This window comes from Odocoileus virginianus, chromosome 1 (assembly GCF_023699985.2).
Source record: "Odocoileus virginianus isolate 20LAN1187 ecotype Illinois chromosome 1, Ovbor_1.2, whole genome shotgun sequence".
Taxonomy (NCBI): Eukaryota; Metazoa; Chordata; class Mammalia; order Artiodactyla; family Cervidae; genus Odocoileus; species Odocoileus virginianus.
Window position 1 is genome coordinate 65,663,753 of NC_069674.1, and position 64,702 is coordinate 65,728,454.

Consider the following 64,702-nt stretch of genomic DNA (forward strand, 5'->3'; position numbering starts at 1 on the left):
CCAAATATATTCTCCTGAATATGTGTGTTTTGGAGATAAGAGGACCCAACGATTCCATTGCCAACAAAGGGAAGACTCCAAGATTTTAATAGCCCATCAAGTTGAATTAACACCTTTGATAAAAGTTAGAAAACTGATACTAAGAAGATTGCCCTAACTCTCAAAGATGAATCAAGGGAGTAGCAACATTTTCTTTAAAAACTAACATGGAACTGATTCAAATGAATTCTTTTTAATGGCTGAGTTCTAATGAGATGGATGAAACTGGAGCCCATTATACAGAGTGAAGTAAGCCAGAAAGATAAAGACCATTACAGTATACTAACACATATATATGGAATTTAGAAAGATGGTAACGATAACCCTATATGCAAAACAGAAAAAGAGACTCAGATGTATAGAACAGACTTGTGGACTCTGGGAGAAGGCGAGGTTGGGATGTTTCAAGAGAACAGCATTGAAACATGTATATTATCTAGGGTGAAACAGATCACCAGCCCAGGTTGGGTGCATGAGACAAGTGCTCGGGCCTGGTGCACTGGGAAGACCCAGAGGGATCGGGTGGAGAGGGAGGTGGGAGGGGGGACCGGGATGGGGAATACATGTAAATCCATGGCTAATTCATTTCAATGTATGACAAAAACTACTGTAATGATGTAAAGTAATTAGCCTCCAACTAATAAAAAATAAATGGGAAAAAAAAAAAAAACTAACATGGAGCCTATGCCAAGAAATGATCAAATTATTCTTAAAACCTGAAAGTGTTACAGCTATACTATAAGAATTTAGTTGGAAATTTTTTAAAAGTTGGTTATGCTAAATGATCATCTTAATTTGGGGTGAGAATGGAGGGAAGCTGGCTTAAGAAACTTTGTAAGGCTCTCAACTTCATATCACAAAATGCTTTCTAGAAATTCACCAAAGTACAGGTCAGCTGCTGTGCGTGAGTCCTTATTCCATCATCAGCCCTCAAACATCACTGGGAATTATAAACTTTTTAATATTTTATCGATCAAAGAAGGTGAAAATGGTATTATATGGCTTAACTTGCACATCTTTGATTACTACTTAAGTTGGACATTTTAATATGTTTCTTAGATATCTGTCTTTCTTATGTATGAATTATCTACTTATGTCCTTTGCTTATTTTCTAATGAACAATGAAGACTAATGATTAATAAAATGTCATATTTTGTAGGAAGTGTTGTAAATGTTTTATTCGATTTGTCATTTTCCTTTTAATCTTCTTTATGTTATTATTCTTATTATGTATATATGTAATATTATAGTCTATTATATATAATGTGGAGTATTATATATATTTTGTGTCAGTGTTTATATAGACAATTTTATATAGTCAATCTGTTTCTTTCTCTCTTTTTTGCTTAAATTCTGGAATCCAACATCAGGCTGTTTTCCTATATTTTATTTTAATATTCTTTTAGAAATCCTGGAATCATTTTATACTTTTAATATCCTTGTCTTTAATGCACTACAATTTATTTCAGTGCATGGTATGGGTAAAACTACAGCTATATTTTGTTTCTCAGAAAAAGAATTATTTTCCCAATACTTTTTTAGTAGGAAAACCCATCCTTCCCATGGGCTTATGATGCTTTATTTTGAAATGTTAAATTTGTGTGTCTCTTTCAAGACTATTGTGCCTAATGATTTATATGTGAATTCGACAGTCTGTCCAATGTTTTATCTAACACTTCATTTTATAACTAGCATTTCATAGGGAAAGTACACAGCCATGCTTCCTTTTCTTCTCTAGCCTTGATTTTTTATTTTCCCAAGGCAAAATTTAAAATTATTTTGTCAAACTGCAAAGGAAGGAAAGTATTTGGGGTTGGAATTAGATTTTTAACCCCTATTTTAAGTGGAAAATTTTATAGAGTGCTGAATAGGTAATTTCAGGTACTGATTAAAATTATTATATACTGCTGCACATTTATGAAGTTTATGTATCTTTTTTAGCATAAAATTTCCACAAATTTCTTGTAAGGGTTATTTCCAGGAGTTTTTGTTTTCTGATGCTAGTGAGTTATAATTTTTGCTCCATTTTATTTCTGATTAAGTCTATTATTTTTTTAAACTATTGATTGAAAAAAAATTCACCTTCAAAATATCTTCTGTCTAAACAGCTGTTCAACTGAGGAATGACAGGCCAGTCTCCCTTCAGTTTACAGGTGTTGTGCACAGGGGACAGTGAGCCTCTGTTCAGAAGCTGTGCACCTGCTTTCCATGGTGCCAGCCTGGATCTGTCCTCACACAAGATGAATTTATTGCATACGGATACTGAATCTTTTCATAACAAGGTGCTTCTTGACATAGAGCTTCTAGTTAAAGTGCATTTCTTCAGAGAGGCCTTCCCTGACTACCTCCATCTAAAGTGGCTGTTTATTCTGTCTACTTCTTTTTTTTTTTCTTTCCATTTACTTTTATTAGTTGGAGGCTAATCACTCCACATCATTGCAGTGGTTTCTGTCATACACCGAAACGAATCAGCCATGGACCCACATGCATTCCCCATCCCGGTCCCCCCTCCCACCTCCCCCTCCACCCGACCCCTCCGGGTCCTCCCAGTGCACCAGGCCCGAGCACCCGTCCCACGCACCCAACCTGGGCTGGTGATATGCCCCACCCTAGACAACATACATGCCTCGATGCTGTTCTCTTGAAACATCCCACCCTCGCCTTCTCCCAGAGTCCACAAGTCCGCTCTATACATCTGAGTCTCTCTTTCTGTCTTGCATATAGGGTTATCGCTACCATCTTTCTAAATTCCATATATATGTGTTAGTATACTGTAATGGTCTCTATCCTTCTGGCTTACCTCGCTCTGTATAATGGGCTCCAGTTTCATCCATCTCATTAGAACTGATTCAAATGAATTCTTTTTAATGGCTGAGTAATATTCCATGGTGTATATGTACCACAGCTTCCTCATCCATTCGTCTGCTGATGGGCATCTAGGTTGCTTCCATGTCCTGGCTATTATAAACAGTGCTGCGATGAACATTGGGGTGCACGTGTCTCTTTCAGATCTGGTTTCCTTGGTGTGGATGCCCAGAAGTGGGACTGCTGGGTCATATGGCAGTTCTATTTCCAGCTTTTTAAGAAATCTCCACACTGTTTTCCATAGTGGCTGTACTAATTTGCATTCCCACCAACAGTGTAAGAGGGTTCCCTTTTCTCCACACCCTCTCCAGCATTTATTGCTTGTAGACTCTTGGATAGCAGCCATCCTGACTGGTGTATAATGGTACCTCATTGTGGTTTTGATTTGCATTTCTATTCTCTCTACTTCATCACCCTTTTTCTCTGTATAGTTCTTTTCACTCTCTGACTTTTTCAATGGTCTGTCTGTTGCCTGCCTGCTCACCAACACCAGAATGGAAGCTCCTTGAGGACAGGACCTGGCCTGTCTTGTCCTTCACTGTATCCCAGTACCTAGAAGAAAGTCTTATGCATAGTTGCATCTCAGTGAAGCTTAATGATTAAATGAATTCCTGAGAATATGAACTGATGATGCTTCTTCAGTCTGAAAACCACAATCCCAGAACGCTTTTCTCTCTCTGGGGACTTCACATACTGTTAACAATGGCCCACTGTCTGTCCTATTTCACTCTTGGCTGCTGTTAAAAATAATATTGTTATTGTTGTTAGCCACTAAGTCGTGTCAGACTCTTTGTGACCCCATGGACTCTAGCCCACCAGATTTCTCTGTCCATGAATCCTCCAGGCAAGAATACTGGAGTGGTAGCCATTCCCTTTTACGGGGGATCTTCCAGACCCAGGGACTAAACCCAAGTCTCCTGCATTGCAGGCAGATTCTTTACCATCTGAGGCACCAGGGAAGCCCCAGGAATAGTATTACCTGGAATTAATTCAGGAAAGTGATGTTATTGAGAAGTGGCATGAAAATAGAGTATGAAAGGATGACTTTGGCTACTCCAGAAATATTTCCCCCCTACGGAGATACCTGCTGGCTTTCTGACTGATCAGGACAGGCTTTTGGCAGAGGTAGTAATAGTGGGTGAAAACATTCTCTACCTTATTCCTGCCTGCCTGTTGCTTTTCAAAGCTTAGGGGCAAAATAGTCTTGGCCATTGCTCAGCTAACCCCTCTGATAGCTAGTTAGTGATCATTCTTGCAGATTGATAATCTGTTGATGGAGTCTTCCTGTTTCTAGCACTATTGTAGCTTTATATCTTTCTTTGTTTGTTTAAATGGATATTTGACCATGAAGTGGGGGGAAAGATAAGAAGGTTCCACCACAACCCAGAAGTCCACAGGCAGTGCTGTCAATTAAACAGAGCTGATGTTCATGGTTTTACATTCAGCTCATATTCAAAACTGAATGTAGAGAACTGTGTTTAATGTAATCATTCAGTCTTTTCCTCATTTAATAAATATGACTTTTATAAGTAATGTTCTAACAACATATACCTAGGAAGTCAAATAGCAGTTAAAAATTGTTATCAGTTGTCCTCTTAAGTCAAGGACATTGATATGAACCTCAGTGTTCTCATTTATGAGATGGGAATAATGTTTCTAGCTCAAAGGTTGTTGCAGAGATTAAATGAAGTAATCAGCATAAAATTCTGAAGAGACATAAAGAAAATACTAGTTACTATTAAGATTGAGGTTGATACTATTTTAGTTTTATGTATCCTTCATATATTCTGTGAAAAAATGGCAAGAACTACAAGAGCCACACTTATTGAGAGAAAGTCACTGTTATCTTTTAAAACTAAGCTTGTATTATCCCTCATGGTACCTGAGTATGACTAAGAGTGGGTACATTTCTGCCTATGGGTGTGAAGCAATGACGAATATACAGAGGTATCCCAGTGGGCAGGCCAGCTAGTGGATCTATGAGCACATAGAAGGCACTGCCTTCATGGATCACCTTAGGTAAGATCCTTAGAAGATTTATACAGTCATAAAGGGTTGATTTTGTTAGTCCATGAAGGGTTGGTCAGACTCTCAGGGGAAAGAAACCAAAAGTAGGAAGTGTCTACCATTTTGAGGGCCTATTACCTACAAAGTCATTGACTACATACTTTATACTGTTTCATTCAATCCTAACAAAATTCTTTAGTAGACGTAGAAGAAAATTTAGGCTCGGAGAAAGTTCCAGTAACTTGTCCAAGGTGATAAGGGACCTAGTCAGCATTTGAACTCAAGTGTGTTTAATTTCAGGGCTTTCTCAGTGGCTCAGCAGTAAAGAATCTGCCTGCAATCCAGGAGCTGTAGGAGATGTGAATTTGATCCCTGGGTCAGGAAGATCCCCTGGAGGAGGGAATGGCAACACACTCCAGTATTCTTGCTTGGAAAATCCCATGGACAGAGGATCCTGGTTAGCTACAGTCCATGGGATCACGGAATCAGACATGACTCAAGCAACATAGCAGGAATACTTGTATAATTTCAAACCCGTTTCCTTTCTGTTATATTCCATAGTCTCTCTCAGACAGTGACAAACACTAAGCAACTTAACTTTGTTGAGACAGGCATATAAGCTAGAATGACAACGCATTATTTTACAGTGGTGCTTTGAATCTTTTCAGTGAGTAGAATACTCGCCTGTGATAACAAATTATTTGACAAGTGAAATTTCTAATCAGAAGGGAATCCACCTAGTCTGGAGGAGTAATTCTTCTTGGCCACAGAGTTTATTGAATTATGCCTGATTCATAAGCCTAGTTAAATATTTCTTTCCTTTTTGGGTGTTTCTGTTCATGCAGGTTGGCTATTGCTCTGAAGAGCCAAGGTCTAGGGTAGGTGGTCTTAGGCACCAAGGTAAATGCTTTCCTCCTGTGTTCTTGCTCCCTTCCTCGGCTGCCAGAGGGTCTAATGTGTTGCCCTTTGGCTGACCCAGGATGATAAGATCTACTTGAGTTGGGACTGTTAGTAGACACACCTAGTAATTTACCCTGCTCTGGTTTGTGGCTTCCTTGGCCTCTACTTCCTCTGCTTGATCTCGCCTAATTCCCCAGAGTCCTACAAAAGTACTTGGGGACCAGAGTCCCAGTTAAATAATGGTGATGGTTCACTTGGCTGTCTTCTGAGCATGCTCCTCTATGGATCCTTGACAGGGGAGGGAAGTAAAATCTGGATATTCATGGATTTTGCCCAAAGTAACAACACATGATTCTAATCTCAAAATTGTCCCCAATGTTCTCCAGATATCTGCCAGATTCCATAGTTTTCTCTCCTGCATGCAAACAGCGCCAAATCCTTGGTCTTAGATTCCCTAACTAAATTCCACAGAAACCAACCTCCTTCTGCTAAACCACTTTGTCTTCAGACAAAATGAGAGCATGCTAGTGTTCTTTCATATCAGCCCAATTTCCACAGCATCTTAATGAAATAGCATTCCAATGGCAATCTTGCTTTAATAGGACTTCATGATTTCTCCAGTTTTTCAGCCCTGAGTATGCAGACCTTCTCTTTCCATGGCTTAAATCTCTAAATAACTCTTTTATCCATTCATTATGTATTTATTGGTCCTATGTTTTCAACCACAGAGCTTAACCTTATTTCTGAGTTTGGGAGCAATTAAATTTAGCCTATTTGTATCTGACTTCATTAAGTAAATTTGCTACTATCATTCTTCTAGAGACATATGGATCTATCTAAATAGAAAAATTATTAAGTAGTTTATTTTTGAACAAACTGGTCATACCAAATAGTTATATAGGGAAAGAACCTGGGGAAATTTTTATCTGCATTCTAGGAGCACCCACTGCAAATACTTTTTTTTTTAATCTGTCATTCTTATATTATTGGAACTAACTGAATCATCTAAAGACTTGTTTCCCGCTCTTTCTAACCTTTAATCCAGGAAATGCAAAGTTATCGTGACAAAACTAGAAAGATAAGGGGTTTAGAAAGAGTAAAATAGACTCATGAGTTTTTAGAATTTATGATAATCCATTTTTAAATAAGAACTATCTACATAATAATATAATTTCCACACAATGTTAAACTATGAGGTGTCCTCCAAGGTTCAATTGCCACACACTTGAACACACCAGAATACTGAACTTTAGTTGTTCTGACAAAATAAAAGTCATTTTGAATTTTTTTAATTGAAAAAGCAGAGACAGTACCCCCCAAACTAGTAGACTCTCTCATTCAGGCTGTTTTCCTTTATCATTAAATGACAACGTCCACTATGAGGTGCACACATCCACAGACATGGAAATAATTCTAAACTTCTGACAGAAGAGACCAATAGTTAGTGGCTTAGGAAAGAACATTCAGTTTGGAAATGCTGTGTATTAGGATAACTTAACAGAGAGACATTTGAAATGAAAATCTCTAAGGTGCTGCTCCAGTATGGCTTGAACTGTTCTCATGTTTATCTATAATCTATCTATCTATCTACCTATCTATCTATCTATATATGTGTGTATATATATATATATATATATATATATATATATATGTATATCAGTAACTTTGGATTGAAAATTTATGATGATATATCAAATGGCTTCTCCTCCCCCTTTCCTCCTTCTCCTCCTATTCTTTTATTCTTACCCTTATTCTTACTCTTCAATTATCTTTGCGGTTTGGGACATAGATTGAATGAGCTAGAATTTATTGGATTGCTATAATCATGATATTTTTTATATTAGACACATAAAGATCTAAGCAATACCTTTAATGTCAAGCTACCAGAAGTACTGGGGTCCATCTAAAATCTTTGCAGTGCTATTGTTTGCTTTAATATAGTGTGAGTTATGGCAATAAGAACACATGTGGTTGCAGATCTGATTAAAACTGTTAAGTGAGAGAAATTTAACCAATAAGACATGTCATGAAAGTGTACACCTTTGTTGGGTTTGAAACACCACTTTATTCACTCCTATGATGCTAATGTGCTGCTGCTGCTGCTGCTAAGTCGCTTTAGTCGTGTCTGACTCTGTGCACCATAGGTCATTAAAATTTCCTAAGGTCTTGCAAGACAGATCAGTTTATGTTTTCACTTTTTTATCCCCAAGCCCTTGGAGCAGCCAGAGCTACTAAGGAATGGCCACTTAATACTTTAGAATCAAAATGTTTTGTAAAAGCAAAGGACCCTGATAATCAGATACTAAATTGCAACTGTTGATCACACGTGCCCATCAACTAATGTGACCACAGAATGTTTCAGAAATAACTTTTATCTTAGTCTTTTTCTCATCAAAAGTTTTCAATTTAGCTTTTACACAACTTTGTTTTTCCTGGAATTTAACTGTGTTAAATTTTGCAGTAGAATTTAATGGAAAACTTGACTTTGCTAAGGGAACTTGTTCCATAAGATAGGACAGCTGTACCATGATTCCACAACAAAGGTACCACTTCTGCCACAAAAATGAAGCAAAATCAAGAGACCCTAAATATCTGTTTCTTATAACCCACACCCCCCCCCATCCCAAGACTATATTGTTAATCAAACAAGTTTGTGTATTTAGTTAACTTGGAATTTTCCAGTAGTTTAGGTTGGTGCCTTCTGGTTGGGAAACTAATACCAATATTTTCTCAACCTTTCTCCAGGCTGAGAAAACTAATTAACTAGGCTGAGAAGTTATTAAATAATATACTGTAGATTTGAAAAACCATTTCACAAGAAAACCTTTGACTTATTGTGGCTTTCTTTAGTTTTCTTTATTGAAGTTCAAGTGAAATTATAATGATAGCAGTCATATTTTAATAAGAAGAGTACTTGTTTTATCATCAAAAAGTACCCCGATGAAGGAAAAGAACACTTAGCTATCCAATTTGAGCAAATTGTGTGTTAAAATAAATATACAACATACCACTGGGAATGTTATAGCTGCAACCGAAACATAGCACACACAAACACATATACTCAGATTACCCAAATACCAAGAATGCTGTGTGTGTGCATTCAGTTGTGTCCAACTCTTTGTGACCCCATGGACTATAGTCCACCAGGCTCCTCTGTTCATGGGATTTCCCAGGCAAGAATACTGGAACAGGTTGCCATTCCCTACTCCAGGGGATCTTCCCAACCCAGGGATTGAACTCGCATCTCCTGCATTGTAGGCAGATTCTTTACCATCTTAGCCACCAGGGAAGATGTATCCACTGCCAATTATATCCCACTTCTTGAAATACATTACACTTCTCATCTTTAAATAGGAAATAAATACGGTAGCTGTGTTAATATTTGCCCTAATGAAAGCAATATGAATTTTAAAATAGCAATATAAAAGTGTCATTCTCCCCAAATAAAATATACCACAAATTATAGCCCAGTGTTTTTTCTGCACATGTTCCTGAACTAATAATTCTGCTTTAAAACAAATAAAAGTATATTTCAGTTGTTATCATCCTAGCGTAGTTCTCAAATTTTATTGAGGTCATTCCCTGGCAGTCTAGTGGTTAGGACTTTGTGCTTTCACTGCTGTGGCCTGAGTTCAATCCTGGATCAGAAAACTAAGATCCTGCAAACCACGCAGCAACCCCCCCTCCAAAAAAAAGATTGTTGATACTAGGATATCCATATATAAAGTTAAAGTTAAATTTATTCTTTTAAAGAGCTTTCCAATCACAAGGCCTTTAAATCTCACAAATTACTCACAAGACTTTGGCTGAGGAGGCTCATAATCTCATCCAACTGAAGTCATTTTTCATCAATAAGAAAGGCAAGGATGCCCTTCCTGCATCTAAGGTGCCTTCAGTAGATGGACAAAAACACAATCTGCACACTTCAAAAAAACTGAAAGATACAGTCACGTGACACAGGTGACTATACCAGCAAAGCGATTTAAAATAACTGAGGGAACACTGAGAGGGTGGAGTTAGTAAAGAAAATCCAGCAAGGAGTGAGTATTGAGTTTTCAAATGGTGTGGAATTTAGCTTGATGGGAAACTCAGTACATCACAGGAAATCTCAGAGATCTAAACTTTCTGCCCTTTTGAAATATTTAAATAATTTTACATTTTGAATACTGGGTCCCAGTCATAGGAAATGCAGCATTATCTCAATTTGCAAAGCCTCTGGCAAGAAAGTCACCCTGATAATCAGAGCACTTGGGGGCAGAAAGGCCAGGCCCCCTTGACTTCACACGAGCCAATGGGAGAGGGAGGGATGGCTCTGTCCCCAAGCAGGGCCTTCAGAGTTGAAGGCCAAGGGTAGAGAAGACCCCTGCACTTGCATGGATCCTGGCAGTTTGCCTTGGGAGGGGTGGAAGGAAGTTGCTGTGATGTAATATAAAGGGTCAGAGACACAAGACAGAGGGTCCACAAAGTGAAACCCAACCCTGGTCCTGGTCCATGTCAGGACTATCTGTAGATAATTGAAGCACTGGATGCTCCTCTCTGTTAATAGGAACCAGTCCCTACCCTATTCGAGAGTCCTTTTATTTTTTTACTATTTTGGCCACTGGAGAATTTTATACAAGATTGGTGACTGATAAAACCCCATGCACCCAGAAGTAACCCAAGTTTCATTTCTCAGGCTCTAGTGGCGATTTGAAAAGAGAGACCAGTGCCAAGAGCTGAAGCTGAAGAGGGTGTCAGGGCCTAATCAAAAGGGTCTTTGGCACCAGGCTGTGGAGCCTCCACTTTTCCTGGAGGCAGTGGAGAACCCCTGGACATAAAATCCTTCTGCAAGGAAGATTTAACTTAACTGGGAAATGGCTTAACTCCCAAAGTGGACAAACTGAAAAATGAAGGGTGCCAACTTCACATGTCCCGAATAAAATAAGAGGAGTTCCTTTCCTTTCTCGTTCAAGTGGTGGTGTAGACTGAGGTGGGTGAAGGCAAAATTGCAGAGCTAAGGGAAATAGAGCAGGGTTATCCTGTGGGTGGAGAGAAAAGAAGTGAGTCAAACACTGTCACTAAGGCTTTATCAAGCTGGACCACCTCGAAGGCAGCTGTGAAAGTCTCCCCCATCTGTGTAGTCCAGATACTGGCCTTGGTCAGGGTGCACTCTTCTCTGTGACTCTACGAACCAGCATAGGCAATGGAGATAGCAGGGGTTCAGGATTGGCTTATGAATGAATGAATGAACAGAGGATGATGGTTTTTAGAACAAGGCCAAGGACAGAGGGTATAGAGATCTTGCAAAGGTCAGCAATGCTAAGAGCTGGGATGTGGGTGTGACTGAGGGGATGGACAAGAGGCTGTACCCTTAAGAACTATTTTGGTGAAACTGAGGACACTGAGTGCTTATGAAGATTGAAGGAGAAAATATGGGTCAAGAATGACTCTGAGGCTTCTGACCCAGGAAACTGGGACTTTAAAGAGGAAAAGCAGGCTTTTGAGAAAAGATAATGAATTTGGTGTAGATCTTAGGAAGCACTTTATTCATTAGAGGCGTGTTTTGACTGCCTTATAGCCATATATAAGCCATATAAGACTCATGCCTTATAGCCATGAGCACCAAAGAATTGATGCTTTTGAACTGTGGTGTTGGAGAAGACTCTTGAGAGTCCCTTGGACTGCAAGGAGATCCAACCAATCAATCCTAAAGGAAATCAGTCCTTAATATTCATTGGAAGAACTGATGCTGAAGCTGAAACTCCAATACTTTGGCTACCTGATGCAAAGAACTGACTCATTTGAAAAGACCCTGATGCTGGGAAACATTGAAGGTGGAAGGAGAAGGGGACAACAGAGGATTAGATGGTTGGATGGCATCTGACTCAATGGACATGAATTTGAGTAAGCTCCAAGAGTTGGTGATGGATAGGGAAGCCTGGTGTGCTGCAGTCCATGGGGTCACAAAGAGTCAGACACGACTGAGGGACTGAACTGAACTGATAGCCATATTTATTATAAGATAATACATATTTTGAACTGTGGTGTTGGAGAAGACTCTTGAGAGTACCTTGGACTGCAAGGAGATCCAACCAGCCATCCTAAAGGAAATCAGTCCTGAATATTCATTGGAAGGACTGATGCTGAAGCTGAAAATCCAATACTTTGGCCACCTGATGCAAAGAACTGACATATTTGAAAAGACTCTAATTCTGGGAAAGATTGAAGGTGGGAGGAGAAGGAGACCACAAAGTATGAGGTGGTTGGATGGCATCACCGACTCAATGGACATGAGTTTGAGTAAACTCAGGGAGTTGGTGATGGACAGGGAAGCCTGGTGTGCTGCAGTCCATGGGGTCGCAGAGTCAGACATGACTGAGTGACTGAACTGAACTGAATACATATTTATCACAAAAACAAATATATCAAAGAACACTGAGAAGTGTGATTAAATCTGTTTATTGAAACAGTATAGATAAATTGTGAGTGATACAGATTGTTTTCAGCATAATATAGGTGTCACACATTTCTCCTAGCAATAGATGATGGATAGATAGATGGCCAGATAAAACACAATATTAGAAAGAATATAGAATGATAAATTTTATTACTAGATGTCTCCCTAGAAATCAGCAAACCCAGTCCCATTTAGCAAATGAGGAAATAAGGACCAGAGAGGCTAGCATTCTCCATTCTCCAAACTATAGGGCACTGACCATGTGCCAGGCACTTAGTGCTGGGCATATAAAAGTAAACAGAACATGGTAGCCATACTCATGGCACTCATAGTCAGGCTAGTGAGTCAGAGTGTCCAGGAAGCAGGAAATTTTGACACAGCCTAGTAAGCATTATCAGAATAACTTGTTCAAGCTACGAGGTGCACCCAGTCCAGGCTTGGGAGCAGCCTCTGAAGGCCATGCATGAGCTGACCTGGGAAGGATGAGCAGAAGTCAGACCAACAAAGAGGTTATGAAATGCTGCCCCAGGGATGTAAGAGGAAGCACAGTCTATCTAGCGAATCAAAGGAGCTCCAGTACAAGGGAATTCTCATCCTGGATTTCAGAAACAACAGTCTCCTGAATCCCAGTTTGGTGCTATTTTTAGAATGCTACCTGTCTCTTTAGGTCTCTTGACAAGTTGATTCAGCACACCTATCAATACTCTTGCATAGAAAAAAGGAATAATACATGGCTCATGCTTACCCAGAAATAGGCATTAAGACTTTCCAAACCCTTCCATGTAAAAATATATCTTTAGAGGAATCATTTCTTTGTACTATAGCCTTTTATTTCCTCCCCAAGTATTTACATTGATTGGGTCATGCCATAAAGCTCTTAAGGCCAGAAGGGATTTTCAGAGATCACTGTGTCAGAGAACAGGGGAGCACAGGGTGGGGGAAAAGGAGGAGGTGCTGGAGGGATGGAGCAGGGAAGCAATCCCTGGCACAGGCAATAAGGGGGCCAGTGTGTATAGAGAGCTTAAAAATTAATATTAACACTGACCACAGTCAATCTGCTCTTTTTATCACGATGTGCCAGCAATCCAGCAAGTCCCAGTAATGTCAGTAATAACACATTCACCCCTGATGACCCTCCCCTCATCCTGCATATGCCACCACATCACCTATACACCTGCATACACAGAAAGCGCAGGGTCAAGACAGGCTCTGGAAATACCTGAGGTCCCTGTGTTTGCCATCTCTTTATATATTACTACATATTCTCCATTCCATTCCTTTTTTTAAACCTAGCCCAAGTAGTCAAAAACCATACATACAAAAAAAGCATATCAAAGAATTATGATATTTATCTCCAACGAAGACTCTCATTTCTCAAGTCTCAAATCTGGCTGGAGCTGGGGCCGCTGGTATCTGATGTCCGATGCTGTCCTTTCGGTGTTTGCAGGCTTACCAGGAGCAGTCCTCACTCATCCTCTTTGGTTGGGCTGTCTGGCACGTGCTTGGTGGGGTGAACACTGATGGGTCTTTAATGCCCAGCTGTATGTCGAAAAACCGTGTGGACAATATCACACTGTAATTTTTGGTGAAGGTTTCTTGGACAGGATAACAATCCTTGACGGTATAAATGCCAATCCAAGTTTCATCTATAAGAGGAAGCAGGTTGAGTCTTTAAGGTAGAAGACAGGCAAAATACAGTGTGTTTTAATAGTGGTAAAATGTAGCATTTTAACCACTTTTAAGTACAGTTCTATGGCACTAAATACAGTTACAGTGTTATGAAAGCACCACCATCATCCATCTTCAGAGACTTTCCATCTCCCCCAGCGGAAACTCTGTGCCCGCTAAACACTAATGCCCCATTCCCCCCTCCCCCAGCCCCTGGCAACCACTATTCTAGTTTCTGTCTCTTTGAGTCTGACTAGTCTACGTAACTCATTTAAGGGAAATTATACAGTATCTGTCCTTTAGTGACTGGCTTATTTCACTTAGCATAATGTTGTCAAGGTTCATCCATGTTGTTGCGTGTAGCAGAATTCCCTTCCTTTTTAAAGTTCAGTAATATTCCACTGTATGTATATACCACCTTTGTCTACTCATTTGTCTGCTGATGGAAACTTGGGTTGTTTCTACCTCTGGCTATTATGAATAGTGCTGCTGTGAATATGGATGTACAAATATCTCTTTAAGTCCTTGCTTTCAGTTCTTTGGGGTATATGCCAAAAAGCAGAAATACTAAGTCATATGATAATTCTGTATTTAATTTCAGAGGGAACCATCATACTGTTTTCCACAGCAATAAAGGCCTGTGTTTATGAAACACTCTTGGGGAAAGTGTGTGGGCAGCATTGCAGAGAAGAGCTTCACATCTCTGCACAAAAGACACATAATGGCGGTCGATCTGGTCACTACAATTTTAGTTAGTGTTTCGGGGGAAGGAAAAGTAGGTGCCCAATTCTCACATGTGCCTTAGACAAACATGTCACAGGCCTTGGGGGCATCCCTTAACAGTCAAAGTGGAGAAAGTTACAGGGGGGCCTTAGAAGGCTGAGGGGTTTCAAATGCGACGCTGAGATCCCTGCACTACACAACTAACCGAGTACACGTGAGCACTTCAATGGAGTTAAGCAATTTGATTAAGCTTCTAAATTTCCTTATTAATGACTACCTTCCTTAATGAGCTTAAATGTTTTTTCCCTTCCTGCCTCTTGAGATGCAATACTTGAATACTTTGTTGAACCCTTACATGATCTGGCTGACTTTCTGTCTGACCACTCCTGGACGGTGATCTGCTCCTGGGGCCCCCCTATCGAGTATTGGTCCTCAAAGGTGGAGTTCTGAGGAATGTCCAGAGGGTCCCAGGGCTCTGTCAGGGTGATCTTGGAGCACTGTTTGGTGGCTTGTTCGATCTGAAACATCACTCCATCCTTATAGAGCAAAATATATTCAAATAATCTGGAAGACAAATTAAGAGAGAACATTCAGGACTTTATGTTGCAATCACCCTGTCTTTTATCAACATAAAAGTCAAAGGCCTTTGATACAAATTACTGTTAAAATAGAAAAAAAAAATAGTTTTGCTTGTGAGGCAATTATTTACTTATTTATAAACACTAGGCACCTGAACAACTTGAATATAAAATAAAGCTCAGAGGTCAAAACTGAATATTCCTGAGACAATTACCTGTCAATTACCTATTAACTTATCAAGTACCTATTGTATGACAGATTCTCTGCTTGGTATACAAGCATGAGGAGGTGAGGCCCTGAGTTAGCAGCTGGTTTGTGACATTTTAGCCTTAGAGACAAAGGAGGATTTGACTCTTGACCATAGTTGAGTCCTTGCAGCAATGAGTCAGGGACTAGAGGGATATGCTCTAGACAGGACGACAAGAGTTGAGGATGTACCAGGCAACTGGGCCCCACTGTCTCAACTGTCATCACAGGGACGGGCTTCGGTGAGGAGCAGCTGCACTGGGAATGAGCTGAGACAGGCAAGGACAAAAGCTGAGGGACCCCAATCAAAGGGCATCGCTGGATGGAGTTGGTCTGCATGCTCTCAGCCTCATCCCGCACACCCAGTGCACACACTTTGTGCAGACCAAGCCAGAAGTATTCCCAGGCTGTGCTTGAGCTCACAGACCACCCGCCATCACCTTGCATGCTGTGTGGTCATCAGCCTTGTAACTTTCTTAAAACTAAGCCATCTTGATGTTGGATGAAGCTCGCTGAGCTTCCATGCATACAGCTGTCAGTCTAAAACTCAGGGCACTTTTGCTGACCCAGTGTGAGGTTGCAATCCTGACTTCAAAAGTGAAATTCGAAACATCTGAAGGCAGAAGAGCCCAGAGAAATAGCTTTCCATGAGAAAATAACAATAGTCAACAGCTCATCCATGGTACATAAGGCTCACTCCACCCCACAGACCCCCGGAGGATGCCTGTTTTCCATCTCAAGTCAGGGGTTGAAATTTACTTTCTTCAAAACAATATTGTGAATGATAACTTTCTAATGGTCAAATAGTACCATTATTAGTATTATACTTCCATTTTCTATGAGCTAGCATAAAAATATGAATATAACCTCATTTTACGTATTTAGAAATATTGACCCTGCTTATTCCAGTATAATGTTTGACATCTCTTATGAGAATAAAACCCAAGCACAGACTTTGAGAAGTGTGAGGGACTGGAGGAAGAAACAGAAGTGATCATTTTATGCGCTGTTGCTCAAAAGTGGAGCAAATCTCTCATATAGAAGCAGGGTTCACATCGAACTATAAGTCCTTTGGAGGAGTTTGGAGTTGGACTGTGGCACATCAGAGTCTAAACATTCATGGAAGGAATACAGAAATATTAGCATCAACTTTAGAGCACAGTCCAGTCATCATAGTGGATTCCTTGTTCATACACAAATCCTGCTCCATGACCCTTTCAGTGAGAGCAGCACCTATGCTGTACGGCCTGAGGAGTGGTTGTCTCCATCCTCCTTCTCTCACCATCAGCTTCATCTTATTGTGCTCCCCCAATTTTAATGTGTTTAGGCTAGGCAGTCATTCCTAAGCTTTGATTGATATTCTAGCTGTATGCAACTGAAAGATATGCAGCCAGGTGCAGGAAAGAGGGGCTTCCTTCTTGAAACTCAGCCTGAGAATCCACAAGAGCACAAAAGTGGAAGCCTAGCAGCCATGTTTATGTGTGTGAGCTGGTCACCCTCCACAGAGCTTCATAGACTACAGGGGGCCATCTGACCTGGGGAGGGGTGGGGAGGTGGGGGAACAACCAGATAGTCTCTCATTCAGACGTGTGGAATTGATACCAAACGTCTACTAGTCAGTCACTTCTCATGGCTGGTCGTGTCATACGTAAACTCAGAAGTCATGAGAGGCTAATTTGCAATAGGTGAACTAAAAGTAAAGAAGGAACAGAGAAGCAGCAACAAGCTGGGATTCCAACAGCTATTCATTTTCTGAATGTATTTCCTCTCTGAGGCCCAGTGCCTACAGATCCATCTGCAGAATTATGATCTTTCCTTTGTTCTAATAACTTTCCTTTTTATGCTTGGAACTTTTTGTGTGACTCATAACCAGGGCTCATTTCTAATACAGTTGAGGATTCCACTGTTCCATCGAGAGCCCCGGGAACAGCTGCCAGCACAGCTGTTCTAAGAGAGGAACCACACAGACCGCGGCAGAGCCGAGGGCATGGATGGACGCCTGTCAGTCACCTGTGGGGCAGGAGGGGAGGGAAGCAGAAAAGGAGCTCTGCCAACTTCACTGTTTGCCCAAAGCCAGCTCTGTCCATACACAGAAGTAAAATTTAATTTAAAAACGAGAATTCTAGACTTGAAACAATCACTGCAAAAGGTTAACATTTGTTATTTCTGGGTGGTCTGAACACAGGTGTTTGTTATGATGTTCTCTGTACTTTTCTAAGTTTTCAAAATATTTAATTTGAAAAAAAAAAGAGGGCATAGTCTGATACTGATGTTATGTTGACAGTGCCTTAAGTAAAACAGAAAATATTAATTGAATGGGAAGCAAAATAGAACTGTATAATCATCTTTTCAAAATTCCATATGGATATTAACGCTAGCACTGCCCCATTCAAAGTTTTGGAAAAGAAGATGTTCATGGCTTGTATGTTTATATGAACATATTCACAGTCAAGATGTGGGTTCTCTACCACAACCAGGATAAAGGGGCCTGGAGCCCAATTAAGCCAGAAGGTCACAATGCAGAGATCAGCCAGGGTTGAAATGAATCATCTGTCTGGGATGCTGTGCGGGTAATAACCCATGGATCTGAAAGAGTAACAAACTTCAACAGAAACTGGATCCTGGGAGGTGAGATCAAAGCCTGGCTCTGAAGAGAAGGAAGTTGTGAGGACAGGAGTCACAAACCACACCCCTGGGTTGCAGTCAAGCAAGGTGGGGGGCTAGAATGGGTGTGAAGGACGAGGCAGGCAGGCCAGCCCTGGGTTGAAAACAGCCTGCAAACTCAGCCTCCTCGCTGGCCAGACACCAAGCCAAGCACTGTTCCCAGGAGGCCCGACGCCGGGATCTCAGGCTCTCTAGGCCCAGCGGAGGGGTCGGCAGGCCAAGCTTTCCACAGCAGCCCGACTGCAGAGGAGTGCCCAGGCACCATTTTGCCTCTCACCTTGTGGGACAAATTATTTTTGTGGCTTCTGATAAAATTCTCAGGCTGCATGGACAAGTTCTGTTGTTTCCTGAAAAATCCATTTCCCTAAAAACTGAAACTCTAATTTACAGAAATAACAGCCCTGTGCATGTGTGTCTTCTGATTTCTCAATTTTAATTTTAATTGTAAAATACACATAACACGAAATCTAACACCTTAACCATTTTTAAGTGTACAGTTCAGTGGTGTTAAGTACTTTCACATTGTTGTGCAGCCAATCTCCATAACTCTTTTCATCTTGCAAAACTGGAATGCCATACCCATTAAACAACTCCTTCCCCAGCTCCTGGCAAGCACCATTCTATTTTCTGTCCCTATGAACTTGACTACTCTGAGTACCTCACATAAGTGGAATCATACCTTTTTGTGACTGGGCTATTTCATTTCACACAATGTCCTCAAGATTCATCCATAGTGTAGCATGAGTCAGAATTTCCTTCCTTTATAAGCCTAACTAATATTCCACTGAGTGTATAGATCACATATTTTTTATTAATTCATTTGAGGATAACACTTGGGTTGTTTCCATCTTTTGGGATTGTAAATAGTGCTGCTATGAACATAAGTATGCAAATACATTAATTTTTAGTGTATGAACCACATTTTACAAAAATAGTTATATATATATTTTCTAACCTGTATTTTAAGTTCAACAGTTTGTCCTTGGTAGTGGGCTTTCCTGGAGTCTCAGTGGTAAAGAATCTGCCTGCCAATGCAGGAGACATGGGTTCCATCCCTGGGTCAGGAAGATCCCCTGAAGAAGGAAATGGCAACCCACTCCAGTATTCTTGCCAGGGAAATCCCATAGACAGAGGAGTCTGGTGGGCTATATAGTCTATGGGGTCACAAAAGTGTTGGACATGACTTAGCAACTAAACAACAACAAAAACAACATTCTTCCAAGTATTTCCAAAAAATACAGATGTCAAATCATTTTTCCTAATTTACTATGAAATATTTTAAAAATGCAGGAATTGAAGGACTAAGTACAATGATCTACCATTTTGAATTCAACAATTTTTACATTTCATCATATTTGCTCTATTTTCCAAATATCTCTTACAAATAAGACTCTGTACTTCATGTCCTGTCACATCAGAAGACAGGTGCTATCGAATTCCACTATTAATGCTACCAACTTTGATCACCAAGTCATGTAATTACTCCAAATGTCTCCATCATAAAGGCATTTCTTTTTGCAATTGCCAAAGTGTGTGCATGCTCAGTTGCTAAGTTGTGTCTGTCTTTTTGTGACTCCCATGGACTATAGCCTGCCTGGCTTCTCTGTCTATAGAGTTTTCCAGGCAAGAATACTGAAGTGGGTTGCTATTTCCTCCTCCAGGGGATCTTCCTGACTCAGGGATATAACCCATGTCTCTTGTGTCTCCTACATTGGTAGGCAGATTCATTACCACTGAGCCTCCTGGGAAACGCCAACTGCCAAGTAATTGGTGGGTAATACCTTGTGATGCTGAAAATATCTGTCACCCAATCATTTTAGGTAAAACCATTTCCTGAATCAATTATTTCACTGGTGGCTGATACAGTGTTACCAGTGGTGTAGCAAATGGATCTAGTATCCATGGATCTAGTATCATTCTGCACTCTTGGGTTTTTATTTAACATACAACAAATTATTAAAGTCATTATTCCATCTGATGCTCAAATTATCCCAATTTTGTCAATAGGAGCTCCTTCTACCTGATATTTGTGACTTATAACATGACTCCATTAGTCTTTGAGTGACTCATGGCCTTCTGTGACACAAGTGGCCCAGACTCATCTTAGACTTTTCTTGCACCAAATCTAAAATCAGTCATTTCTCTAAGGATCCCTAAACCTAACTGGGAAATAACTTGGAAACCAACATCAGGGCCGTAGATGTGCTCATCGTCATTGGGATGTCTTTGTTTTGAGAATATTTTAGTGGTTGGAGCCTTGTACATTAAAAAAAAAAAATCGTGAATTCATACAGATATTTCCAATCTAAATTTAATGTTATAAGTTATTCTTTATCATTTTTTATGTTTGTATATATTTTCACTTAAAATAATCTAAAAACATAGCAAATTTATTACCTTAATCCTACAATAGCTTTGAAATACTTTCAAAAGTGTTATAAAAGAATAAAACTGCCCAGTGAAGTTTAAAATTTCATTTTAGGTCTTTTCATGCTTAGAATACACCTCAATACTGCAGTAAAAATTCTCTTGGATTAAGCCTATTCCCTAAGTGGGTACACTTCCAGGTTGAGATGTCATTAGGTTCATTTGTTTGTTGTCAATTCAAGGACTTCACACTCTTCCTCTCTGATTTAATTTTGTTATTTAAATATGTAAAAATTATCATGTTTCAGAACTCAAAAAATATTAAAAAACACATGCAGAGAAGTCTCCCATCTCAACCCCTGCCCCATCCCTTGATCTCCCGATAAACGGCACTTTTCATTGGCTTCCCTGTTATTTTCCTTTATTTCCTTTCAAAAATGTAAGCAAACGCATGTATGTACTCTTACTGCTCTCTCTTCTTTATAAAAAGTGTAGAATACTATATATACTTTTGGCACCTTGCTTTTTCTAGTCTCTATTAATACACTGAGGTTATCATAATTCTTTTTTATGGTCATATCAGTAGTTTATTGTGTGTAAGTAGCGTTGGTTATTTAGTCAGTCTCCTACTGGTGAGCACTGGCTTGTTTCCATTCTTATTATATTGCCCCAAACACCACAGCGAATAATCTTGTGCCATTTTGGAGGTATACATTTTGAATAAATCACTGATATGAAACTACAAGGACAACAGCATTTTGTTAAATATTATCAAATTTCTTTTTACAGAGTTGTACAATTTTGCACTTCTATCAGTAATAAATGAGAGCACCTGTTTCCTTTCTAGTCTTGCCAACAGATCATGCTGTCAAACTTGGATGTGTGCCAATTTGATAAGTAAGAAATGTCAGGATTTTAAAAAAACAACACATTTTCCTTTCTGGGTTAGCATAATGAACACACAGTAGACTGCATAAATCTAAAGTGTAGAGCATGATAAAGTTTACAAACTGAAGAACTGGGATCCCCCATCCATATCCAGTTGTGGCACCTCTGAAGTCTTCTCTGGCCCTTCCCAGTCACTTCCCTTCCACAATGACTAGAATAGTGCTCAGTTGCTCAGTCGTGTCCGACTCTCGGCAGCCCCATGGACTGTAGCCCATCAGGCTACTCTCTCCATGGCATTCTCCAGGCAAGAATACTGGAGTGCGTTGCCATTTCCTACTCCAAGGAAGAATGGATACCTGTATAATATTGTTATCCTATTTCCCTGCAAACAAACAAAAAAAAATTCCTTGTTGTTGTTCAGTTGCTAAGTTGTGTCTGACTCTGTAGCCCCACGTACTGCAGCACACCCAGGCTCCTCTGTCTTCCACAGTCTGCCAGTTTGCTCAAATTCATGTCCATTGAGTCAGTGATGCTATCTAACCATCTAATCCTCTGCCACCCCCTTCTCTTCTTGCCTTCAGCATCAGAGTCTTTTCCAATGAGTCTGCTCTTCACATCAAGTGGCCTAAGTATTGAAGTTTCAGCTTCAGCAACAGTCCTTCCAATGAATATGCAGGCTTGATTTCTTTTAGAATTGACTGGTTTGATCTCCTTGCAGTCCAAGTGTTTTCTCTAGCACCACAATTTGAAAAATCTTCAGCACTCAGCCTTCTCTATGGTCCAACTCTCACATCCACACATGACTATTGGGAAAACCATAGCTTTAACTATACAAACCTTTGGAATCAAAGTGATGTCTCTGCTTTTTAATATGCTAATAGGTTTGTCACAGTTTTCCTTCCAAGGAGCAAGCGTCTTTTAATTACATGGCTGTAGTCACTGTAGTCACAGTAATTTTGGAGCCCAGGAAAATAAAATCTTTTTATTTAAAAAAATAATTTCCAAGAAAAAATTTCCACTTTTTTCCCTTCTATTTGCCATGAAGTTATGGGACTGGATGCCATGATCTTTGTTTTTTGAATGTTGAGTTTCAAACCAGATTTTTTGCTCTCCTCTTTCACCCTCATCAGAGGCTCTTTAATTCCTCTTCACTTTCTCCCTTTAGAGTAGTATCATCTGCATATCTGAGATTGTTGATATTTCTCCTGGCAATCTTGATTCCAGCTTGTGCTTCATCCATTCTGGCATTTCACATGGTGTAGTCTGCATAGAAGTTAAACCAGGGTGACAATATACAACCTTGCCATACTCCCTTCCCAGTTTTGAACCAGTCAGTTGTTCCATGTCCGGTTCTGTTACTTCATGACCCACATAGAGATTTCTCAGGAGACAGGTAAAGTGCTCTGGTACTTTGATCTCTTTAAGAATATTTCCAGTTTGTTGTGATGCACACAGTCAAAGACTTTAGTATAGTCAATAAAGCAGAAGTAGATGTTTTTCTAGAACTTGTAGCTCAATTGGTAAACAATCCACCCACAATGCAGGTTCTCCTGGTCTGGGAAGATCCCCTGGAGAAGGGAAAGGCTCCCCACTCCAGTGTTCTTGGACTTCCCTTGTGGCTCAGCTGGTAAAGAATCCACCTGCAATGCAGGAGACCTGGGTTCGATCCCTGGGCTGGGAAGATCCCCTGGAGAAGGGAAAGGCTAGCCACTCCAGTATTCTGGCCTGGAGAATTCTGTGGACTGTATTACAGTCCATGGGGTCACAAAGAGTCAGACACAACTGAGCAATGTTCACTTTCACTTGCTTTCTCCATGATCCAATAAAGGTTGGCAATTTGATCTCTGGTTCCTCTGCCTCTTCAAAACTCAGCTTGTTCACCTGGAAGTTCTCAGTTCTTGTACTGCTGAAACCTAGCTTGAAGGTTTCTGAGCATAACCTTGCCAGCATGTGAAATGAGTGCAGTTGTATGGTAGTTTGAATGTGCTTTGGCATTGCCTTTCTTTGGGATTGGAATGAAAATTGACATTTTCCAGTCTTGTGGCCACTGTTGAGTTTTCCAAATTTTCTAGCATACTGAGTGCAGCACTTTAACAGCATCATCTTTTAGGATTTGAAATAGCTCAGCTGAAATTCCATAACCTCCACTAGCTTTGTTCATAGTAATGCTTCCTAAGGCCCACTTGACTTCACACTCCAGGATGTCCAGCTGTAGGTGAGTGACCACACCATCATGGCTATCTGGGTCATTAAGACCTTTCTTTTATAGTTCTATGTATTCTTGCCACCTCTCCTTAATCTCTTCTGCTTCTGTTAGGTCCTTACCATTTCTGTACTTTATTGTGCCCATCCTTGCATGTCTTTACATATTTTCAAATCTTGTTTTGTCATTTTATATATATCAGCAGTATTTGAAATTTTTCTTATACAGATTTTTCACATTTTATTTAAATTTATTCATAAGTAGTCAGTCTTTTGTTGTTTTTGATGTTGCTGTTTTAAATGAGACCTTCCATTGTTATTTGCTATTTCTAGATTATTGTTTGTATATATTAAGGCTATTGCTTTTTCAGGCTAATTTTATATACAGTTACCTTACTGGATTATCTTACATGAGAGTGGCAGAGTGGATGGATGGAGAAGAAACAGGATCCCTGATGAAACTGCTGAGTCAAACCTACAAACACATATCACCAGAATTCTGAAGTAAACAACAAACATCCTTTTAATTTAAGCCAATGACAGTCAAATTTTCTGCAGCCAAAAGAAGAAATAAGTAAAAATGAATACTTCATAGATATTACCTATTGGATACCTTATAACAACAAGTCTATGAGAGCCTTCCCTTCCAGAAGGAGCAGCATCCAAGGATTTGGTTAATCCTAGGACTCGAAATACCGGAGCCTGGCCTGTGCATAAATGAACCCAAAAGCTACTGCCTTCACAGCCAAAAGGCAACTGTTTTTCTGTCTTGAATTGGGGTAGTCAGAAAAAAAACAAAAAAAACCCACCACAGTATAGGGCAGAAGTTACAAACTGGCAAATTCAGCTGGCTGACATTATTAGCTTTTTTCATTTAAAAAAAATGGATGAGAAAATATGAGGCTCGGAGCATAATTTAGTAGTAAATAATGATGCCATGATCAAACCCAAATTGTGATCTCTAATCAGACTCACTCTAATTCACTAATACCACACTCTTTGCATCCTTCCGCAGGGTAAAGGAATGATTTTTCCCATTCACGGAGAAGTACTTGGCCATCCAAGATATACTAAATTACAGAAAAGGGAGTGGACAAATATTATATTGTGATTACAAAAGTACTTTGGCTTTTATGGAAGAAATTGGACAAATTTTGGATTTGTTTAATATGCAGTATAATAGATTAGTAATGCATGCTGGCTCTCTGACTCTCAGCAGGAAGAACTGAGCTGCGGCCACTTGACATTCTGGCGTATACCAAGATCGAGTTACACCCTACAGTAATCATGAGACATAAAAGAAAAACACTATTTCAACATTGTCGTGTTAGACACCAACTCATCATGCAGGCTGATGCCAACCGCATATAACAAAAGGAAAATTCAATTACTTGAGAATGCAGCCCTAGGAAAAGTCAAGTCAAAGAATAATTATGTGTGCAATTTAAGAAGCTGTAAGGTGATGGGCCTCCACTACTTGGATTCTAGTTCAAAAGAAGAAAAGGATGCTCAAGAAACTAAAGAGATTTTTTTTTCCCCCAAAAAAATGTATCTGGATGAATACTGGCAATGTTTAGGCATATATTCTTTCATCTGATGAAAGATAATAATAAAAAATTTCTCATGAGGCAATAATTCAAGGAGGGTTTTTTTTCTACCACCACTAAAAGAAAACGCCTCATTAGTACTGAGATACCCATGTTGCCATGGTACATGGTGATTTCTAAAACTTCATGTCAGGAGTATTAAGGAGGTTGGGAGGATACAAGCATAGTCAGGGTCATATAGTCAGCACTCTGCTTTTCAGCAGAAAATAATAGTTCCCAGGTGGCGCTAGTGGTAAAGAACCTGGCTGCCAATACAGGAGACATAAGAGAAAGGGATTCAATGTCTGGGTCGGGAAGATCTCCTGGAGGAGGGCAAGGCAGCCCACTCCAGTATTCTTGCCTGGAGATCCCATGGACAGAGGAGCCTGGCAGGCTACAGTCCATGGGGTCACAAAGAGTAGAGCATGACTGAAGCAACTTAGCACACAGCACACACTATGTTGTAATACAAACACACATGCACACAGCCTTCCAGCTAACAGTTAACAAAACAAAAATACAAATCTTATTTTTCACTTTCACTAGGATTTGGGATTTTGCATTTAAGAAAAAAAAGGAATAATGTATGACCACAAGAATAGCTTTCCAATGAAAACATGATTATCAAGATAGAAAGTGCAGTGAAAGTAGTATGAAGCAGACTGGCTATGGGAACCAACAAAAACAAAAAGCAGAAGCAGTGAGTTAAAAGGTGCTATTCCAGAGCTCAAGTGAAAGAAGCATAAAAAGTGATGAAAGGCTAATGAAAAGATAAAAAATGTGTGTGTGGGGGGGTGCAGGTGTAAGAGAATCAGTACATGATAAGTAGAGAGAGATTTTACAAGGAACAAATAGAGAAGAAAAAATATCAAGCCTCCAGAAATTTCCATAGAACTGCACATTAACCAAGAGATGTTAATAAAATTCAAAGATTAACATATACACCCAACTATCTATAAAATAGATAAACATCAAGGACCTATTATATAGTACAGGGAACTCTATTGAATATGTTATAATAACTTATAATGGAAAAGAATCTTAAAATATATATATATGTATATATATATAACTGAACCTCTTTTCTGTATACCTAAACCATTATAAATCAACTATACTTCAATAAAAATTTTTAATTTAAAAATGTTCAAGGTTAACAAAATACAGTCTACAAAGACTTGGGCAGAAAAAATTGCTAAAACTAAACCAAAATTACTTTGGTATCAAACTTCTCTTCTAGAATTCTAAATGTCATAAAAATTTTAAGCAAAAATACTATTATTACCCAATGAATTATATGCAGCTCCAAATTATCATTATGTGAAAAAACAATAAGAAATTCTCCGACATTCAAAATCTCTGAAATTACACCACCACAGCAATACCGTATCTGAAAAAAATTAATTGAATATATTCTCTAGCTGACCAAAACATGAAACAAATCTAGAAGTTAGGTGAATGTGAATATAAATATAAAAGAAACTGCAGTGAATAATAAAAGTAGTAAAATAATTCATGTTTCTCATTTAACAGAGGACACTGTGGCAAAGCTACTTAGCAGTTTATACAAACACACACTATAAAAATTCCTCTGTGTTTTACAAGTGAAGAAGTTGACCTTTTAGAGGCTTGACAGCGTGGTGAAAGAAGGAAAGACGAGAAGCCATCCAAACACTTTAAATTCTTTTCCACATACCAAGTGGGACCTAAATAAATACTTGTCTTTTACAAAAGAAACTGTGTTCTGGCACCAGAAAAGCAGATCCCAAAGAGGACCAAGCCTTCAGGAGGGTGGCTCCTCTGGGGTCTCAGGGGTAAGCCAGACAATAACAAACACTGGCTGCAAGGGGAATCACTGTCCAAAATAGAATCTGTTACAAAGAGCGCGACTGAAAGGGAGGACTCCCATATCCAGAGGAAACACGTAAACCACGCCAGAACACAGCACTCAACGTGGCATCTCAGTGGGTATTAAATATGAGGTGGGTTCTCTCACCAGCATCCTTTGCTCCCAGGAGCATAGGCTATAGAATTTCCACTGGTCCACTGCCTGTTTCTCCTGAAATGAGAATTTCTATCCCCCTGGACTTTCTCTACCTTTACTGCCTCTGTCTCCCCACTTCCACCAGGGCCTCTCTGCCAAGAGTTGTCCTGGAGATTCTGAAGCAGGTGCTGTTTCCACTTGACTTCAGCCAACTCAGATAGCTCCATGGTGGTCGGACATCTTCCTCAGACAAATGTCTGCCTTTTCCAGCTTGGATCCTGGGTCACTGGCTTCTCAGTGAGACACTCTGGGCAGCAGGCCTTATGATTCCAAAGGATATAAGAAGTGTCCCATTAAGGGACTTGGGGCCAATGTTTTAATAGCTTTGGCATCAGTGCTGATGGTCCTGCTCACCAGAGTCTTCCCTGCAAGTATTTTCAAGCAACCTTGAAGCCCTTGCATTCATTATGGCTGTTCCTGGATGCCACACCAACTAGTCTGGTGGTTCATGATACCTCCTATAGTCCTCATAAGTTATATCTCACCTATAGCTGACAAGATTACACCAGACCCAGGAACCCTGCGAGCCCCTTGGCCCTGTGCCACTATCTTCCCATTGGCCAGCATCTTCCTTGACGACTTCTGAGATGCTCAAGAGCAGATTCTCTGGGTCCTATGACCTGAATTTTTTTCTCCCCCGAAGTTATGTTGGAAACCTAAAGCCCAAGATGAGTATTTAGGAGTGAGGTCTTTGGAAGGTGATTTGGCCAAGAGCCTTCACGAATGGGATTATCCTCCAGTTAAAAAAAAAAAAATTCACATAGTAGCTCTCAGAGGCAGAAGGAAGGCCCTGCTGGGGCTGGGTTCAGGGCCTGCCTGCCATGGATGTTGAAGGTTACCAAATGATCTTTCTATATTTCTTCAGATGACTGTATGATTTTTCTTTTTTATTCTATAAATACAGTGAGTTATATTGACAGAATTTTTAACATTAAATCAAACTTGCATAATCACCACTAGGTCAATGATCCATTATATATATATATATATATATTTATATATATATTTATATATATGTATATAAAATTAAATACTGTTGGATTTAAAGCTTCCCACGTGGCTCAGTGGGTAAAGAATCTGCCTACAACGTAGAAGACGTAGGAGACGCAGTTTCAATCCCTGGGTCAGAAGAGTCCCTGGAGGAGGGCATGGTAACGTGCTCCACTCTTCTTGCCTAGAGACTCTCATGGACAGAGGAGCCAGGCAGGCAATAGTCCATAGGGTCACAAAGAGTCGGACATGACTGAAGCAACTGAGCACACACAAATACACTATTGGATTTAATATGCTAATAGTTTATTAAGAATGTTTACACAATATTGTAAAGTAATTAGCCTTCAATTAAAATGAATAAATTTATTTAAAAAAAGAATGTTTACATCTATACTCATGAAAAAATTTGTGATTTTCTTACAATGTATTGCTTGATTTTGTTATCATATAATCCTGGTATGAAAAAATATTTGGAATAAGTTCTGGCCTTCCTTTTTAATAATAACTTTGGTAGGATTGATATGTCTCCCTCAAATTTTATAAAATTTGGGAATGGATTAAAAAAAAGAGAAATGTCAAAGAGCTAGCTGACCATGCCCACCATGTGAAGATAATAGTGAAAGTTCAAACCCAGAAGAGGGTCCTCACTCACTGGCAGAATTCACACTCTGGACCTCTCCCAGTAGACCTAACTTTAGACAAGAAAACAACCTGCTATGAAAGGACAAGGGTCATCCAAGGAACTGCAGCCTTTTTGTCCAGGGGCAGCTGCTGCTTCTGTTTGGGAGCCATTTGTCCCAAGAGTTCCTCCTTTCTTTGGAAAGTCTAAGGGCAATGCAGTCACCCTTCTAGGGGTCTGATTCTTCAGTACCTCTCGGTTCAAGAGGTACTGCTTCAGAAGGAAACCATTGATGGTGGGGGAACTTCCAATGCCCATATTAGGGAAAATTCTCCAAACCAGAGAGTGAGAAGCAGGAGAAGCACTGTAAACAGTGTTTGATGAGAGAAGAGCTGTGAGTAGCTCATGGATGAAAGGAATCTGGGGGATGTACTGGTCATGGCATGCCCTTCTACCTGCAGTAGAGTGTGTGCTCCACTATAACCCTGCTTCAAAACTTTTCAAAATATGGGTAGACACTGAAATTTAATTCACAAAAATTATTCTTAACAAAGAAAATATTGGATGTAAAACATAAATGAATAATAAACCATAAACCCATCACACAAATCCATTAGCTTATTGTTAAAATGTAATTTAGAGGAAAAAAAGAAAATTTAAATATTGGGAAGAAAAGGGGATATTGATAGATAAGGTGAAGTTTTTTTAAGAGTTAAGAGAATACCATGCACAAACTTGTTATGATGATAAATACAATGTTGATTAAGTAAAAGATTTTCTAGGAAAATATAAACAACCAAAACTGACTCAGACTTAAGCAGAAAGGTAAGCTGGTCAACAACTAGAGGAAAAATCCTTATAAAAGCCTAGTGAGATCTTAGATCTTTGATCTTAAAAAGAGATCAAAGAATTACTTCTTCAAAAAGAGATGGGTCCCCATGGTTTTATGAATCAGTTTTTTCCAACCTCAAGGCTATAGAGCATACAGAAATACAGAAAGATTGCCAATTACATTTTACATTTCTGACATTAAAATATAGAAAACACAAAAATATAAACTATAGATCAAATTAAATTATGGCTATGGATTAAAAACAAATATTAAATATTAGCAAATCAAGCAGACTATTAAAAATAATATATAATAATGGAATTTATTTCAGGAATGCAAAGATGGTTAAATGTTAGGCAATCTATTAATATAAATCACTAAGCTGGGGAAGTTTAAGACTCATCCTGATCAGAATAAATTCTTTATAAAATAGGTCAGAGAAATATTTACTGAACATGATAGTGTGTCTTTGTTAAACCAGCAGCCTGTAGGAGACTTAACTTACAAATTAGAGGCATTCGCTTTAGAGTGAGACTCATGACAAGGGAGTGTGACATCACTGCAGTATGTCATTTTACCTTTCAGTTTCTTGTTTATCATATTTGAAATTGCTAAAAATTAACAAGGCTCATTATAGGTGTGAGTGGGGTAAATAAGAACATTCATATTTTGCCAGTTGAAATATCAGCTGGAACAACCTTCCAGAAAAGCAAAGTGGTCAAAATTTTATAAATGTGTAATCCCTTTTCAACCATTTTCTTATCCAGGAATCTGTGCAAAATATTTTTAAAGTAAACTGAACACAAATACAAGGTTATACATGTAGTTGTTTATAGTAGTGAAACATAAAGGAGAAAGAAATCTAACTGTCCCCTATTAGGGATTGCTTATAGAAACTGTGTTCCATCCATTAGCCAGAATACCATGCAGTCATTAAAAATGGTTTGTTAAAGATTACATAGTGGCATGAAAATATGCAATGTTTTATTAAATTTTTAAAACTCACATAGCATGTTTCTAATTGAATTTTAGAATTGTATATACAGAAATAGAAATTGAAAAATCTAGAAGCACGTGTATAAGGGTTGTTAATTCTGGACAACGTGATTCTCTTTACTCTATTTTGCTATTCCTGGTTACCTATATTTTCCACCATGAACATGTATGATACTAGTAATTCAAAAGTCATAAAAATGGTATTTATTCATTCAATAAACATTATTGAGATATACTATGTGCCAAGCACTTCTAGGTGCTGGACTTTCAGTTCTATACCAGACTGATCAATTTCTCCTCTCACTCCCCGGAGGAGAGACTCAAGACAATGTCACTGAGTAATAGTGTCCTGAGTAAAACAGAATGAGATGTGATGGAGAGTGGGTAGTGGGGAGGGCTTTATTGGACAGTCACATAAGGCCCCTCTGGGCTAAGAACTGAATGGAGAAAAGCCAGGAGTTCAAAGATGATACAAGCAGACTAGTCAGTATGGATGAGCTTGCACAATATTGTTAAATGAAAAACAGCCTATTAGCAGTGTGTGCTACAGTATGTAAATTGTGCGTCCGAAAGTCTCCTAGGATATTTAGAAGATGTTACCAGTAGTCATATTGTCTTGGTAATTATGGATAATTTTTACTCTTTGCATATCTATATTTTAGATATCCTTTTACAATGAATGTATGTAATCATTGTCATTCATTCACTCATTCAAAAAAATTTAGTGAGGGCTATTCTATGGTGCTGGAAATACAGCAACAACCAGGGAAAAATTCTGGACCTAATGGAGCTTTACTTTGCGTGGCAGAGGAAATGAGGGAACAGATTTTAAAATTTAAATTAAATTAAATAGCATATTAATAAAATATTAAAATAGTATATTAGTAAAAATATGAGATAGGTAAATATCTTTAAGATAAAAGGCAGTGAGGTGGAGTATCTGTTGTGGAGAGAAAGGACAGTCTAATTTGCGAGTGGGTCATACAGCTTTTCAGGGAAAAGGCTTTCCAGGCAGAGGAATCAACCACCCAAGTGCCAAAGGAGTGAGCATGCTGAGGCTGTGGGCTGAGTGAGTGAGCTGGAGATGAGGTGATAATGGATGGATGATAGAGTGAAGAGGTCAAGACAAGGTGTGGAGGGGCTGGGGGAGCAGATCCCACAGGATGGTCAAGTCCTTGCAAAACCTTTACTCTGAGACATAGAAACACAAGTGAGGGTTTTGAGCAGACAAGCAACATGATACAACAATCTTAGCAAATCACTCAGGCTGCGATGTTGAGAATAGACCAAAGGGAGAAGGGCAGAAGTAGGGACCTGTTAGGTGCTGTTGCAAAAAACCCAAGCAAGAATGATGAAGGTTTGGAGCAACCTGACAGTAAAGATGTGTGACAATAAAGAGAAAGAGAAGGTAAGAAAATAAGGTAAGAGGAGGGGAACTAGAAGAGTGTGATGTCCTGAAAACCACAGAAGAAAATATATCAAGATGGAGGAAATGACCAACAGTAAAAATGAAGACAGGTAAAAGATCACTTGATTAGTAATGTGGAGCACACGGTCCTTGACCAGAGCCATTGCAGTAGAGCTGTGATGGAGAAAGTTTGCTTGGAGAGGGTCCAGGAGAACATGGGAGGACAGAAATGGGAATTAGCATGAGATTTGCTTTAAATAGATGGAGGGAATGCAGTTTCAGTTAGTAAGAAGATCAAGAGAAGATTTTTTTTTTCTTGAAAGCTGGGTAAAATAAAATAAATTATAAAGGGGGAAAATAGAAGATTTTTACTGGAATTGGGGAAATATAAGCCTATCACATTTATTCCAGGAAAAACAAACCACTAATTGGTGGAATATTTTCAGATCTTTGGGCACTTTGCCCTTGACCACCATCTTTGAGGTCAGAATCAGGAAGAAACAGTTCAAGGTTAATGGAGAGAAATAAAGATATTTTCAAAGCAGTATGGCGACCACCTCTGGCTTCTATTTATAAATTAGTCTCCTATTCCTCCAGTGCCTTTAATCTCCTGGGCTTATCTTCCTTGGAATTTCTTTTTCCTCATCCCTGCATCCCACTTTTTCCACATCCCAGCATCAATCCTCTGAAATTCAGGGTCAATAGACCCACAGAATTAAGATTCTTAAAGCAAACTTTACGTGCTTCCAAGAAAATCTCTTTCGTGAAGAAAAACTCAGTATTACAAATCAGCATGGTTTATTTTTCGAGGATCAAAATGCCACAAGCAGTCAGACTTCCTGAGCTAATAAAAGAAAATACTGGCTGCAGCCGTCAGAGATCAACGAGGAGGGAGTAAGGGCAAAAGAGTAATTCTCCTGAAATTCTGAAACAAGTTCCTCAAATGAAAGCCCAACCCGTGCAAAACAGGGCTCAGGATCAAATAAATTTGTTGAATATTTCATACTAATTTACTTCCCCCAGCACCAGACACATTCTGAGGATTTACAACGATGTTAGCCCCAAGAAATCCCAAAGAAAAACATACGAAAAAATGTAACCTGACCTTCCCCTCCCCTCATTAAACAATTTAGTCTAGAGCCATTAGGCAGGGTCAAGCAAGGTAGGTCTCTGCATGGCCTGGCCTGGAGTGCAGAGCCCAACAGGAAGACATCCCAGGAGGGAGCGTGTAGCATAGCTATGCCTGATACCAGCTGCAATTGAGTAAAGGGAGCCAGCTGTCTCATGGTCTGAAAAGGGAGTTGCAAAGAAATGAACAGGAGAAATCCAGAATGATCCATGTGGTGGTGGATCAGAATTAGAGGTACTGGTATAAATATCTCTATGTATTAGAATCGGAAGCTTAGAAATAAATGTGGATGTAAATATCTGTGAACGAGTGAGTGTGTGTGTGTGTGTGTGTGTGTGTGTGTGTATTCAAACCTATATCTTTTTGCTTTGTCTAGTGAGGGTGCCTGGAAAGTGCCACCCAATAACCATGAGCACAACTAGAGCAGGGACCTTGGCTTCCAAATATTATTCTCCAGTAAAAGTAACCAGAGCTTCCTGAGAAATGACTTATTCCAATACCCCAGCAAGGAAAGCACAGATGATCTTGGAATATCTTGGCAGAAATTGAGGATATGTTCAAAGAAGAGAGACATGTCAAAAGAACATAGAAGCCAACTTGAAGGGCTTCCCACTGGTCAAATCTGAACATCAAATAAATAGTAAAAGCAAAGGGAATTCAATGAGCATCCTTATATTCATGCTGATAAAAATAAAAGAATAACTTGAAACTTTAATGAAGAACAGAATATATACATGGTCTTAAAATATCTCCCTATAAAATACTTATGGATTACAAAATATAAAAGTGTCATTTCACACGAGAAATATTGCAGACATCAGTCATCAAGTTATCAAAGTAAACATCCAGATGTGCCATTTCTACCCTAGGTGAATAACTTGAATCTAATTATGAGGAAGCATCAGACAAACCCAGATCAAGGAACATTCTACTAAATAATTGGCGTATCATCTTCAAAAGTACTGAAGTGCAAAAAAAGGTTTAGGAACTGTTACTGACAAAAAAAAACTAAAAGACACACCTAAATTCAGTGCTTAAATATAAACTGGATCCTTCTGCTGTAAGAACATCAAAAGCACAAGTGACAAAATTTGAGTAAGACCTGAATTTCAGATGGTAGCAAGGAACACATGCTAATTTCCTGATTTGCATGGTTGTATCCCAAGATAATGTCCCCGTTTGTAGGAAATACACAGTGAAATACTGGGGGGTCATGGGGACATCAAGCTGGCAACTCACTCTCAAGTGACTCAGGGGAAAAAATGGCTACGGACTATAATTGCAACTTTTTCTGTAAGTGTGAAGTAGTTTCAAAATAAAATTGTGCCTTTGGAGAAAAAAAACCCATATCCTGATTCTCAAACACATATAATTGTCGAAGCTGCCCCACGTGATAGCTTCTCTTGGAATGAATCTTCCACAGCAGATCCTTGGAGGGACACTCCTGTAAGCAGTCCCATTCAATCCCACAGTATACAGGAGGCTCCACGGAGAGAACAGCCTTCTGAGTTTGGAGCCAAAGCATAGGAAGGCAGCCCATCTCATCTCTACCCATGAACACAAGCTTTGGTGGAAAGGTGAAAGAAGAAAGAGATATATCTGAATTTATCTACACAAAGGGACAAGTTGAAAAATAAATTTAGAATCTATGTCAAGTTCATTGCATCTTGCAAGAAAAAAGAATCAGCCTAATGTAATAAAAGTACAAGTAGTGCTCTCATGGTATCGTATAATTTTATTTGTGCCTAGCTTTTAAGAAGCCCTAAATATTGTTTAGTATAAATACTGTAGATATCATTAAAATCAAATTAAAAGATGAAAAGCACTGATATTCCGAGAAGCAAAGGAACTGTGGGGGTGAAGCCAGGATTAGAAGCCATGTTTGGCATCCCACGACTGTCTGAATGGATGTCCACATGCTCTCCACTGCTCTAGGTGGTTTTCTCTAAGAATAGAGAAGAGAAATGATATTCTGTTCTCCAAGAAGTAGAATGCTCTGGAAAATCTGAGACAGAGATGAACTAATCAGAATTTGTATAAGATAAAGTGGATACTTGTCACTCCATTTAAGACATACTTTTCTTTTCATCGTTCAGCAAAAAAATAACAAAACCAAAGAAATCCTCAAACATGTGGGATTGGCAGCTGAATAGCCCTCTAAGATACATTTCTAACTTACCAGTGCATATCCTCTCAGTGCCACTCTGCTCCCTTTGCATCAATAGCTTCATTAATTCCAACTCCCAATCTACCATTTTATAAATAGGAACAGTAAGTTACTGGTAGTCTAACAAAATTCATTCAGTATCTACACTGCTTCTCCCATAAAGTTCACTATGTTACTGAAATACAAAATAATCTTGCCTTTCCTTCAGTCTTCCAAATGTAATACTTGTGAGTTTACCGGAAAAAACAGTTGGAAACAGAAAACAAAATAGTATCAATTACTAATATTTCCCATTCTCTGCTAAGGCTTGTCTTATCTGAAGCTTGTAAAGTTATTTAATCTTTTCCATCATCTCAGGGAGAAGAAAGCCTGGAAAATCCTAGTCATTCCACAGTAACTATCAGTGGGATTTTCCATAACTATCTGGATGCAAAATAAAAATCTTAAGAAGTTGATCCAATTCTAAAACTTACTTCTCAACTTACTAATAAATATGAAGAGACAACCCATCCATATTTTCTTCAAATCGTATCTGGTTTCTTGGCCAGACTGCTAGTACCTGAAAAAGTTTCAGAGTTTGTTCCAACAAATTAAAAGCTTAAAAATGCATCTGTGCACTAACCATTCTTTTCTGCATCTGACTTAGGGCCAGAGATGGGACTGTAAGATAGAACCTTGCCAAGAAATTGGAAGAAAAGGAATAAAATTTCCTTCTAAAAGCTAAACTGTGAGATTAACACTTGACGGATCAGGGCAAGTGTAAAGAAGTGAGAAGTCACCACATGGACACAGGGAACAATAGTCAATATCTGGTAATAAACCATAATGGGAGAGAATGTGAAAAGGACACGAATATATATATGTAAAACTGAATCATCTTTCTGTACCCAGAAACCCACACATTGTAAATCAACTATACTTCAATTTAAAAAGTAAAGAAAGAAAGAAATCACCACATGGGGACAAAAAAGCTTCCAGGCCAGCAAGATTTGGCTGTGACCTCAATGAGGCTATAATATACACAGCTGAAGACTCTATTAATTGATCTTGGAGTCACGGAAGAAGAAAGGTTGCTAAAACAACCTGAGCAATTCCCGCCCAGGCTCTGTGCAGAGTGAAGGGTATCTGGACCAGCAGTGTTGGGGTAGCATAGGATCAGGGACCTCTATGCTTCTAATTTCTCTAGTGAAAATGATGCATTGATTAATCTTAGCCTGAATCCACTGGGCTGGCCTCTTATGCACCATGGAAAGCTCAACGTTGAGCACACAGCCCAGCCTAAAGCAGGCAATCGTTAGACTCTATGAATTGGCTCCAACTCTTTGCTCACAGCCTCCTGATTAGAATTTGGCTCTCTCCACAGTTCTGCCTACAGGGAGAGAATGACCTAGTCAGATTTGAGAATTCTGGCCCCCATGCCAGCTACAGCACTCACTGAGATACACAGTGCCGCACTTGAGCTTGTTTATTCTCGGTCAACTCCCAAAGAAAGGGCCCTGGAGGGTGCCACAAGGTCAAGTTTCTGAGCTCATGGGGCTGGCAGCGAGTCTCTGGGCTATGGTAAATTTACCATGATGGCGAAGATGGTGGTGGCCAGAGGGACAATTGCGGCCACACCTTCTACATTGCACTATGTGCTGTACATAGTTGAACTCATTTCATCCCCACAGCAAAGCAATACATTAGGCATTAGTAGCATTCCCATCTAGTAACCCAAAGACCTGCATTAGAAATTGGAATTCAGAGGCAGATTTATCTGACTCTAAAGCCTAATCCCTTAAATCATGAAAATCCTACCTCTGGGAGGTTGGGGGATGAACCCTATCCTCCTTTCCTTCTCCTGGCCTCACTCTGCTGTGTCAGCGGTGTGCTTTGGGCCATCCTGTTACCCATCAGGGTTCTTGGCCTCTTTTAATCAATAGAAACTGATCAGAGGCCAGACAAGAAATTCAGGCAAGGCTTTATAGGGGCCACTGCTGCAGTGGAGGGGGCGAGGGGAATAAGAACAAACAGATCCCCAAGGGGAGCAAGCTTGTTCCTTACACAGGATGAGGGTAGGGGTGTATCCAGGAGTCAGGCTGGAGGGGGGATGGCTTAGGTAGTTTGCCCACCCCTTAATCAGTGATGTTTTGTGCAGGGGAATGCACTTAGTAGGCTGCTTTTGCTCCAGGCTCTTTCAAATGTGGCGATTGGGTTTTTGGGTCTCTTTGTATCCTTTGTCCAGAATTCACTGTAATTGTGCATACACACAGTTATTTTTAGTCCCATATAGTTTCTTTGTATTTTGTTGCTGGAGGAGAAGTATGCCATGTGCGAGCACTGCAGCATAGGGTCCCAAGTCCCAGGTCTGTCTCAATCCTAGTCCATCTTTGACATGACTCCTCATCCATAAGCCACCACTCTACAAGGCTTCAGGATGATGCACAGAAAGAGCAATACTTGACCCTTCTTTAGAAGTTCAGAAGCCCAATCCCGTTTCAGCAAACAGCATCAGCATCTACTCGATGCTGTCAGCACTGTTAGCTTTCATAAGCCAAATCTGACTTCCCCCACCACCACCCTGCAGCATACCATCTAATCATCTGCACCTCCTTCAATGAGCCTCTTCAGTATCCTTAATATCTCTCAAAAGTGTCTACTTCTCACCATCATGCCACACCCCATCTTTCACCTGGATCTCTCTACAAACATCTCCTAGGTCATGTTTTGGCTTCTTCTCTTGTTCTTCTTTATTCTCAACCATTCATCCAGTGCTCTTTTAAAAACCCAGCCATGGCATTCCACTGTTTAAATATCCTTCCCTGGATCCCCAACCTCCTGCCAGACTCCATGCTTCAGTCTAACAGTGATTGGCCTGCAGTTCTTGGAATATTCCCAGCCTTGCCTGTGGCAGGATGTTCCGGAATACACCTGGATAGATCCTCCTGGATCAGTCTTTCCCTCCACACCCGCTTCCCCCTAATGGTCACCCCGTCCAGGGATTTTGGTACTCGCTCCTGTTCCACCTCCTCCAGGAAGCACCTCCAGGTTAGGTGCTTGTCTAGGGTGCTCTCAAGTCCAGCTCACCCCTTACCCCACTATATGTGAATTCTTCCTCATATGATTCCACCCCCAGACCATGACCTCCCTGAAACCCAGGACCCACTCTGATTATACAAAATGACTGACACACAAAAAATGCAGATTGAATGAATAAGCAAATGAACAAGAGCCCAGTATATCATAGATGTCAGAATCCACTCAGCTTCCTGAAGTCCTAACTCTTGATCTGAGAAAGTTATCTATCTCCCTTGACCCCAGATTTCTCTGCTTGTAAAATGGAGATCATAAAAGCTGCATTGTCCAGTGGTTGTGATTTTTAAACTAAATAATACGGTATGTGGAACATCTTCAGGACCATGCCTGGTACATAACAAGTACTCAGTGCTGGATTTTGCTATTATTATTACAAAGTTATTCGAGACTTAATAGAAAACATTCATTTTCTTGAAAGAGAAAAGATACTCCCAATACCCCATGATGACTCAGCTACTCTAGGCCTCCTCAGCACTCACGGTTTACAATCACATACTATTTTGCCTTCTCAAATACAGTGCTTTGAACAATTCTTGCATTTGCATACTGTCTTCAAGATGCCTAATACTTCAACAAACACTTTTAGGTGAAATGATATCAAAATTTCCCCACATTTACTGCCCACTGGAGCCTTAAACTATGGACATTCACATGGCACCTCCTAATTATGCCAACTCCATATGAGAGGCCCGCATAACCCTTGGAGTAACACACACAGAGAAACAGGAATAAGGCAGAAGGAACTGACAGGTGGCGATCCCAAAATAGAAATCAGGTTTTAATGGGGTCAGAACAAACTGCAGTCTCAGGAAAAAGGGTGTCCTTTGTCATAACAGACACAGAAAGGTGAATAATCACACCAGTGGTTAAAAGCATTGTAGCATAACCTCTCTGTGGAATATTGTGCAGCCATTAAAAATAGGTAGGGGCCAACTATTAAAATGGCAATAACAGGTAAGAGATCATGTTCTATAAGACAGATACAGACATACAGGATTTTCGATCACCGAATGTAAAACTTGCTTAAAGGAAATTTTAAGGGAGTAGACTAAAATTTCAACTGTTGTGACAGTTCTTGAACTGATCCCGCACACTTTTGGTAGAGTTGTCATATTCCTTTAAAATGAAAAAGAAAGAAAAAAAAAATAACCTCGTATAAAATATGTATTCAGCGTGTCTCCCTCACAGATGGCTCCTGAAAGAGCTGAGATAGTGCAGAAGACACGCCCTAGGCTGAAGGGGGCACCAGGAGTCAGGAGGCTGACTCAGCAGCCTTTGAATGTGGGCGAACCAGGGCCTGGGGGCGCCACCTTTCTTCACCGGCCACCGCCCTGCGAGGTCTCACTGAGTGCCCGCCAGCAGGCCGCCCCCAGTGGACCAGCCCGACACCCAGCCCCCAACTCTGCTGTCCCCAAGAGATCCTCTCCGCGAAGTTTGTCTTTGACTGGAGGAAGGCGACGGGAGCTGCTGGAAACCCCGCGCTCCGACGCAGCTCCCTCGACCTCGCCCTCCCCGGGCCGCCCCGGCTTCCCGCGCCCCGCGTACCTCTTGCAAGGGATCAGCGCCTTCCTCTCGTCCAGCACCCGCACGCGCTGGTTGAGCCCGTCGTAGGAGAGCAGGGCGCGACTGTAGCGCCCGGTGCTCTGCCGGTACAGCACCTGGCGTCCCTCCCACTGCTGCGGCACCTGGCAAGGGCGCTGAGGCCCCAGGGAGCCCCCGGCCCCCGGCGCCGCCGTCCCCACGCCGCAGAGGCAGCCCAGTGCGCAGACCCACAGGCTGCCCAGCAGCCAAGCGCCCAGGGACCCTCGGGCCACGCGGAGGGGAGCGCGCCCAGGCATCGCCTTCTGCCGCGGCCGCAGTCCCCACAGAGCCAGCCCGCGCCCAAGGGGGCGCTGAGCAGCCCAGGCACTCCGCGGGGCTTTCTCCAACTGTGCCCGAGGGCGGTCTTGGCCAGGTTGCTTCGGGTCTCGGCGGCGGCCTTTCCAGCTGTTGGGATCAGGACGCGCAAGGCCTGGGAACCGGGATGGGCCACGGGAGAGCTTCCGTGAGTCGTGTGGGAGCTGTTTCTGCCTGGGCCGCTGCCCGCTGCCGCTGCTGTTTTCACTTGCTCTCTGCTGCCAACAGGAAATGCAGTGGCAGTGGTGCCACTAGCATCCTGAAGGGTGTCCGCGTTTTAAGGGGGATGGGGTGGTGGGGTGAGAAGGAAAGCGTTATTCTGCTAAGTTGAGTATTCAGCAGATAACCAACACTGGAGGACAAACTCAAAGTCAGGATCAAGAAAGCTGGATCGCTGCACTCGCTGTGCCCCACATAACCCTGTCCCTTTATCAAATTGTTTTTGTTGCTGTTCAGTCGCTAAGTCATGTCCAACTCTTTGCAACCTCATGGACTGCAGCACATCAGGCTTCCCTGTCTTTCACTGGAGTTTGCTCAAATATATGTCCATTGAGTCAGTGATACCATCCAACCATCTCATCCTCTGTAGCCCCTTTCTCCTCTTGCCCTCAATCTCTCCCAGACAGTGTATCTTCCAAAAAATTCGCCTTTTCACATCAGGTGCCCGAAGTATTGAAGCTTCAGCTTCACAGCATCAATCCTTCCAATGAATATTTAGGGTTGATTTTCTTTAGGATTGACTGGTTTGATCTCCTTGCAGTCTAAGGGACTCTCAAGAGTCTTCTCCAATTCCTTAAAAAACTGGAAATAGAACTGCCATATGACCCAGCAATCCCACTTCTGGGCATACACAACAAGGAAACCAGATCTGAAAGAGACACGTGCACCCAATGTTCATCGCAGCACTGTTTATAATAGCCAGGACATGGAAGCAACCTAGATGCCCATCAGCAGACAAATGGATAAGGAAGCTGTGGTACATATACACTATGGAATATTACTCAGCCATTAAAAAGAATTCATTTTAATCAGTTCTAATGAGATGGATAAAACTGGAGCCCATTATACAGAGTGAAGTAAGCCAGAAAGATAAAGACCAATACAGTATGCTAACGCATATATATGGAATTTTAAAAGATGGTAACGATAACCCTATATGCAAAACAGAAAAAGAGACACAGATATACGGAACAGATTTTAGACTCTGTGGGAGAAGGCGAGGGTGGGATGTTTGGAGAGAACAGCACTGAAACAAGTATACTATCAAGGGTGAAACAGATCACCAGCCCAGGTTGGATGCATGAGACAAGTGCTCAGGGCTGGTGCACTGGGAAGACCCAGAGGGATGGGATGGAGAGGGAGGGGGGATCAGGTTGGGGAACATATGTAAATCCATGGCTGATTCATGTCAATGTATGGCAAAAACCACTACAATATAAAGAAAATTAAAAAAATAAAAATTTTTAAAAATATTTGTAATAGTAAAAGAAATAAATAAATTTTTAAAAATGGAAAAAAAAAAAAAAAAAAACAAGGAGTCTTCTCCAACACCACAGTTCAAAAGCATCAATTTGTCAGTCCTCAGCGGTCTTTATCGTCTCTCATATCTCACAAACACGACTACTGGAAAAACTATAGCTTTGACTATATGGAGCTTTGTTGGCAAAGTGATGTCTCTGCTTTTAAATATGTTAATAGGTTTGTCATAGCTTTTCTTCCAAGGAGCAAGCATCTTTTAATGTCATGGCTGCAGTCACTGTCCACAGAGATTTTGGAGCCCAAGAAAACAGAATCTGTCACTATTTCCACTTTTTCCTCATCTATTTGCTATGAAGTGATGGGCTCAGATGCCATGATCTTAGTTTTTTGAATGAGTTTTAAGCTAGCTTTTTCACTCTCCTCTTTCACCTTCAACAAGAGGCTCTTTAGTTCCTCATCTGCATATCTGAGGTTATTGATATTTCTTCTAGAAATCTTGATTCCAGCTTGTGATTCATCCAGTCCCGCATTTCACATGATGTACTCTACATATAAGTTAAATAAGCAGGGTGACAATACACAGCCTTAACATACTCCTTTCCCAATTTTGAACCAGCCCATTGTTCCATGTCCAGTTCTAACTGTTGCTTCTTGATCTGCATACAGGCTTCTCAGGAGACAGGTACAGTGGTCTGATATTCCCATCTCTTTAAGAATTTTCCACAGTTTGCTGTGATCCACACAGTCAAAGTTTTAGCGTAGTCAATGAAGCAGAAGTAGATGTTTTTCTGGAGTTGTCTTGCTTTTTCTATGATCCAATTTGATCTCTGGTTCCTCTGTCTTTTCTAAATCCAGCCTGTACATATGGAAGTTCTGGGTTCATTTACTACTGAAGCCTAGCTTGAAGGATTTTGAGCATAATCTTGCTAACATGTGAAATGAGTGCAATTGTTCAGTAAGTAGTTTGAACATTATTTGACATTGCCTTTCTTTGGAAGGGGAATGAAAACACCTTTTCCAGCCCTGTGGCCATGGCTGAACAGATCAAAATTACCACCTGCTAACTCCAAATTAAAAGTGTAAAAAAGGGTCCCTTCCTGAAGAAATGACACCAGTCATTCATTATGGCCCTTTGGCAGGCAGTAGAGAGCCTGTGGGACTAGACACTAGGGGGACTAGTCTAGACCCTAGACACTGTGAGACTAGACACAATGCCTTTGCTCTTGGGCTGAGGACTCAGGAACACACCTGGTGGCCACATCTGCAGTGAGACCCATCACCTCACCCATCACCTGACAATACCACAGGCCTACATGTCTGTGTGTCTGGAAGTTTAGGGTCGCTAAGAACAACATTAATTGGGTTTATGTCTGTGTAAGGTTAGAATATGTAGTATGGAATCAAGATAAAAAGCAAACTGTTTAAAAAACAAAAGGCGAGGGTGGGATGATTTGGGAGAATAGCATTGAAACATGTATATTATCATATGTGAAACGGATTACCAGTCCAGGTTCGATGCATGATACAGGGTGCTCAGGGCTGGTGCACTGGGATGACCCTGACGGATGGGATGGGGAGCAAGGTGGGAGGTGGGTTCAGGATGGGGAACACATGTACACCCATGGCTGATTGATGTCAATGTATGGCACAAACCACTACAATATTGTAAGGTAATTAGCCTCCAATTAAAATAAATAAATAAATTTTTTAAAAAGACACCTTGTTTTCAAAGTTTATATAGTCTTTTCACCTGATCTGCTTTTCAAGGATGAGGAAGAGTGAGGCAGGTGAACGTGGGAGAGAGCATTCCTGGATGAGAGACAGATGTGGGGCAAGAGGAAATGAGTGTGATTTGGGGGTTCAGGTATGAGGTAGATGGTAATCTGAGGCCAGATCACTCGGGTCCTTGAAAATCCTTTTAAGGATTTATTATTAACTCCAAAGTTTTGGAACCAAGCCTAAATGTAAAGCTAGGGAGAGTCTCATCAGGTAGAAGTCTTAGGAAGCTCCCCCAGTTCAGTGTGGAGAATGGCAGGGCAAGGCAGAGGGCAGGGGGAAGAGGAAGATGCTGTCACAATCTAGACAAGAGCTACTGTTTGAGTTAACACCTTGGTAGTAGCAATGCAGAGGATGGAAGTGTTGCGGACTAGAGAAAAGGATAGATTTGGAGGAAGACCGCTTCCTCTGAGTGGTTTGGGTCACTGGAAGTTCAGTCCTGAGTGAAAGAAGATAAATTCAGTTTAGGATTGGCTGATTTTGTGATGACTATGGGACATACAGATGGAAATACCCAAGAGACAATTGGATAAACATTTGCAGAGACCAGCAGGCTTGCATGCATGCCTGCTGAGTTGCTTCAGGCATGTCCGACTCTATGCGACCCTATGGACTACAGCCTGCCAGGTTCCTCTGTCCATGGGATTCTCCAGGCAAGAATACTGGAGTTGGTTGTGATTTCCTACTCCAGAGGATCTTCCTGACCCAGGGATCAAACCCAAGTCTCTTATGTCTCCTACAAGCAGGCAGGTTCTTTACTACTAGGGCCATCTGGGAAGTCCAGCAGGCCTAGGGGTCTGGACTTGGAAGCCATTGGCATTTGGGTGGTCACTGAACCCAGAAAGGACAGTAGAAGAGTGGTTTTCCACTCATGGTGATTTTGTCTACTAAGGGACAGTGGCAATATCTAGAGATATTTTTTATTATTACAATGGGATAGGGGGCAAGCTGCCCCTGGCATCTAGTGGGAGGAGACCAAAGATACTACTAAATTACCCACAATGTTCAGGACAACCCTCCCCACCCCAGCTCCCATGGCTCACTCAAAAAAGAATTATCCAGCGCTTTTGTCACTAGTGCTGAGATTGAGACAACCTGGAGCAGTGGGGAGTGTAGAGAGTGAGAAGAGGGCTGAGGATGGAGCCCTAGAGAACTCCCGACATTGAAAGGATGGGCAGAGAGGCAGGCCCTGGAGGAGACTGAAGAGGAGGCACCAGAGAGAAGCCACTGACCAGGGGGTTTCCCCAGTTACATGAGATTTTGGCAAATCAGTGTCAAGTATGGGGTAATGGATTGAGTGCTAAAAGCCAGGCAGGAAGAGGAAGGCTGGTTGTCACATTCTCCAGATGAACTCCTCAATGCTGCCACCCTCTCCTACGAACCCTAAAGCCAAACTACCAACAGACCTAATCGGGTAAGCAAGGAGCTTTATGGAGAAGGGTTCTCAGCTCTTCCCCTCCCTTTCTTAAAGGACATTCCATCTGTGAACCTCAAGGAAATACCTGAAATGTCGTGATTTGGTACTTGCAGAGCTAAACTAATGCAGCAGGTTCAAACTGGCTGTAGAAGCTTGAGTCCTCCCCAAGTTTGCCCTCAGCTGATTCCTTGGAAAAGGGCAGGGAGCTCAGTTCATTCTCAAAACTGTATCTTCTTCCCTGCTAGGAACTTGGGCTGAAACTCATTTTCACTAAACCACGGTTTAGACCTACTAGAATATAATACTGAAAACAGCTTGAGATCTCATCTGGGCTAGCCTGTTTGCTTGATATTTCACTAGCCTACACTGGCATCTGAAGCTTGATTTTCCACAGAAAAAAGATACCTCTCTAGATGGGCCCTGCTGTATTTGGTTACCCTGGGCTTCCCATGAATAAAACTGGACTCCTTGGGTGAATCCTGAAATGCGTTTGTCTCATTTACGTTTTCAACTAATCATGTTTGATTCATGTACCCAGAAAAAATAAATAAGGTAATGCATTTACACATCAAGCGCATTGTACATGCTCAGTAAACATCAGCTGTGCTTTTCCTTTATTGGGCTATTTTAATCCTCAGTCCTAATCAGAGTCAAAACTAAACTAATTCTGTGATCTAAGCTTTGGAGAGAAAAACAATGTCTGCCTTACGTTCAGATTTCCAACTAAACCATGAAGATTACCATTCAGATAACATGCTTTCATATTCTAATGCCCTAAGAAAATATCATATACCCAAAATCTTACTGCTTGCAAATCAGTGTATAGTTGGAACACTATAAAGCCTCCCTTTTCTGGGGATAGCTGAGCCAGCAGTGGATTCTACTACCTGTTCCGAATAAAAATAAGATAAAAGAGAGAACATAAACATACATCATTGATCTCCATGGTACACAGCTTCTTACTTCATTTAAATAACAGTTTCCAAGTAAATCAAGATGTTAGACAGCTGGATTGGAAATCACTTGGCATAAAGGAAGAAAAAAATCTTTCAGATTGTGATATCAAAGTCGTCTTGGCTTTCAGCTTTCGTTCAAGCTGAAGAGAGGCACAGGAATAGGAGAAAGAGGGAGAAATGTTAGATGGAAGACATTTCTCAAACTGGAAGATGCTGTGACATCTTCGGTCAGTTCTTTTCCTGGAGCAGGTACAGATCAAAGGCCATTCTGGAAAAAAACGGAGCCCAAAGTAATGTCTACTAGCCACGACAGTAATAACAAAAACAAATTCCATACAACTCAGGGCCGGGAGGGGGCGGTTTGCTTATATAATGTGTCCATCCTGTTCCAACGGCACTCTCCTGGTCCCACACTTCTCACCTCTCGGCGCTTCTCATGCCCCCTACTGGAGAAAGCAAGTACGTTTAAGAGGTAAAGAGCAGCAGCAGTTCCCATTTTCCTCCAACTTCACAGTTGGGGAGCCCAAAAGGCAGAGGGCGCAAAGTTCAGCTTTGATTCGAAAGACGGTCCTTCCCTCTCTTGAAATCGTATCTTGCACCTTCTTGGATTCGGTGTCCAAAACGACTGCCAGAGGCTCTTTTTCTTGGTCTGAAGGAAAAGGACTGGCCAGACTAAAAAGGAGGGACTTTGGGGGAATGCAGGATTCAAGCCCTGGGTTGCGGCCCGGAGGAGATGATGTCACCGCTTCTGCAAGAGAGGCCTGGGGGGTGGGGCGGCCGAGGGGGAGCCCGCGCCGGGCCTGCAGCTGCCAAGGGAGCGTTCCGATCCCACGTCAGGGGAGGTGTCGGGATAAATAGGTCCGGCAATGGCCGGGGTTGGCTGCGCTCGGAGCTGCCGGGCCGGGGACTGGAATTGTCAGGGCGGGTTCGCGCCGGGGCGGCTAAGGGCTGGCGCTGCTCGAGCCTCGCGCGCCGGACTGCGGATACCCGGGCCGGCCCCCGAGGCCGCGCACTGCTGCCCACGGGAGTTTGGGGAGAGCACATCCCCTGTGCCCTAAAGGACCTCTTCCTTCGGGAAGGGAGAGAGAAAGACTTGGGGGGGACCCATTCTGTCTGTTGGGGTGGCGGCGCGGGAGGGCAGTACCATGTTCCTCTCCATCCTGACCGCCCTGTGCCTGTGGCTGCGCCTGGCGCTGGGCGTGCGCGGCGCGCCCTGCGAGGCGGTGCGCATCCCCATGTGCCGACACATGCCCTGGAACATCACGCGGATGCCCAATCACCTGCACCACAGCACGCAGGAGAACGCCATCCTGGCCATCGAGCAGTATGAGGAGCTGGTGGACGTGAACTGCAGCGCGGTGCTGCGCTTCTTCCTCTGTGCCATGTACGCGCCCATCTGCACCCTGGAGTTCCTGCACGACCCCATTAAGCCATGCAAGTCGGTGTGCCAGCGCGCGCGTGACGGCTGCGAGCCCCTCATGAAGATGTACAACCACAGCTGGCCGGAGAGCCTGGCCTGCGACGAGCTGCCGGTCTACGACCGGGGCGTGTGCATCTCGCCGGAGGCCATCGTCACCGACCTGCCTGACGGTGAGATCGGGGAAGAGCCGAGGCGGGCGGGGGTGGGGTGGGGGTGAGGAGGAGGCACTCCGGACTGTCGCTGCCACGTGAGAACCCGACAGACACACCGACAGCTGCCGGCGGGTGGTCGGGCAGCCCCCCATTCTGCTTGGGCGAATTGGAGGAGGTGGGACGGGCTGGTGACTTGACTTCTGGAAAAGTCTACTTTCTCCACAGGAATTTCAGGAGCTAAAGAACACCACGTCCCCATAAAGAGGGATGGGCGATTTTGCTTAGATAGGTGACACTAGACTTTCTTCTTTGTAGTAATAAAATAGATACAGCAGTGACAGTTGGGTCTGAACCAGCTTTCAGCACTTTTTATATATCGTTTAGTAAATAAAACACTCCCACCAGGATTCTCCATTTAACGTTAGCTCTTGAAAGCTCTTTCTGAAAAAACAGTACTAGTTGTCACTTCCCACCAGGAGTACAGTTTATAAATTTAGTTGCCCTGGAAAACTGTGATGTCTGTTTCATGGTCTTTGACCCAATGCCAGCGTCTGTGGCATCTTAGTTAACTCGAACTCAACCACCGCTTCCTTCTTTTCTCTTTAGTCTTTTTGCTGCTTTTCTAGGAAGAAGAGGCAGGTTTAAATCCACTTCTTGAAATAAAACCTAAGAATATTTTTGCCTCCTTTTATCCCTGACTCAAGTTGCTACACATTTAAAGAAATTATGGTGTTGCTTTGGTGTAGTTTCTGAAGTTATACCTCAGAGCCTTGCCCAAAACGTGGAGGAGGAGAAGTGAAGTGAAGGGGGGAAATTGAAGCTCCTCTCTAATTCAGTTTTAGAAAAAAAAATTTATTGCTTTAATTATAGAAATGACACAGGGTTATGCTTCTTTGGGGGGTAGCTCTGGACTGTTTCTGCAAAATGTGAGGTGGGAATTGAGGACTATGTTGGTTATTTTGATTAGTGTAAACTGTCAACTTGGAAAATCAACATTTAAAATAGATTTAGGAGGGAATGATGTAATTTATCCAGGTTGGATAAATGTTGGATAAATCCAAGTAGGCTGTATGTATCAACCAATTTAAATGGATGTGCCTTCACTTCAGTTTGTTCTGGATAAGCAGTCTCAGCCATAAGTCTTCTTTCCGAAGCCCAAAGAGTCTATATGGAAGAAGTAGTTGACGATCACATGTAATTTTTGCTATTTAGGATTTGTGTGTGTGTGTGTGTGTGTGTGTGTGTGTGTGTGCGCGCTGCCGTGTTAGTGTCTCCAGATGATTCCTTTCTCCAGCTGGGTGAACAGGCCAAATCACTGACCACACCCATGTGTCCCTGTGTGTTTTTCAGACGTTAAGTGGATAGACATCACTCCAGACATGATGGTACAGGAAAGGCCTCTTGACATTGACTGTAAACGCCTAAGCCCGGGTAAGTTCATTTAGCCTCAAGGCTCCATCTCTTTCTTCTCCAGAGTGACTTCTGAACCTTTTTTCAACATTCTGTCTTTGTTTTGTCTTCTTTAGACCGGTGCAAGTGCAAAAAGGTGAAGCCAACCCTGGCGACATATCTGAGCAAAAACTACAGTTACGGTAAATCATCTGCTGAATCCATTGGCTTGGGGACTTGGCACATGACACAGCCAGGTCTGCTAGTCATGAAGTGAAAAAGCGGTTGGTGATTTCTCTCAGTCATGTGGGTCCTAGATGGCATAATAATAACTGTGAATATATCTTGCTTTTCTGGGTAAATCAAGTAAAAACAAAGTAAATTACCTGGGTGAGGGCAGTGCTGTGAATCAGATTACAAGTGTGACATCCTGATCCTAACTGTCCTATTTGTCCAGAAGTTCTGTCAGCCAGGACATCACCTCACTTCTCTCATGGTTTTACCACAGGGCCTTAGGGCAGCGGTGGGAGGGGACGGGAAAAAAGCTTCACTGCTATGGAAAGGATGGGTAAGTGATCTGTGGATTTGACCTGAGGCCCAGAGACCAAAGAATTAAGATATGCACATGTATCTTTTTACTTATAAAAACACATTTTAAAAAATTGTGGGATTATGTAATCAGAAGACCTACGGCTGTAAGTATTAGCATAGTTTAAATGCTCTCTTCTCTTATTTGAAACACCCAGGCGGCACTTTCTTCAGGGAAAAGTCACTCATGCTGTCTTGAATGTTTCAGTGAATTTAATTCTAGTATCATTTGAAAGTAAATTTAATTAAAAATGTGTTCCTTTAAAATATCTTTTTGGGCTATTTTATGGTTTTTTTTGTGTGTGTTTCTTAAATTATTTCTGTTGAAATAGTGGAAACTATTTGGGTAAAAATGTTTGTTTTATTTGGTAACTTAGTTTTCCATATTTCAAACTGAAATTTTATATCATAAGAACCTTTGTATTATACAACCCACATAAAAGCAGGAAGATCATGGCACTATAAAAGTCTGAAAAAATAACCTCTTATTTAGGTTGTCATATTTGAGAACCACACATAGCCAAAATGGGTAATTCAACCAAAAAAAAAAAAAAAGCAAAACACTATCTCTTCTAGTAGCTTCTTCTTACTGTTTTTTAAACCTGTTATATGTAGATATCATCTTAATCGGATCCACTTAGTCCCTTGTGTGGCACCGTCCAGCCTTAGTTACTTAGTTGTCCAGTCTGAGTTTCACTGTTGTGCTATTCTCGAGGCATCGTTGCTTCATAATCACATTGATGATGAAGCTATTTTCTATTTAGATTATTTAGCTTCTTCATAAACCAGCTTCCTAGCATGGAATCCAAGACAGATCCATCCTAGGCTGATTACAGCTCCATGGCAGGTGGTGATAGCAAGGGACCAAGGAGGTCAGAACTGCAAGCATGATCAGACGTAGCAACATTACCAGTCATCTGTAATAACAGTTCCACCTCTGCCCACCACGGACCCTGCTTTGGCAGTTTGGGAAATTAAAGAATTGAGAACAGTCATCTTCAGAGACTCCTTCCTGCATGAGAATGTTAGGGCTGTAACAACTTTCTCTGGAACAGTTCAAGCAGCAGATGGATGATTGAACCACACAAATTTTCAGGTGCCTTCTGAATCTGAGAATATATGATTCTCACTTCAAATCATTACAGGACAGACTAGAAAGACAAGACAGTGTTATTTCTACAAAATTTAGTCAACCTTCTATGTAACTAAATTTCCTGATGTTCCCCCCCGTCCCCCCCCCCCAAAAAAAGCCTCATCATAGAATTTTAGGGCTGAGAAGGATCCATGGGATTCTGTATTGAAACTCTTATCTGTAGCCCAGTGTGGACCAGTCACTGACCCAAAGACAGATTCCAGAGTAAGCCCGCTTGTGAATTTCCTTTTCCATCTTGCAGCATGATTCAGAACTTTTAAGACATTGTTGACAATATGGGAGGCCTTACATTTAGCATATGATTGTGTGGGCTTTTTTGCCTGCATTCGGGCAGCTTAGACATGACCATAATTACAGGAGTGATTCTTTAAGAGAGGCTCAGAGTTGGCAGGAATACACCATCCATATTTCTCTCCAAAGCTTCGGCAACACTTAAATCGATTTTTCAATTGCAGTCATTCATGCAAAAATAAAAGCCGTGCAGAGGAGTGGCTGTAATGAAGTAACGACAGTGGTGGACGTGAAAGAGATCTTCAAGTCCTCATCACCCATCCCTCGGACTCAAGTCCCTCTTATTACGAATTCTTCCTGCCAGTGTCCACACATCCTGCCTCATCAAGACGTTCTCATCATGTGTTACGAGTGGCGCTCACGGTAGGCACAGCGGGGCAGAAAAATACTGCACACAGCTTAGGGAAACCATGAATCCCACTTAGAAGTCCTAGTTTGTTTGTTTAAAAAACAACAGCACTAGCTTTTTTAAGAAAAATCAGTTTTAGTAGATGGTTTGATTGGGATATCATATATCCTAAACATCATTTAATTCTTCATAGAATTAAGGAAAAATGAAAAATATGAGTATTTCAATGAACTCATTAAAAATCAATTTCAGAATTTATTACCTGATTTCAGAAACTTATAAGCAAATAAATTGAGTAAAACTAGTTCTTTTCAAATCAATCTTATTGTAGCAAATACTGAATTTTTAAGACCTTTTAAATAAATTACTAATCAAGAAAAGATGGCCATTTGAAACACAGTTCCACGCTTAGTTTACATTTGTTTACTAGAGTACTATACAAACACATATACACACTCACACACATGTATTGTACATCTCTCCTGCTGGGAGTGTGTCTCCTCAGTTATCTTACCATAACATCTTTTTTATATATATCCCTACAACATAAGAAGTCCTTAAAATATAAAAACCAAACACTTCAGCAGAGGTTCCAGAAAGAGCCCCATAACTTGCTTCACTTCATCTCTCCAGCAGAACTGCTCATTTTTATTTAAAAAGTCTTCCTTTTGATTCTCTCCCATTAATAATGTTCCTGTTCCTTCTGGATACATCTCAAGATTCTATGTCTCCAAAGAAACACTTTTTGATACTGACTTCACTTGAATACTTTCTTATTCTTCAGTCTATCAGTACTCAGTACCCTCTTCACACTTCCTGTGCTCTTGGCTTTAAAGCCGCTTTACTGCTTATACCTTGTCTTTCTAAAGACATTGAATGAATGAACTCTGAATGACTGTCTCTGGGCTCGTCTCTTCTATGATGCGTATATATATGCTCCAGTACTAGAAGCAGATCTGAGGATGTGCCGGATTGCCGAACAGGTGAATAGATAATACGTGAGTTAAATAACAGCCTTTGTGTCATTTTCCCCACAGATTATAGATAGTGTAATTCTGATAAAAAAAATCCTAGTCAACATCTTTTGGATGATTGAGATTTATGTCTTCACAAGTAATGCTAATGATCATTTGGAAGAATAAAGTGGTAAGGACATGTAAAGGAGATTTTGCAAATTGAAGGATGAGAGAAAATGTGCCTTATGTCATGAGCAAAGCTAGTATAAAGCTACACTTGTTCAAGTCATGTGGTGCAACAGTAGACATGTAGATAAATAAAGCAGAGAAGAAAATCTTGTAACAGATTATAATGCATGCAAGAACTTCTATTATGAAAGAGATGTGGCAAATCAATAGAAATTAAACTGTTGTTTAGTAAATGTTGCGAAGAGCTTTACTTGGGAAAATAGTATGTATTTTCACTTTGTACTCGATCAATTTCAAATGAGGTAAAAAAGTAAATATTTTAAAAACTTAATCAAAAAGGATAAAGTTTAGTAAATAAATGTGTACTATCTGAAAAATAAAGTAGTCTGTAAACATAAAAGTAATATAAGAAATTATGAGGAAAAATGTCAGTGCACATATCTGATGACAATATTGTGCATATTAAAATAAAAAATAAAAAGAGAAAGACATAGACTTCCCTAAAGGTCCAGTGGTTAAGACTCCAGACTTCCACTGCAAGAGGCGTGGGTTCAATCCCTGGTCTGGAAACTAGAATCCTGTATGCCAGGCAGCCAAAAAAATAATTTGTTTTAGAATGAGAAAGACAAAAAAAAAATTATTGCAATGGGTAAAACAAAAGATAGTGATCTTACTCTATAAAAAGTAAGTCTATAAATTTACATGTAAGTCAATTATTTAAAACATTGACTACAATATAGAAATTCATGTACAAAGTCTATACAAAGTTCTAAAAGAAGTACAAATAGTAAATAAACATTAAAATATTTACCTCCTTAATTTTCCAACCCAAATAAAAGCAAGATTCCATTCTTACATAGTCTTAATGTTGGTGAATTAAATGACAGTTCAACCATTCTGAAAATAATTTAGCACTATGCACTGAAAACCTTAAGAAAAAAATACATAGTCTTCAACCCCAGATTTCCACTTTCAGAAATCTGTCTTAAGGAAATAATTAGCCAGTGCACACTAGTGATATTCAGTTCAATGCTGATGATAATAGCTAAGCAAAAGGGAGGTTCAACCATAGAGAAATAGTTAAATATATTATGGATATCCATTGTTAAATTTATATAGTTAGGAAAGTTATATTTTTTTAATTTTTCAGGTATATAAGAAAATGCATACAATGCTGAAAGGAAATATACAGTATGATCTAAATGTACAGTGTGATCTAATAAAATATGAAATATTAGTAAAATAAATACACTGAAAGAAAATATTAGTAAAATATAAATGGGGATTTGTGGGGCTAATGGTTATTGAAGAATTTTGGTTTTTACAATTTTTTGTATTTTATATTTTCAAAATTTTTACTTTCATAATTAGCATTGCTTATTAAGATAAATTACTTTTTTCAGGATGATGCTTCTTGAAAATTGTTTAGTTGAAAAATGGAGAGACCAACTCAGTAAAAGATCCATAGTAAGTATAATTAGGAATTCATAAATGTGTATTTAAATGCATGTATTTGGTTATTCTTCACATTCTTTCATCTCTAGGTTATCATGTGCTATGCTTAGTTGCTCAGTTGTGTCTGACTCGGCGACCCCATGGACCGTAGGCCGTGAGGCTTCTCTGTTCATGGGGATTCTCCAGGCAAGACTACTGGAATGGGTTATCATACCCAGCTCCAGCTAGGCTATCATAGGAGCCAGCAACAGTAGCAGTATTTGTCTTTTGAATAAGTAATTAAGAGAATAACTTTTCTCATTTGGAGTTTTTATCATAAATTTCTCTTTAGTTTCAAAGGTGATCTGGTTGCATTCAATACTGATCTACTGGTTTTTAACATTTCCAGATTAAATTTATTTATTGCTTGCTTTATTGTATTATATTTAGTTTGTTTAGCAGACAGTCAAGTGCTTGAACAGAATTAATATCCAATGGTATCAATACAGACATACATGGATGTGAATGTCTGCTTTTGAAATTCACACTGTCACTGTACAGAGAAGATTCTTTCCCTGTATTTAAGATAATTTCAAGACTTTTGTCAAAATAAATCATATACAAAAAGTAATACTTTTGTGGTCAAATCCATAATTTAACGGTAACATCATAGAAAAATTGGTCATTTAGTTACAGGAGTTAGAAAAATTTTCTGCTCAGAGGTGTAAAATCATTCCAGAACTAAAGAAATCAGGTTATTGGTTTGGATTTTAAAAGCATCCCTTTTCCTTAAAATATGTTTAGATGTATGCAGGAGAGTTTGTATTACCTGGTTCAGAAAAGATACTGCAACTGCCTTTGTTCTCTTAGTTTGCAGGAATAAAAATTCTTGAGCAAGGGGAGAATGTATATTAATACTCATTTATGGAGACGGTTGGCTTCCCAGGTAGCTCAGTGGTAGAGAATCTGCCTGCCAATGCAGGAGCTGCCGGAGACATGGGATCAATCCCTGGGTTGGGAAGATCCCCTAGAGGAGTAATTGGCAACCCACTCCAGTATTCTTGTCTGAAGAATCCCATGGACAGAGGAACCTGGCAGGCTACAGTCCATGGGTCACAAAAGAGTTGGACATGACTGAGCAACTGAGCATGCTTGCATGCATGGAGAAGGTGGTTTCAACACAACCTCTCCTACTGAGTCCTTTTCTAAATAACAGGCCCAAACACTGCTGCTGCATCTAAGCTAAACACTCATGAGCTTCTCAGGAGCACACTTTGTCTTACTGAACAGAAAATTCTAGCAGAGTTGGTTATCTAGTTTCCAAGACTGCAGTAGATTAGAAGAATCAATCTAGAAGCTAAGTCCACCTTGAAAACTGAGATTGTTGAGAGGAAACAAAGCTTTCAAGAATCATAACTGGGTCGTTCACTTTGGCAGCAAATACTCCAATACAATATTAAGAGTATGAAAATATCACCATGGTATAACAATGTACAGTAATAAGTTTATTATTTTAGGACTAGAGTTGTGCCCTAGGAGGGTGGGGACTGTGTTTTTCATTTCATTGTATTTTTACTGCCTGACCTATGGTTGTAGTCTAATTTTTATATTCTAACATAAAGTAGGGACACGTGTTATAATGAAAAGTGACGTCTATTCAAGTAGACTCTTTTTCATTTTTTTTCTTAGACATTTTCATATTTAAAGAGTAAATTCTTTTTCTATCATGGAATCTTGACTGTCTAGAATGGCATTACTCATCAGCTCTGGGTAGCTAACACTTGAGGGGATTACTAAATGTGGGTGGGGCTTCCATCTTCCTTCAGATGTAAGAGAGTTAGGTGAACCTATAAGTGTGGTAAGAAATCCCAGCTTCCAAATGAGCCTGGATCCATTTCTGCTTTTAGCCTTGGCAAAGCTTTTTAAGAATGACTGGCTGTATAGGAAAGTTGCATTAGAGGACCTATGGGAAAAATTGCATACATTAGGGCCTTCACAAGAGGAGAAGGGGATGACAGAGGATGAGATGGTTGGATGGCATCACCAACTCAGTGGACATGAGTTTGAGCAAACTCCAGAAAATAGTGAAGCACAGAGAAACCTGGCATGCTGTAGTCCATGGAGTCACAGAGTTGGACATGACTGAGCAACCGAACAAGAAAGGGCCTTCGGCTGTGGAGTCAGACTGGTAAATTTGAATCCCCAGTTCTGACTTTGTTGGCTCTGCAAATAACATCAGTATGCTTGTTTCCCAGTCATGACAATGGTGTCTACCTAGAAGGGCTGTTGTTTCTATGAAATCAATGCATGTCAAGACATCACTATATATATCCAGTGCTTTCCAAAACACCTGTTCCAGGATACATGCTCAGCATCACAGGGTAGAGTAGCTATGGTAATCATGAATGCCTTGATGAGTATATTACAGTGAAAATACGCATTATTTTGGACATTAGTTTAATAGCATGAAGAGGTGAGACGTATTTGATGGCACGTGTGTACCTTGCCTCCCAGCAGTGGGAAGAGAGGCTGCAGGAGCAGCAGAGGACAGCCCAGGACAAGAAGCGGACAGCAGGGCGCACCAGTCGCAGCAACGCCCCGAAGCCCAAGGGGAAGCCACCTGCTCCCAAACCGGCCAGCCCCAAGAAGAACATCAAGGCTAGGAGTGCTCCGAAGAGCACAAACCCAAAACGAGCGTGAGCTAACTGCTCTCCGAAATGGGGACTTCCTCTCAGAGTGAGGCCGGGCATCACCCAGCCAGCCTGCAGAAGGCCACACACCCCTCGCCTTACCAACCACAGTCCTCTTCATAGACACATCTTGCAGCATTTTTCTTAATGATATGCTTCAATTTTTCTTTTTAAGTCACTACAAACCATAGTGGTAGTATGCCCTTTGGTATGGAAGGTATAAGAAAGCTGGTCAAATAAGCTTATCGTATTGAGAGTAAACTGTGTGCAGACTCTGTGAGAGCTCCACTAGGGCAAAGATGCTTTTGTTCTTACAATTTGACCTAATATGTGCATTGAAAAATAAATGCCATATTACAAACAAAACACCCAATTTTTTTTTCTTACAATATGTTTTATTTCAGTTGGTGGTTAGGATGTGAGCAGTTTTTCAAAATGTGATTGAAAATATAATGCTTCTAAAGAGGAAAGCAAGAGGAATGAATGTTTCAAAGATCTTTACTGTTTGCAGAAGAATTTTTGTGATCAAAGGGGATTTTTGAACAATCTAGAAAAGTAAGATACGGAAAATCAGAATGAGTCTGGTTTTATGGTTTTTGTTTTTACAAAGAAGGCTTTCTTCTCTGTTTTCAGCTAGAAACCCTAAAAACTAAAACAATAGTATTGCTAAATGAATAAAAGGGAAAGGCAGACAGACAAAGTCTGGATCCTTGTTTTCTGGTTACAGTGCCATAGTGGAGATGCTCTTGTTTCATATGCACAATGTTTCTTACCAGCCCCTTTAAGCAGTACTGGAAACACTTTGTTTCTTCTCTGTGATTCGGGTACCAATTAGTCATCCCCAAGCATCTTACACCTGTGGGTGTGATGCTCATCTCACTTCCCAGGACATCCCAGGTATCTTGATGCCCAGCCTCTCTGCTGATTGCTGGTGCCCCCAAGGGTGCCTTGGGCCTGAGGTAGGAGGGTCAGGATCCAAAGCCCCTGGTCTTCAGCCTGCTGTGGCACCCTTGCCACACACCAGCTCTGCACTTGGAAAAGACAGTTGCGGTCACTTGTCCATCCACCACTCAAGGATATAGAAGAACAAACTGCAAACTTAAGAGTAAAATCTCCTTTAGATGTACCATTGTTGCTGCTTCTCAGAGAAGGGGTAAGTTACATGTTGCATTCACACACGATGATTAAACAGATAATTTAATTTTATCTCTGTAGGCTTTGGGACACAGAGGTGAGGTGTGTGGGTAAACCAGGGCAGAGTAAAGAAATAGGGTTAATGAGAGTGCTGGCACGGACACCCGTCTCCTCCTGAAAATGTAATTTCACCTGCATCCTGCTACCCCGCAGCAACAGAGCTGAAGGCATCCAACACAAACACCCACACAGAGGTATCAATAAAACCCTCCATGTGTGTTTCTGTCTAAAAACCAAACCACTCTGGCCCTTAAGGAAAACCAGACAGGTATTTAGGATAGCATCTAAAGAAATCTAGGAAAGTCCAGGAAAGGCATTGATACCGTAGATTACCTCCTTAGCATAGGAGGAATTTGGAGGGTGGGGAGGGGAGTTAGAACTCTCAGTGGAAATGAAAAAACTTCCTGCAAAACTTTTTATAAGTGCAGAACAATGTAATGAGAGTTTGAAAATGACTTGACAAATTTAAACACTGTTTCCTTTGAATATTTAACTGAAATCATATACTGCATATCACAACTTAATTAGGTACATTAATTACTTTCATTAATTGATAATCACTGTTTATTTGTTATAAAAAAGTTGAAAATGAACATCAGCCCACATTGAGAGTAATATAACAAGTGTGGAAGTGGCTTTTGTGTGAGGCACAAATTTTTCTCCCTTAAAATATTTTTTCCACCTAAATACTTATGAGAGATTAATCACTCACCTGCGGGGATGGAGTTTCATTATATAACGGTGCACCCTTCCTGCCATCTTGTTGGGTTTTTCTCTTTGGATGTAGAATATCATTTTTGGTAGGCTCCAGTCTTTGTTATTGATGATTGTTTGGTAGTTAGTTGCAGTTTGGGTGTGCTCATGAGAAGAGGCAAGCCCAGGTTCCCTCGACTCCACCACCTTGTCCCCTTGATGAAGCTACTTCCTTCAGAAAACTCCCAGTTCCTTCCAAATCCATCAGTTTGGTTACCAAATCCTTTTCTGTAGCTTCTGCAGGTTGCCAGCAGTCCTGAGCATTCCTTGGCTTGAGGCAGGATAACTCCTATCTGTGCCTTGGTAGTCACACAGTGTTCCTATGGGTAGGTCTGTGTCCAAATTTCCACTTCCTGACAGTCACTCTTCTCACAGTTTGCAGTCTCCCTCTATGCATTTATATGATAAAAACCAAAGCCTATTATACAGATTATACTGTTTCATAGCTTGCCTTCTTCACTCAGCCCTTCATTTGAATTAGCTCTCACATCACTAAAACCCGGGCCAGCTTTTTTATAATGGCCATGAGGTATTCCATGGTGAGCATCACTTAGACCTTCATGTTATTAGAGATTTAAGTTGACTCTTAACTGAATGTACTGAATAACTCAAACAGCTTGATAGCTAATATCTCTGCACATCCTTAATTAGTCCTGGGGGATAAGTTCATTTAAGGGGCATTGCTGGGCTGAGGAGTATGCCCAGCCAGGAAAGTTCTTGATCCTATTGTCAGTTATCCTGCAGAATGTTTGGCCCATAGGGGTATTAAAGTGATTTTCCAGCTCCTCACTAAGATTGTCTTCACCTTCTTATAATGTAAATTTGAGCTGCAAACTCAATGTCTCTTTTAATCTATGAGCCCTCAACTGACAACATTCTCCACACTCCAGGCAGCTGGGCAGTGAGTGACTAGTTTATTTTGTCAATAACTTGTGAGAATGGACTTCTGAATGTGGGTTCCCAGGCATGAGGGGAGGACAGATTTTCATGACACAAATAATTTTCTATTGTTACTCAGTTCTCAGAACCAGGAAAAAAAATGTGGCACAGAAGAGTACAAGCCATAAATGCTTTCTTGTACTCTGTCTAATGAACATGTGTTGCTTTTATAATTGGAAAATACTGTAAGCATATTAGGCCTTCCCAGGTAGCTCTAGTGAGAAAGAACCTACCTGCCAATGCAGGAGACAGACAAGATGCAGGTTCCATCCCTGGGTTGGGAAGATCCCCTGGAGGAGAGCATAGCAACCCACTCCAGTATTCTTGCCTGGAGAATCTCATGGACAGAGGAGACTGGCAGGCTACAGTCCATAGGGTCACACAGAGTTGTACATGATTCAAGTGACTTAGCATGCATGCACAAACATATTATTAGAGAGAGAAAGAGAAAGAGGGTGATGAAATATAGTATGGATTTAAGCCGGGTAGACATGAAAACTTTTATTCATTACATGTGTGTTAGTCTGGGTACTCAGAGAAGCAGGCACCAAAATGGAATCCAGTCAAATATGGATCCTATTAGAGGAAACACCTGTGAAAAGGAGTGAGGCAGGAGTTGAATAGGGCTGAGAGAGCTGAGACAGAAGGAAGATGGACAGAAAGTTGGGGAAGAAACTCTCCAGGCTGCTTCAGTGTCTAAGGAAGGCTTGTCAAGACTACTGGGACCAAGCCAGCCATCAGGGACTCCCGTGTCTCTCAGGGACAGTTCTACCTTCATATCCTACGTATCTTACATTATTTACTCTTCTACCTAAGAGAGATCTGTTTCTACTAGCATGTAAGGAAACCTTTCTTGAAATAAATGGCAGTAAGAATCTCTATGGTGTGTAATTTTGCCTTTACAACTTCAGGCAGTATAGGCATAAGTCTAACATATCTAGTTGCAATATTTATATGAGAGTAGTTTTATAACTAGATAATTCTAACATGCAGCTGTAATATCCTAGATGAGAACCATTTTGCAATGGCAAATTTAAATCACATAAGTGATACATTTTAGAGGGAAAAGGAGCATACTTGATTAGCATAGATAAGAGAGAAGACTCATAGCCAGAGGGCTGATCCAAAATCTCACAGAATTGTAATAATATGAATAACAGTATGAGGTTCAGAACACTGAGGTTAAGCAAAACATGGTATTATGAATAAAGTTTCATCATGGTATCAAGGGATCTCTCAAGTGCTGTTGTTGAATCAAGCAGATGGATTTTTAAAATTCATTAACCATTTAGTCATCTAATAATTTCAAGTATTTATTATGTCATTGAAATATTTCAGCAGCTGAAAATCACATAAACCATTGCTTAATAAACTTTCTTCTTTCTTAAAAGCACTGAAAAAAGAACTGGCTTTGGAGGTCTCCCAGAGTAACTTCCAAGGGGTGAGCAAGTTCGAACACTGTACAGGCAAGCATCATTAGCAGCAGATCAACTCTTGGTGTCTCAGGGCACCAGCAGACTCCAGGGAGAGGGCCACAGAATAGAGCAGAGCACATTTTAGGAGACTGGTCCATTTTCTGCAAAGCATTTGCTTACAAGGAACCGGATCCACGGAGGGGATCCTAGAAGGTGTTAGCCTCTCATCAGCAATGCTTCAGGTCTCTTATGTTGGAAGCGGGTTACAAGGGCTAAGTAGGGCAATGAAGGAAACTCTGGCTTCAGGGTCAAGGTGTATGACTGATCCAGCGCCAGAGGCTGGAGGTTATTCTGTACTGTATAGTTCATGAAGACGAGACTCATCCCTGGCTCTGTCTGGCTGTCAGGTTAGAGGTGCTTCCTTCCCTCACAGACACACCATTGTCTGCCATCTAAGCTCGTCACTGTATTTGGACCCATGACCCCACCATCATGTGCTTCTCATCTTGTTTGCATATCTCAGCCCACTGCTTCAAGGTATATGCACTCAGGTACACACACATATGCACAAGGTATATGCACCTCAGCCACAATGGCCAATGTCAGGCATCTGCTGCCTAAGGTCCAGCTAAGATTCAAGATTCAAGATCCAGTGAGCTGGAGCCCTGACAATTTTATAGTCTTTTCTAACCTTTCTTCCTCTGGGGTAAGAATATGTTCCCAGATACCACCAACCCCAGTCCCCAGATGCCTGCCTCATGCTGCTGCCTACCACTTTACTAAGTTCAAACCCCTCAAGACCAACACCAACATAAACTAAAGTTTAATGGAATATATCTCTTTGGACATTGGTTATTAGATTTCTGACTACTTAAACCTAATTCTACAACCTGAAAAAAATAGCCTGTCCCTATGTCTTGCTTTTAAAATCTTTGAACAACTATGTACAACTGAGTGAAGCATGCCATCTGCTGGTTATTAAGTTTTGGCTTTAATGCTGCTGAAGTCCTGGGCCACCCCTGAGGCAGTAACTGTGTGTCATTTAAATCTAATTGGACTATAGTATTGCTGAAGTCCTCCATTTCCTTGCTGATCTTCTGTCTTGTTCTATCCATTATTATTATGAAAGGGTTCCATTGAAGTCTCCAACTATTACTGTGGAACTTATTTCTCTCTTCAGTTCTGTCAAAGTTTGCTTCATGTATTTTGGAATTCTTTTGTTATTGTGCATATGTTTATAATTGTAATCTATTGATAAATTGAATCTTCTTCAGTATCTAATGTCCTTTACTGTCTTTTGCATAAACTTCTTTGATGTAAAATATAATTTTCTGATTATAATATAGGCACTTTAGCTTTATTTTAGTTACTATTAGCATAAAATATTCTATTCCATCTTTTTAATTTCAAGCTTTTTGTGTCTTTGGATTGAAAGCGAGTCTCTTGAAGATAACATATTAATGGATCACATGATTTAATCCATTCTGTTATTCTCCACCTTTAAATTGGAGAACTCCTGTATTTAAATTGGGAGAAATTACTCCATGCTTCCCTAGGGGCTTGGCTGGTAAAGAATCCGCCTGCAGTGCAGGAAACCTGGGTTCAATCCCTATGTTGAGAAGATCCCCTGGAGAAGGGAAAGGCTACTCACTCCAGTATTCTGGCCTGGGGAATTCCATGGACTGCATAGTCCGTGGGGTCACAAAGAGTCAGACACGACTGAGCCACTTTCACTTTCATTTTACTTCCCTAGAGGCTCAAATGGTAAAGAGTCTGCTTGCAATGCAGGACACCAATGTTTGATCCCTGGGTCAGGATGACCCCCTGGAGAAGGAATGGCAACCCAATCCAATATTCTTGCCTGGAGAATCCCATGGACAGAGGAGCCTGGTGGGCTACAGTCCCTGGGGTCACAAAGTTGAACATGACTGAGCAAGTAATACTTCCATTTTCACTCATATGCATTTAAGGTCGTTACTGATCAGGAAGGACTTACGTCTGCCATTTAATTATGTTTTCTATATGTCCTGTGTGCTTTTGTTCCTCAGTTCTTCCATTACTGTCCCTTTTTTAATTGGTTGACTTTTTATGTTTAGCACACCATTTTGCTTCCCTCTTTTTTCTAGTAGTTTATAAAACTTCTCAGTGGTTCCTCAGAAATTGCAATTAACATTCTAAAACTTATAACGAAAGCAAAACAAAACAAAAAACAACTTATAACAACCTACTGTGAAGAATACCAATTTCAATAGTGTATAATGGATACACCACTAGTATTTAATAGTATACACATTTCTCCTAAACTTTTCTGTCTCTCCCCTTTTGTATTATTATTGGCACATACTGCATATTTGTACACTGTGTGCCCATTAATATATATGTTTTTATTCATTATTGTATCATCTTTTTTATATGTTGATACCATAGGGGGGCAAAAAGAGTTAGAAACCTAATACTGCCTTTTACACTTTTACCAGTGTTCTTTATTTCTTCATGTGGCTTTGAGTTACTGTCTAGTGACCTTTCATTTCAGTTTGAAGTACCCTCTCTAGCATTTCTTGTGGAGCAGATTTAGTAGTAATAAATTCGTGTTTGTTTGTTTTTTTTAACTAGGAATGTCTTAGTTTCATCTGCAGTCTTAAAGGATAGTTTTGCTAGGTATAGGCTTCTTGGTTGATTTTTTTTTTCTTTCAGTACTTTAAGTGTGTTACCCTACTGCCTTCTGGCCTCCATGATTTCTGATGAGAATCAGCTATTATTGTGGATTCCGTGTACATAACAAGTGCTTGTTTCTTATTGCTCTCTAGTGTCAGCCTTTATTTTTGGCTTTTGACAATTCAACTGTAATGTGATAGAATTGTAGCCAATTATCAAGTCTTGTGGGCACAATGCAGCTTTCTAAAAATTCTCTGATTATTTCACTTATCACTAATTTACATTTCCACATTATTGTGGGTTGCTGTCAATTTCCACTTTGACTATTGCAGTGCCTTCTTTCTGGATAACTTCAATCTCTATTTCCCTCTCTGTCACATATATGCATCTGCTCACTCTGTGCTTACCTCTAAGAATTGTAGAACAAAAATTAATTTTCTATCTCCAGCCTTCAGAGCCTTAAGCTCCTTTAGGACAAGCACTGTGTATATACAGCCCTGCAACACTGTCCAACAAGAGCCAAACAAATGATTCTTGAATGTCTGAAACACACCCACAATACTAGTCCCCTGAGAGTTATGATATAGTGATAGCATAAGGCAGAAACCAGCAAAATGTGAATATATGTGTGTAGTGGTGGTGGTAGTTTAGTCACTAAGCCATGTCCAACTCTTGTGAGTCCATGGACTGCAGCCTACCAGGCTCCTCTGTCCATGGGATTTCCCAGGCAAGAATATCAGAGTGGGTTGCCATTTCCTTCTCCAGGGTATCTTCCCAACCCAGGGATTATTCTTTACCAATTGAACCACCAAGGAAGCCCGTGTGTGTGTGTGTGTGTGTGTGTGTGTGTATAAAACTCCTTTCTTGCTTCTTTACCTCTGATTTTGGAAATCCTACCCATTTTCAAGATCTATTTGATCCATTACCTTCTGCAGTTCCTACCCATCAAACACACACCTATCAATTCAGCACTGAAATATACACTAATTAAAAATCCCCTATATTATTCATAATGTTTCCCTCATCACAAAAGGGGGGAAGTATGCTGACATTATATCTACACTATATTTCTAATAGACACTATAAACAGAATGTAATTCTACTCACCACCTGCTCCACAGCACTCATCACTGACATGCTTAATAATGTACAGATGGTAGTCATAATCAGACACTGTT

General features: G+C 40.6%; 2 protein-coding genes across 2 annotated transcripts; one reads left to right on the forward strand and one right to left on the reverse strand.

Moving 5' to 3' along the window:
• Positions 1-12,233: 12,233 nt before the first annotated feature.
• EPDR1 (ependymin related 1) lies at positions 12,234-40,563 on the reverse strand. Its single transcript, XM_020911076.2, has 3 exons — positions 39,979-40,563; positions 14,994-15,202; positions 12,234-13,893 (listed from the first exon to the last, which is right to left on the reverse strand). Exons 1-3 carry the CDS (start codon positions 40,269-40,271, stop codon positions 13,697-13,699), a joined length of 699 nt encoding a protein of 232 aa, XP_020766735.1. The 5' UTR covers positions 40,272-40,563; the 3' UTR covers positions 12,234-13,696.
• A 5,812-nt stretch (positions 40,564-46,375) lies between these two features.
• SFRP4 (secreted frizzled related protein 4) lies at positions 46,376-59,308 on the forward strand. The gene is made up of 6 exons (XM_020911075.2): positions 46,376-47,547; positions 48,880-48,960; positions 49,056-49,121; positions 51,115-51,313; positions 53,848-53,911; positions 56,393-59,308. Exons 1-6 carry the CDS (start codon positions 47,103-47,105, stop codon positions 56,576-56,578), a joined length of 1,041 nt encoding a protein of 346 aa, XP_020766734.1. The 5' UTR covers positions 46,376-47,102; the 3' UTR covers positions 56,579-59,308.
• Positions 59,309-64,702: the final 5,394 nt, after the last annotated feature.

What these genes read in the sequence shown, in the direction of transcription:
- EPDR1 (XM_020911076.2), bottom strand. Translation starts at nt 40,271, where the DNA reads ATGCCTGGGCGCGCTCCCCTCCGCGTGGCCCGAGGGTCCCTGGGCGCT. An exon ending in GCGCTGATCCCTTGCAAGAG is followed by an intron (nt 15,203 to 39,978) that starts GTACGCGGGGCG and finishes TTTGTCTTCCAG; the next exon opens with ATTATTTGAATATATTTTGC. An exon ending in CAGAAAGTCAGCCAGATCAT is followed by an intron (nt 13,894 to 14,993) that starts GTAAGGGTTCAA and finishes TTCCTCTTATAG; the next exon opens with ATGAAACTTGGATTGGCATT.
- SFRP4 (XM_020911075.2), top strand. Translation starts at nt 47,103, where the DNA reads ATGTTCCTCTCCATCCTGACCGCCCTGTGCCTGTGGCTGCGCCTGGCG. An exon ending in TGTTACGAGTGGCGCTCACG is followed by an intron (nt 51,314 to 53,847) that starts GTAGGCACAGCG and finishes TACTTTTTTCAG; the next exon opens with GATGATGCTTCTTGAAAATT. An exon ending in AACTCAGTAAAAGATCCATA is followed by an intron (nt 53,912 to 56,392) that starts GTAAGTATAATT and finishes CTTGCCTCCCAG; the next exon opens with CAGTGGGAAGAGAGGCTGCA.